This window comes from Cucumis sativus, unplaced genomic scaffold (assembly GCF_000004075.3).
Source record: "Cucumis sativus cultivar 9930 unplaced genomic scaffold, Cucumber_9930_V3 scaffold97, whole genome shotgun sequence".
In the NCBI taxonomy this organism is placed as follows: Eukaryota; Viridiplantae; Streptophyta; class Magnoliopsida; order Cucurbitales; family Cucurbitaceae; genus Cucumis; species Cucumis sativus.
Window position 1 is genome coordinate 55,168 of NW_022279585.1, and position 72,089 is coordinate 127,256.

General features: G+C 36.9%; 2 protein-coding genes and 2 long non-coding RNA genes across 6 annotated transcripts in view; all 4 read right to left on the bottom strand.

Moving 5' to 3' along the window:
* The window catches only part of LOC116406408, an 11,051-nt gene extending 10,736 nt beyond the window's left edge, over positions 1–315 (bottom strand). Inside the window, exon 1 of the long non-coding RNA XR_004219412.1 lies at positions 107–315. This is a non-coding gene — a long non-coding RNA (uncharacterized LOC116406408). The remainder of the gene's footprint in view (positions 1–106) is intronic.
* Positions 316–14,439: 14,124 nt separating this feature from the next.
* LOC116406410 (E3 ubiquitin-protein ligase UPL6-like) lies at positions 14,440–23,693 on the bottom strand. Its single transcript, XM_031890116.1, has 7 exons — positions 23,461–23,693; positions 23,287–23,373; positions 23,023–23,163; positions 22,710–22,835; positions 22,363–22,461; positions 21,954–22,021; positions 14,440–14,498 (listed from the first exon to the last, which is right to left on the bottom strand). Exons 1-7 carry the CDS (start codon positions 23,482–23,484, stop codon positions 14,489–14,491), a joined length of 555 nt encoding a protein of 184 aa, XP_031745976.1. The 5' UTR covers positions 23,485–23,693; the 3' UTR covers positions 14,440–14,488.
* Positions 23,694–24,216: 523 nt separating this feature from the next.
* On the bottom strand, positions 24,217–48,593 carry LOC116406411 (E3 ubiquitin-protein ligase UPL6-like). 3 transcript variants are annotated; one of them, XR_004219414.1, is made up of 9 exons: positions 48,479–48,591; positions 48,215–48,355; positions 47,902–48,027; positions 47,555–47,653; positions 43,544–43,611; positions 25,636–25,716; positions 24,937–25,010; positions 24,496–24,640; positions 24,217–24,272 (listed from the first exon to the last, which is right to left on the bottom strand). XR_004219414.1 is itself a non-coding variant. In XM_031890117.1 (8 exons), exons 2-7 carry the CDS (start codon positions 48,248–48,250, stop codon positions 24,938–24,940), a joined length of 483 nt encoding a protein of 160 aa, XP_031745977.1. In that variant the 5' UTR covers positions 48,251–48,355; positions 48,479–48,591; the 3' UTR covers positions 24,691–24,831; position 24,937. The 3 variants fall into 3 exon arrangements, 1 of the variants encoding a protein (XP_031745977.1); XM_031890117.1 differs by lacking the exons at positions 24,217–24,272; positions 24,496–24,640 and adding an exon at positions 24,691–24,831; XR_004219415.1 differs by lacking the exons at positions 24,217–24,272; positions 24,496–24,640; positions 24,937–25,010 and adding an exon at positions 26,583–26,672 and having other exon boundaries at positions 48,479–48,593.
* A 20,898-nt stretch (positions 48,594–69,491) lies between these two features.
* Positions 69,492–70,872, bottom strand: LOC116406407. Its single transcript, XR_004219411.1, has 3 exons — positions 70,803–70,872; positions 70,543–70,605; positions 69,492–70,114 (listed from the first exon to the last, which is right to left on the bottom strand). It is a non-coding gene; the product is annotated as an uncharacterized LOC116406407 (long non-coding RNA).
* Positions 70,873–72,089: the final 1,217 nt, after the last annotated feature.

Sequence of the window (72,089 nt, forward strand, 5' to 3'; positions counted from 1 at the left end):
AAACAGCCTCCATGCTTGCCAAATTCCTAAAGGCAGCGCAATTAAGCAGTAACCATCAATTCAAAACAACAGGAAAGACAGAAAGAGTTGCAATGCGTTAGTTTACTGTTTCAGATCGCTTTAGAAGGGGACCCTGCAACAAATTCCGACCAGACCCAGAGGCCAGCTGCCGCTTGATCTTCTCCAAACTGTCCCCGGCATCTTCCGCTCTCTCCACCAACAACAATCATAAATTAAAAACATGTTGAGCCAACAAAGATACACACCAGCAAACTTTTGAACATAGGACCCTCCTAAACTACTCACTTTTGAACATAGGACTTCCTCAACTATCTACTCACTTCTGAACATACAACCTTGATAGAACACTTATGTACTGTTTCTATTATATTGATATTTGAGACTTAAAGTTGCAATAGAAAGAAAATTACAGAGAAATTACAAACAACAAGCAAAGAAACCCTCCTAATCCAAAACAGAAATAAACACAATTCAAAATACTACAATTAAAACCAGAACAATTCTGGCAGGCCCTTCCTTTTACTAAAAACTGCCTGCCCTTTCCCATCTCCCTCTCATCCATTTAACTTCCTGTTTTAGATAACTGTCATCCTTTTGAATAAGTAACTGTGTTGATTACTAACGTGCCTTACTTTCCTTTCTTCTATTATAAGTAAAATAACAATGGTGGTCTAACAGACCTCCTAAACTATCCACTCTAGAGCATGTTAAATCACCAATTCATCCAAAAACTAATGACGTAAATGTAATATTATATCTTCAACGTAAATGTAAATGTAAACTAATGACACTACAAGTGATTTTGAAACTAAGACATTGAAGCAGTCTGTTAGGAAGGGTGATGGAACCAGCAAGAGTGTGGGGGAGTTCTTTAAAACAATCATAGAGAGCTCAAGAGAAAGAAGGGATCAGCTAAATCTATTTCTGGAAAAAACGTGAAAAGATTTGTCAGGTGATGATGATAAAAAGGAAACCACACCTGTGCTGAAACCAGCCTCCAAAAATTGGAAGTAAATCAAAGGATCAAGGCACTCTTGAAATTGGAAGTAAACTTGGTAGCACAGGTCCAAAAATCGCTGGCAAGTCGAAGAATGATGATGCCGAATCCAACAAGACTAGCAAATCTAAGGACGATGAGACATCCACACCTGCCGCTGTTGCAAAGTCCAACAAGCAAGATGTATCGAAGACGGGGAAGTCCAAACAAGAAACCCCAAAAACTCCTGTTTCAAAAGGCAAGTCTTACCAAAACAGGCGATAAGTCTAATAATACCAATCTCTCCACCAAGGTTAAGTTCACATCTTCAAAAGCAAAAGAAAAAGAAAGTGGAGATGTGAAGCATTCATCAACTTCTGGGAAAACAATGGAGAACTCAAAGGGAAAGTCACTAAATTCATCCAATGATCAGGGCAGTGAATCCAAGTCAGGAAAGAAAAGAAGAAGAGAGTCAAAAGGTTGATAACCACGTCTATTCCAAAAAGGTTGGAGTTGTCTATTCTTGGCTCAGTTTGCACCACATATTTGCAAATTCTACTATGAGTACTTCTTGGCAAACTTGATCTCTGGATCTGATGATGTCTCTCATTGGCACATTTTCGAGATTGTCGTATATTCTTAGTTAGGTAGGTTAGCAGCAATTATAGGAGTGTGGCAGTTCTCTTTGTAGTTTTTTTGGCGCTATTCATGTCATCTGTGGGAGGTAAATGACCAATAAAAAATAATACGCAATAAAAAAGAATCAGAAAGAAAACAATATGCATTTTTGTTTTCAAATTCTTGGTGAAATCACAATTCAGAAATGAAATTTGGTTCATTCTCCACGATAATATGGTGACCTAAATAAACATAAGTTTCAGAGTCATGGGAGATTAAAAGCCTTGCTAATTGCTCAAACTCTGAATGCAAAGGCTTTTCCCATGTGAAGGAACCTAGAGAACCAGCCAAAGCAGCATGCTTCTTCCCAATGCAAGAACATTCAGTGTATCTTCTGATTATGTACTGAATGCAGTAGGAAAAATGATATGAAGTTGTAATTCAAGCTAAGGTTTTGTTGCATAAACCAAAAACTTAAATGGATAAAACACAAAATGCATCCTATTCCCACCTTATGCCTACTACATCGCTAACAATACACTTACTGCAGCACCAAGATACAATTTGTAGCCAAATTTCAGAAGGAAAAAATATATTCAGATTTCTGCATATCGAGAATTCGGTGAAACGCACCTGAGTTTATTTACTCAACTAATCCACAACAATTTGTGATATGAACACTCTTGGCAGAGGTCCATTGACCCCATCACCATCGGCAGCAGCATTAGAAATGAGCTGTTTCCACCAACATATTACTACATTGAACCAAGCAAGGAAGGACCAAAAACAGTGTAAATGGGACGTATGGTTACTCCATTTTCCCTGTTGTTGGGTCCAAAACTACCCATCGCTCATTCCATTTCCTCAACTGCAAACATTGTAATAGAGAAAATCAGATTTGCTACAATGAAGGCTCATTGCCATAAAAAATGCTTGTCTAAAGAACAGAAACGCAGAAAATAGAAGGCTGATCAAATGTGACCACAATTCTGCATATGCGCACTACAAAACAGTCTGAGAATACTATCACATCGACGGCCATATTCATAAACACAAATATGCCGACAGTTAGATCACGAACATGGACATTTCTCACATTTCTAATCTCCTTGAAATCACAAATCCCGACGTCCTAATCTTAATAAGTACTTCTAGGTGATTTAATTAAGTCTTTAAATATCACTAAAAAAGTCAGAACGATTTAAATGGAAGACCTAAAGGCAGCGCAATTAAGCAGTAACCATCAATTCAAAACAAAAGGAAAGACAGAAAGAGTTTGCAATGCGTTAGTTTACTGTTTCAGATCGCTTTAGAAGGGGACCCTGCAACAATGGTGGCCTAACAGCCTCCTAAACTATCCACTCTAGAGCATGTTAAATCACCAATTCATCCAAAAACTAATGACGTAAATGTAATATTATATCTTCAACGTAAGTGTAAATGTAAACTAATGACACTACAAGTGATTTTGAGACTAAGACATTGAAGCAGTCTGTTAGGAAGGGTGATGGAACCAGCAAGAGTGGGGGGAGTTCTTTAAAACAATCAGAGGTCAAGAGAAAGAAGGGATCAGCTAAATCTATTTCTGGAAAAAACGTGAAAAGATTGTCAGGTGATGATGATAAAAAGGAAACCACACCTGTGCTGAAACCAGCCTCCAAAAATTGGAAGTAAATCAAAGGATCAAGGCACTCTTGAAATTGGAAGTAAACTTGGTAGCACAGGTCCAAAAATCGCTGGCAAGTCGAAGAATGATGATGCCGAATCCAACAAGACTAGCAAATCTAGCACATTTTCGAGATTGTCGTATATTCTTAGTTAGGTTAGGTTAGCAGCAATTATAGGAGTGTGGCAGTTCTCTTTGTAGTTGTTTGGCGCTATTCATGTCATCTGTGGGAGGTAAATGACCAATAAAAAATAATACGCAATAAAAAAGAATCAGAAAGCAAACAATATGCATTTTTGTTTTCAAATTCTTGGTGAAATCACAATTCAGAAATGAAATTTGGTTCATTCTCCACGATAATATGGTGACCTAAATAACATAGTTTTCAGAGTCATGGGAGATTAAAAGCCTTGCTAATTGCTCAAACTCTGAATGCAAAGGCTTTTCCCATGTGAAGGAACCCAGAGAACCAGCCAAAGCAGCATGCTTCTTCCCAATGCAAGAACATTCAGTGTATCTTCTGATTATGTACTGAATGCAGTAGGAAAAATGATATGAAGTTGTAATTCAAGCTAAGGTTTTGTTGCATAAACCAAAAACTTAAATGGATAAAACACAAAATGCATCCTATTACCCACCTTATGCCTACTACATCGCTAACAATACACTTACTGCAGCACCAAGATACAGCTTGTAGCCAAATTTCAGAAGGAAAAAATATATTCAGATTTCTGCATATCGAGAATTCGGTGAAACGCACCTGAGTTATTTACTCAACTAATCCACAACAATTTGTGATATGAACACTCTTGGCAGAGGTCCATTGACCCCATCACCATCGGCAAGCAACATTAGAAATGAGCTGTTTCCACCAACATATTACTACATTGAACCAAGCAAGGAAGAACCAAAAACAGTGTAAATGCGGACGTATGGTTACTCCATTTTCTCTGTTGTTGGGTCCAAAACTACCCATAGCTTCATTCCATTTCCTCAACTGCAAACATTGTAATAGAGAAAATCAGATTTGCTACAATGAAGGCTCATTGCCATAAAAAATGCTGTCTAATAACAGAAACGCAGAAAATAGAAAGCTGATCAAATGTGACCACAATTCTGCATATGCGCACTACAAAACAGTCTGAGAATACTATCACATCGACGGCCATATTCATAAACACCAAATATGCAGACAGTTAGATCACGAACATGGGCATTTCTCACATTTCTATTCTCCTTGAAATCACAAATCCCGACGTCCTAATCTTAATAAGTACTTCTAGGTGATTTAATTAAGTCTTCAAATATCACTAAAACATTCAGAACGATTTAAATGGAAGACCTAAAGGCAGCGCAATTAAGCAGTAACCATACAATTCAAAACAAAAGGAAAGACAGAAAGAGTTGCAATGCGTTAGTTTACTGTTTCAGATCGCTTTTAAAAGGGGATCCTGCAACAATGCGCAATTTAAATGGTTTTGCTGCAATTGAATGATCAATCCATAAAATAAAAATGAAGTTGGAAGTAGAAGAAATGGGAGGAAGAAAATACCCCAAAAGTTTCTAAAAGCGATATGATCTCAACAAATTGTATCATGATGAACAGATCGAACAAGCCCCAAAACAGATTTTTGCAGTGGGATTCCGACTCGGATAAACTGACTCCATGCTCACCAAAACATTCCTAATAAAGGATTCAGCTTGCTATCAACATGCATCACAACCCATAACGTTAAATTCTTCAAAACCAATGCAATTAAATCAAAGCAGAAAAAAACAGAACAAGAACTCAAACCAACGATAACAAAAGAATAAACCTTAACCCTTGATCCTTGCAGTCCATTGGGAGGTTCAGCACCGGGGACATGATCGACAACAATCGATTCCCAGCTGCAGGTTTCGGTATCGACAAAGAATTTCCAAGGAAATGAAAATTTTGGAAATGGGTGGTAGTCAAGAAAAATAAGGTTGAGAGGATTTTGTGTGGAGAGTGGGAAAAATTCCGACCGGGGGGGGAGAAAAGGGAAGACATGGGGTTCGGTTTACAGGGGTTTTTCTTAATGATTGTTGGAAGAACAAAGAGGTTGTAAGGAGATTTAAGGGCAACCAAAAGAATGGCAGGAATGGTTTTGATCTGGCTTTGCTTCTTTATGGAAATGTCGTAGAAACAGTAGAACGATGACATAGTTCCCTTTGTTTTTCTATTCACCCAAATAAACCAATGACTTAAAAGAAAGACATTGCACCACATATGAGCATTAGAAAACAATATACATAAGAAAGAATAAAAATATGCAGAAATTGAAAATGAAATTGGAAGTAGAAAAAAAACTGGAACGAAGAACAATACCCCAAAATTTCCAAATGCATTATGATCATAAAAAATTTTGTATCAAACATGAACTGATCGAATAAGCTCCAAAATGGATATTGCAGTGGGATTCCGACTCAGATAGGCAGTGTAAAGTCTTGCCAAAACGTTCCTAAGAAAGGATCATCAAAACCCATAACTTTAAATTCTTCAAAAATAATGGAATTAAGTCAAGGGCAGTACAATACAAAAAAAAAAACTCTAACCAACGATAAGAAAGAAATAAACCTTCACTCGTGATCCTTGCAGTCCATTCGGGGGTTCAGCACTGGACTTGATCGAGGAACAATCAGTTCCAAGATGCAGGTTTTTGGCATAGACGATGATTTTCCAAAAAGCGAAATGAATTTTTTGGAAATGGGTTGTAAAGAAAAATAAGGTTGGAAAGATTTTGTTTCGAGAGTGGGCAAAATTCTGGCCGGCGTGGAGAAAAGGAAAGACATGGGGCTCCGATTCTAGGGATCTTTCTCAATGATTGTTGGAAGAACAAAGAGTTTGTGAGGAGATTTAAGGGCAACGACAAGAATGGCACAATGTTAAATCCCAAAATGCTAAATGGCCAATTGAATGTTTAAGCAGATTGATATGCCTGTTAGGTGTTTTCTTGCTTCTTTACAGAAATGGGGTAAAAAGAGTAGAACGATAACATAGTTCACTTTGTTCTTCTACTTACAAAGTAGCCAACGACTTAAAAGAAAGACATTGCACAACAAGTGACCATTAAAAAATATATACATACGAAAGAATAAAAAATAAGCAGAAATTGGAAGTAGAAAAGAAATGAAAGAAAAATACCCAAAACTTCAAAATGCAATATGATCATAACAAATTTGTATCATCATGGATAGATCAAACAAACTCCAAAACAGATTTTGCAGTGGGCTTCCGACTCAAATAAACAGCCTCCATGCTCCCCAAAACGTTCCTAAGAAAGGATTCATCTCCCTACCAACCAACATGCATCACATCCCATAACTTTCATTTCTTCATAAACAATGTAACTAACTCAAGGTAAAAAAAAAAAAAAACAGAACAAGAACACTAACCAACTTCTAAGGAATCAGCTCCCTGCCAACATGCATGACATCCAATAACTTTAATTTCTTCAAATACAAAGGATTTTACTCAAAGTAAAAAAAAAAAAACAGAACACGAACTCTAACCAACAAAAATAGAAAAAACCAACCTTAACCCTTGATCCTTGCAGTCCATCGAGAGGTTCAGCACTGGACATGATCGAGAACATTCGGTTCCCAGCCACAGGTTTGGCCATCGACAAAGATTTTCAGAGGGAAATGAAATTTTTGGAAATGGGTAGTGAACAAAAGTAAGGCTGAAATGATTTTGTTTGGAGAGTGGGCAAAATTCTGGAGAGTGAGGAGAAAAGGGAATACGTGGGGTTCGGTTTACAGGGATTTTTCTTAAGGATTGTTGGAAGAACAAAGAGACTGTGAGGAGATTTAAGGGTAACGACACAAATGCAGAATGGTAAATCCAAAAAGGCGAAATGGCCAATTGAATATTTAAGGAAGTTTGATCTGCCTGCTAGCTGTTTTCTTGCTTCTTTATGGAAATGTTGCAGAAAGAGTAGAACGATGACATAGTGCATAATGTGTTTCTCTTTACAAAGTAACCAATGACTTACAAGAAAGACACCACACAACAAATGACCATTGGAAAACAATATACATATGAAAAACTAAAAAATTTGCAGAAATTGAAAATGAAATTGGAAGTAGAAAAAGAAATGGAAGAAAAATACCCTAAAAGTTGCAAGTGCCAATAGGATCATAACAGATTGGTATCATCACGAACAGCAATCGAACAAACTCCAAAACAGATTTTGCAGTGTGCGTCCAACTAAAATAAACAGCATCCATGCTCGCCAAAACGTTCCTAAGAAGTGACACCATTTCACAACAAAGTAGCCAATGACTTAAAAGAAAGATATTGCACAACAAGTGACCATTAGAAAATAATAAACAGAAGAAAGAATAAAAAGATAAGCGGAAATTGGAAGAAGGAAAGAAATGGAAGAAAAATACCCCAAAACTTCAAAATGCAGTATGATCATAACAAATTTGTATCGTCATGGACAAATCGAACAAACTCCAAAACAGATTTTGCAGCGGGCTTCCGACTCAGATAAACCGCCTCCATGCTCCCCAAAACGTTCCCAAGAAAGATTCAGCTCCCTACAAAAAACAATGTAACTAACTCAAGGTAAAAAAAAAAAAAAAACAGAACAAGAACACTAACCAACTTTTAAGGAATCAGCTCCCTGCCAACATGCATCACATCCCATAACTTTAATTTCTTCAAATACAAAGGATTTAACTCAAAGTAAAAAAAAAAAAAAACAGAACACGAATTCTAACCAACAAAAATAGAAAAACCAACCTTAACCCTTGATCCTTGCAGTCCATCGGGAGGTTCGACACTGGACATGATCGAGAACGTTCGGTTCCCAGCCACAGGTTTGGCCATCGACAAAGATTTTCAGAGGGAAATGAAATTTTTGGAAATGGGTAGTGAACAAAAGTAAGGCTGAAATGATTTTGTTTTGGAGAGTGGGGAAAATTCTGGCGAGTGAGGAGAAAAGGGAATACATGGGGTTCGGTTTACAGGAATTTTTCTTAACGATTGTTGGAAGAACAAAGAGATGTGAGGAGATTTAAGGGTAACGACACAAATGCAGAATGTTAAATCCAAAAAGGCGAAATGGCCAATTGAATATTTAAGGAAGTTTGATCTGCCTGCTAGCTGTTTTCTTGCTTCTTTATGGAAATGTTGCAGAAAGAGTAGAACGATGACATAGTGCATAATGTGTTTCTCTTTACAAAGTAACCAATGACTTACAAGAAAGACACCACACAACAAATGACCATTGGAAAACAATATACATATGAAAAACTAAAAAATTTGCAGAAATTGAAAATTGAAACCGGAAGTAGAAAAGAAATGGAAGAAAAATACTTCCGACTCAAATATGGACAGATCATAACAAATTTGTATCATCATGGACAGATCGAACAAACTCCAAAACAGATTTTGCAGCAGGCTTCCGACTCAAATAAACAGCCTCCATGCTCCCCAAAACGTTCCTAAGAAAGGATTCAGCTCCCTACCAACATGCATCACATCCTATAAATTTTAATTTCTTCAAAAACAATGTAACTAACTCAAGGTAAAAAAAAAAAAACAGAAAAAGAACAATAACCATCTTTTAGGTAATCAGCTCCCTGCCAACATGCATCACATCCCATAACTTTAATTTCTTCAAATACAAAGGATTTAACTCAAAGTAAAAAAAAAAATAGAACACGAACTCTAACCAACAAAAATAGAAAAACCAACCTTAACTCTTGATCCTTGCAGTCCATCGGGAGGTTCAGCACTAGACATGATCGAGAACATTCGGTTCCCAGCCACAGGTTTGGCCATCGACAAAGATTTTCAGAGGGAAATGAAATTTTTGGAAATGGGTAGTGAACAAAAATAAGGCTGAAATGATTTTGTTTGGAGAGTGGGCAAAATTCTGGCGAGTGAGGAGAAAAGGGAATACATGGGGTTCGGTTTACAGGGATTTTTCTTAATGGTTGTTGGAAGAACAAAGAGATGTGATGAGGTAAATGTAATATTATATCTTCTAACCATTGTAAACTTAAATATGCTTTTGACTATAACAAGTGGGTTTGCTGAAATTGAATGATCAATCCCACGAAAACTCTGAAACCGGGGGATCTCGGCGCGCATTTTACTTGACCTAAGCGGCTGGCTTGGCTCCTCTTTTTTTTCTCTCTCCCTCTCTACCGGCTGCCATGCTGGGTGAAGAACTCTAAGCACCTACTAGGCGGGATCGGGTTTTTGCTTAGGCAAGAAAAGCGGAGAGGATCCCCACGAAAACTCTGAAACCGGGGGATCTCGGCGCGCGTTTTACTTGACCTAAGCGGCTGGCTTGGCTCCCTTTTTTTTTTCTCGCTCCCTCTCACAGGCTGCCATGCTGGGTGAAGAACTCTAAGTACCTACTAGGCGGGGGTCGGGTTTTGCTTAGGCAAGAAAAGCGGAGAGGATCCCCACGAAAACTCTGAAACCGGGGGATCTCGGCGCGCATTTTACTTGATCTAAGCGGCTGGCTGGCTTGGCTCCCTCTTTTTTTTCTCTCTCCCTCTCTACCGGCTGCCATGCTTGGTGAAGAAATCTAAGGACCTACTAGGCGGGATCGGGTTTTGCTTAGGCAATAAAAGCGGAGAGGATCCCCACGAAAACTCTGAAACCGGGGGATCTCGGCACGCATTTTACTTGACCTAAGCGGCTGGCTTGGCTCCCTCTTTTTTTTCTCGCTCCCTCTCTACCGGCTGCCATGCTGGGGAACTCTAGTGACCCACTAGTCGGGGGTCGGGTTTTGCAACCCTTAGCAGCTTGGTCGTATTGTTTTGTTTCTATCGGCTGTTATGTTGGGTGAAGAACTCTAAGAACTTGCCGACTTTGCTTTCTACCTGACCTAACAATCATATTTTGCTTTCAAACAATCTTATACAAATGTGTATGGCCAAAAGAGGGATTTAAAATTAATATAAAAAAGGCATTAGAATATGGCAAAAAAGGGGATTAAAATTGAGATAAAAAAGAGAACCGCACATATTATTATGTACATAATTCACAATATTCAGAAAATGAACCAAGTGTTCTACTCATTTCTAAGCTATCAATATATGCATTTTCAACATATGTAACATATTCAAAGAACAAATACAATCACAAATCCGAGCTCCGTTCTCATGCGTTAGGCATACATGCTTTTTTATGCTAAAAAGCGAAGTAGACATGGTACTTATTCTAAGCATAGAGCATTGCAAAAGTTTCTAAATTTTGACATTTTTAGCAAAATTTGCAAAATGAAAATTTCCCAAAGGACATGGAATGTGCAAGGCTACAACCCCACCCCCCACTTAAAAATATGCATTGTCCTCAAAGCATTTTAAGCAAGATTCTACGGATGGAAAAAAAAAGAAAAAGGAGAACAGAAGACCTCCCCTTGTAACCTAGTTTCTTCATGGAAGCTTGCTTGCAAAGATCCCAAGTTTGGTTATATTTCATTTTCCTTTATTCCTACAAAAAGAAAACAAGAATTTCCATCGAATTTTATTAAAAAGGTTAAACTAAAAATTTTAGAAAAATGTGCAGAATTGTTTAAGCTCGGTTGCATTTTCTAAGCATCACTTGAATTATTAAAACGACCTAACAAATATTCAATACAAGTTCGTAATTCATAACCTACCAAAAAGTTCAAAAAGATTGTTGTAGGTGTTCCACCAAACCTTTTGTAAATTACATACATCAATAAGAAAGAAGCAAGATGCCCAGTTTTTTTGAACTGCTGTTTTTCTCTTCTTTTTTTTCTTTAACTTGCTGTAAATTGGAGATGTTTTCCATAACTACTTTGGCTTATGTAATTTACCTTCTCCCTAAATGCAACCATAAATCAAACAAAGTAGATGAATAAATTTACACCACAGAAATCCATCCTATGAAGACTAGAGCGGAGAAAGATGGGATAAGGATAAAGCATAGGAAGAGCAAATACCCGATGGGAAGTAAACTGATAAAAAATACTTTGTGTTGAGAGTAATATATCCGGAACCAATTTTCTGGCAGCCATTAAGATTTACCCACTGCAACTCTGCACACAAATATTTTCTTATAAACAATAATTAACACAATCTAATTGGTATCTTATGGATATAAAAGACAGCTTGGAAGGATTTCAAATTAGTCTACGAGATACAAACACATGGATATCAAATTTTACTGCAAAAACTGAGATAAAATTGTCAAGCAAAAAAAATATATTTTGTTTTTCAAATAATTATAATCCATAATTTTCAAGAAATGTGAAATTTCATTTAATAAGATAAAAAAAATTGTGAACATTAGTTTCCAACTTTGGCAATGGATGAAAGTATTAGAAATTGAAAATAATTGTTAGACATGCATGTTAGCCGTCACCACAAACCAATCCAATTTTTCATTCAAAAATGTTGAATTTATAATTAATGGTTCTCGAAACATTCATACAATTTTTTTTTTTAATTTAACTTACTTAATTTGAGTTTTCTTACGATGTTCATGTCGATATTATACGAAAAATTGTCTTAAATGATAAAATTGCTGAAGATATTCACAAATATAACAAAGTTTTACCGTCTGTTAGTTAGTGATAGAACATGTACTAGTGGTCTATCAATTATCCTCTATGGTTTTAGTTTAGTGGTTATTTATCAAGCTCTTAATAAATTAAATAGTGATTTAACAAATATAATGTAAAAGAATATTCCAAGAATAACCTTGGAGTATCACTTGAATTTTCAAAAACGACCTAACAATGCTAAACTATAAGCTCATAACTCATAACCTATCAAAAAAAGTACAGAAAAACAAAAAAACTATTTAAATCTTGAAAAATGAAATATGAGAAAAAAAATGAAAAGAGAAGAAATAAATTGAACTGGAATGTTGTTATAAGGGGTGACCCGAGTTTGACAAAGACTAGAGTGAGTCTGTAACACATGATGGAGACATGGACACCATCTGATTACGGTTTCTTGACAAAATGTCGAGCTATGGAGGGAGGAATGACATTTACCGAACTATATGGAATTGATGATGTTCCTACATTTCAAGAGTTACTACCAGCAGGCAATTTTGGCTATCCTAAAAATCCAGCAACAAAGAAGTGGGAAGTGCTTCTTAGTTGGAAAGGAATACCACCTCATGAGGCTACATGGGAGAATTGTGATGATTTTACACAAAAGCTTCCTCATTTCCCACCTTGAGAACAAGGTGTCTTTGGAGAGGGAGAGTAATGATAGACCACCAATTGCAATACAATATAGCAGAAGAAAGACAAGTGGAATTGCACGTGCACAGGTGATGGAATTGGAGGAAGTGGAAACCACCTTAGTGGGGACAACAGTTAGTTACAGGGGGGAGGTTAAAAGGGAGAGATGGAAGGAAAGATGGGGGTTGGTTAATCAGTTTCTGGAAGTGGAGGGGCTGTATTTTCTGGAGAGCAGAATTACAGAAGTTGTTCAGTTACTTTAATCTTAGAAAGTGTTTTCCATTATCGTAAACTACTTTTGATGTTTGAATGTTTTATTTTGTACTTGGTTATTGTCTGTAATAGTACTTATTTGTTCTGTGTTTTCAAGACTGGTTTGAGTATTGTATTCTGTAATAGTTTGGTTGCTTAATGAAACAAATAAGAACCATTACTTGGTGTTCTATCAGCTTCTCAATCAAGCATTCACATCTCAATAAGGTATCATACATGCAATCAAACAATCACAACATACATACCATTTACTCAAAACGACCTAAAACATGCTCAAAACGTGTCTAAGTTTCACTTGAACTTTCAAAACGACCTAAAACAGCTTACGTGTAGGTTCGTAACTCATAACCTACGAAAAAAGTTCAAACATTGTGAAAAAAGCACTACAAGACCCAAAATGGCAACCAAGTGTGTAAGTGCAACAAACTTAATTCAAACCAACCTAAAACGTGCTCAAAACGTGTCTAGGTATTACTTGAGTTTTCAAAAACGACCTAGCAAATCCTAAGTGTAAGTTCGTAACTCATAATCTACCAAAAAGGTTGAAAAAAGCATTTCAAGACCAAAAATGACAACCAAGTGCAACAAACTCAATCTAACCTAAAATGTATTCAAAACGTGTGTAAGTATCACTTGAATTTTCAAAACGACCAAGCAATGCTTAAGTGTAAGTTTGTAACTCACAACCTACCAAAATTTCAAAAAGTATGAAAAAAGTACTTCAAGACCCAACATGTCAATCAAATGTGTGTAAAAACTTAGTTTCAAACCAACCTTAAAACGAGTTCAAAACGTGTCTAAGTTTTCACTTGAACTTTCAAAACGACCTAACAAATATTCAATACAAGTTCATAAGTCATAACCTAGCAAAAAGTTCAAAATTTTTGAAAAAGACACTCCAAAACCCAAAATGTCAAGTGTGTAAGTGCAACGAACTTAGTTCTATACAAACCTAACAAGTTATTGAAAACACGTATAAGTTTTCAAACACCCTAACAACGCTTAAGTGTAAGTTTATAACTCATAACTTACCAAAAATTTCAAAAAGTGTGAAAAAAAATCTTTCAAGACTCAAAATGGCAACCATGGCTGTATGTAAAACTAACTTAGTTTGTAACAACCTAAAAGGTGTTCAAAAAATGTTTAAGTATCACTCGAACTTTAAAAACGACACCTAATAATGCTTTAGTGTTACTTCATAACTCATAACCTACCAAAAAGTTCAAAAAATGTAGAAAAAGCACTCCAAAATCCAAAATGGCAACCAAGTGTGTAAGTGCAACAAACTTAGTCTCAACTTTAAAATTAGTGCGAGTTGGGAAATGTATTAACTCAAGCATGATGTAAAAACTTGAAACGACTTAAATATTTATTTCACCATCACATAAAAACAGTAATTAAATATAGATAACATGTGTAAATAAAGGGAGAATCACCTTTCTAGCAGTAGCTTTAGAGTAAGACCAAACACCATCCTCCTACTTGTAAATCTGCTCGATTGTCTACTTTGTTCTACACTCGTCATTTCACCGTCTCAGGCCATCCATTGAATTGGCCACCCAGCCTTGGCATACAAGAGTATGTCTCAGCCTGTTAACAAATACCACTAAAACTAAGCAAGACGAAGAAAAAAGTTTTCAAAAAATTACCTAACTTTTAGGTCTTCATGTGACCTTTAAGTACTTCTGTTTTCTCCTTCAACTCTTTGACAGATTGCTGAAATTATGTGTTTCTGCAATGTTTACCAGAACATGAAAGATTCATTACGAAAATAAATACCATGAATACAAACCATGAAGAAATAGTTAAAACAGTCAATACAAGAAGAAAAAAGTTCACTTGAAAACGACCTAAAACAGTATCACTTGAACAAAATGTGTCTAAGTATCACTTGAACTTTCAAAATGACCTAAAATAGCTTACGTGTAGGTTCGTAACTCATAACCTACGAAAAAAGTTCCAATAGTGTGAAAAAAGCACTACAAGACCCAAAATGGCTACCAAGTGTGTAAGTGTAACAAACTTAGTTCAAACCAACCTAAAACGTGCTCAAAACGTGTCTAGGTATTACTTGAGTTTTCAAAACGACCTAGCAAATCCTAAATGTAGGTTCGTAACTCATAATCTCTACCAAAAAGGTTGAAAAAAGCATTTCAAGACCAAAAATTGACAACCAAGTGCAACAAACTCAATCTAACCTAAAAATGTATTCAAAACATGTTGAACCAACAAAGATACACACCAGCAAACTTTTGAACATAGGACCTCCTAAACTACTCACTTTTGAACATAGGACTTCCTCAACTATCTACTCACTTCTGAACATATTATAAGAAACGTTCCACGTGAACTAACCAACTTTTACTCGCATAGAACTCTTATCGTGAACTTAAACTCCAAGGCTTCCTCGTAGACTGCTTCTCCACGAAACACTTGGTTCTTCTCACGAAGACCACCCAAAAACTCCTAGTCTAACACTCAAAACTTTCATTTCTTAACTTACGCAAAGACTTTTTCGCTTCTTATCGCACAACTTCTTTCGCGAACTACCAACTTATCGCAAAAAAGTATACTTAACCGTAAAAGATCATATCACTTAATCTTTCCATGGATTTATTCGAACACCAACTTCTTAATTCTTAGCCGAATTTTACTTCCTTACTCGAATTAGAAATGAGTCGCACAACTTCTTCGCGAACTACCCACTGAATCGCAATAACGTATACTTAACCATAAAATTTTTTATCACTTAATCCTTTTCATGGATTTATTCAAATGCCAAATTCTTAATACCTAGCCAAATTTTACTTCATCACTCCAATTAGAAATGAGTCTCACATTTAGAGCCTATCGCTTCTTTAAGATACATGATCTTATCGATTCAGAGAAATTAACCACAAGCGTTATTAGTTTTGATGATCTGGCATTGGATTGGTACCAAGCACAAGAAGAGTTGGAAGTTTTTAAGAATTGGGCTGCCCTGAAAGAACGAATGCTTGTACAGTTTCGATCAATTCGAGAAGGAACTTTGGTTGGAAGATTTTTCTCAATCAAACAGAAAACGAATGTAGAAGAATACCGTAACCGATTTGATCACTATTTAGCTCTGGTAGAATTTCTTCAAACGGTATAGTGATACCTGGAATTCATGCTCATTGAACATGTTGATCCATTCTTTCTGTATAAGCTGCTGAATCCCTCTCAAAAAATGAGAACTTTGCTGTCGTATCTGAGGAGGACATGTTTTCAATCAACATTGGAGTAGGGAGACACATTGGATAAACAAGGGACAAACTATGCTGAAAGTTCAAACGATGATTGGCAACAAGATGAATGAATGTGATGACATTTTCACAGGTGACACGACGGTTTTTTCCTCCAGGAAGTAGCTCTTCTTCAATTTGCTTTCCATATTCATTGTTTATAATAACAAAATATAGCTCTAGTTCAGGAATGTCACCTTCATAATTTAAGATAAGAAGTGAGAAAAAGATTCTACCAAGATACTAGATTGATCTAGATCATTGATCAACAGGCTAAGTGTGGTATCAGCTAAAAGTGATACCAGGGAATACACACCTTTAAGAAAATAAGGTGGCGATACAATTCAGGATCCAAGGATGGCAAGTCATTTAGATAGTTATACATGTTGTGATGATAAACATTGGAAATATTCAATGTTGGGTTAAATATTATTCCATCTTTATACCATGCAACCATGCAATATTAAACTCTCATAAATTATATAGAAAGCTGATAGACCTCCCATAGTAAAGGTGTATTCCCGTAGGGACAAGAATAGGAAGAAGAAAGAATGATTGAGAGTTAGTTGGTATTTTTCCATTTGTGTGGGCCCTTAGGAATGTGTTTGTTAGAGTGGGGCCAAGTATTTTATTATTTCTCTGAGCAATTACTTAAGTGTCTTGCGTGGGAGGGTATGGGTATCTTTTTGGACATATGATTTTGGTATAGACTCTCATTAGAGTGTGGAGAAACTGGGGAGCTCTCAAATCCTTCCCCACAGTTGATAAATAAAATTGTGGCTAAAGCCTTAACAATTTTGGTATCAGAGCCATCTTTCCTGGTATGGTTGGTAAGATGGAAGCTAGGATAGTTGAACTGGAAGAAGGTTTAGAGGGAGTAACCACAGGGACGACTGAAATGGAAAGTAGAGTAGAAGCAAAATTTTACAAGTAGAAGAACGACAATTAGCATTTGAAAGGAAGATGAAGAAACAATTTGCGGAAGCAGAAGTTCGAAGTACAATGGCTGAACAAAAGATTGAGGATAATCGGTAAAAATTGAGTGAGGATATGAAATTGTTAATACACAGGATGGGAGTGATGGGAAGTGCTTCAAAAGGATCCACATCTAGTGAAAGAATCATTACGGACAAGGGAAAGGGAATAATGAATGAGGAACAAGTTCAAGAAGAAAAAAGTGAACAAAAAAACTAACCCGGTGGTGGATGAGGGAGTTGGAGTACCATGTGCACCAAATATCCGTGAGATACCCCTTTTTGACATGAGGCTACGAAAACTGGAGGTGTCGATATTTAAAGGGGAGGAAGAAAGAGAATGTGGATGGATAGCTACAACGTGTGGAGCGCTATTTTGTGGTGAATATCTGACGGAGAGAGATAAGTTGGATGCGGCGGTCCTGTGCTTGGAGGGGGAAGCTTTGGACTGGTATCAATGGAAGGAGGATAGAAAGAAAATCGGCAGCTGGACAGAATTCCGATAGCTTCTGTGGGCCAGATTCAAAGCGTCCGACCAAGGAGATAAACACGCAAGGTTGATGAAATTACAGCAGGAGACCACCGTGAGGGATTACCGGCGGCGATTTGAACAATTTTCGGTCGGCCTTAAAGATATGAGTGATGCAGCCCTAGAAAGTAAGTTTGTGTGTGGGCTGAAGGAAGAGATCCAAAGTGAGATCTGAAAATTGAATCCAGTGGGCCTAGAGGCTAAAATGTTAATGGCCCAAATAATTGAGAAGATGATCGAGTGGTTCAATTGAAGAGAATTCATGGGGCAAGTGGAAACCCTAATTTATCAATTAAAATGTCAAATAGTGGGCCAAGCAGGTCGAGAAGTCAAACTAGGTCAAAGGCCTCAGATCGGGTCGCTACATCACGAACGATTACGATTAACCCTAGCCGAAATTCGTCGTACTCGTCCACGACGATTACTTCATCGAAGGAATCGGGCGCGAAGAGTACGTTGTCTCAACCATACCGCCGAATGACTGACAACGAAGTGCAGATTAAGAAGGAAAAAGGTTTGTGTTTTAGATGTGACGAGAAGTTTAGTCTAGGGCACCGCTACAAAAGACGTGAATTGAACATCATTGCTGTACAAGAAGGGGAAGACTTAAGTGACAAAACCGATCAAGTGGGGGAAGTTAATACAGAAAATAGTGAATCTGTAAATAAATTCATTGGTAGGTTTCAATTCGCCGAAAACCATAAAAATTAAAGGAGAAATAAGGGGACGTGAGGTTGTGGTGCTGATCGATGGGGGAGCCACACAATTTTATTGCAGAAGAGGTAGTCAAAGAGCTAAAAATTTCAGTAGAAACCATGGATGCATATGGGGTTGTTATGGGAACCGGAGGCGTAGTCCAAGCAACCAGTGTGTGTAAGGATGTAAACCTGACAATTGCCAATTTATCAATCACTCACGATTTTCTCCCTCTACCACTCGGAGTGCCGACGTTATATTAGGAGTTACTTGGTTGGAAATGTTAGGGAAAGTAGTTTTTTATTACAAGTTGTCGGAGATGGAATTCTCACTGGGTGAATGGGTGGTAATTCTTCAAGGGGATAGAAGTTTAGTAAGATCCCAAGTGTCACTGAAATCGATAATGAAAACCTTTGAGAAGGAAGATCAAGGCGTGTCAATCGAATTAAGTGCAGTTGTACAGTGGGGAGTGGGCGAAGCAAGGGAACACATAGTAGACTACTTGAGTAAACTACAACCAGAAATTCAAAAAGTTCTTCAGTCCTTTAGCGTTGTGTTTGAACCAAGCAATCAATTACCCCCACCAGGGGCTCGTGCAGTGAACGTGCGCCCGTATCGTTATCCCCAATTTTAGAAAGATGAGATAGAGAAACTAGTTAAGGAAATGCTGCTAGCCGGAATAATTCAGCCAAGCAAAAGTGCCTTTTCAGTGCTCCTTGTTAAGAAAAAGGATGGTAGCTGGCGATTTTGCGTTGATTACTGAGCACTGAATCTTGCCACTATACCAGATAAGTATCTGATTCCTGTTGTTGATGAACTGTTAGACAAATTATTTGGGCAACCATATTCTCCAAAATTGATTTAAAGTTAGGTTATCAGCAAATTCGGGTGCGGGCAGCCGATGTTCACAAAACAGCGTTTCGAACCCACGAGGGGCCCTATGAATTCCTTGTGATGCTGTTTGGGTTGAAACGCTCCGGCAACATTCCAATCAATCATGAGTAATGTTCTTCGCCCATATTTACGCAAGTTTGTTTTGGTTTTCTTTGATGACATCTTAATTTACAGCAAGTCCTTGGACGACCATTTGCACCAATTGGCAATGGTTTTGGAAACTCTAGTAGCTCATCAACTGGTAGCCAACTTTAAAAAATGCCAATTTGCGGTTGACAAAATTGAATACTTGGGCCATGTTATTTCTTCAGAGGGGGTGGCAGCGGATCCAACAAAAATAGAAGCGATGGTTAAATGGCCAGCACCCAAGAACGTGAAGGAGCTAGGTGGGTTTTTTGGGGCTAACGGGGTATTATCGGAAATTTGTTGCAAACTACGGTTCTATTGTGCTGCCCCCCTTGACACAACTGTTAAAAAAAGGTAACTTTAAGTGGAATGAGACGACCGAGAACGCATTTCAGCAGTTAAAAGTCAGCAATGATGTCTGCCCCGATGCTAGGTATTCCTGATTTTTCACAAAGTTTTGTGCTGGAAACTGATGCTTCGGGTGTGGGTATTGGGGATGTCCTAATGCAAAATCAACGACCAGTGGCCTTTTTCAGTCAAGCTTTACCTATTACCCATAGGTTTAAGGCTGTTTATGAACGGGAGCTTATGGCAATAGTGCTGGCTGTTCAAAAATATCTATTGGGTAAGCCTTTTGTGGTGCGTACAGATCAGAAAAGTTTGAAGTTTCTTCTTGAACAACGGGCTATCGGGGGAGAATATCAGAGATGGATCGCTAAACTATTGGGGTATGATTTTGTGATTGAGTACAAGAAAGGATTGGAAAACAAAGCGTGTGGGAAGATATTAGTACGGATTTTATTGAGGGCCTCCCCAAATCCGAGGGTTATGATGTTATATTGGTAGTTGCGGATCTTCTTTCCAAGTATGCACATTTCATCCCCTTGAAACATCCATTTGGTGCAAAAGTGGTTGCTGCTGTTTTTATGCGAGAGATTATTCGTTTGCATGGATGCCCCCGAAGTATAGTGTAGGATCGTGATCGTATTTTCACAAGTCTATTCTGGGAAGAGTTGTGGAGGTTGTTGGAAACTCAGTTGAGACGAAGCACCACTTACCACCCCCAAACGGATGGTCAAACAGAAGTTGTCAATCGAGGGGTGGAGACGTATCTAGGGTGTTTTTCTATGAACACACCTAAACAATGGGTTAAATGGCTAGCTTGGGCTGAATTAAGCTATAATACAACAGTCCGTACAGCCACATTGATGACCCCCTTCGAGGCCCTCTATGGGCGACCACCCCCCTCTATATTACCATATGTGAAGGGCTCGAGCCGGGTGAATGATGAAGTAGACCATTTGATGAAAGAAAGAGATGAAATTTTGGGCGTTTTGAAGGCCAATTTACTGAAAGCACAGCAGCGAATGGTCAAATATGCTAATGCTAAAAGACGGGAGGTGCAGTTTGAGGTTCATGATTGGGTTTATGTGAAGTTACGCCCTTACCGACAGTCCTCTCTCAGCCGTTTTAAGCACTCCAAATTGGCCCCAAGATTCATTGGTTCATTTATGATCGTGGCACGAATTCGTTTCGTTGCATACCGTTTGGCCCTTCCCAAGGAATCGCTTATACACCCGGTCTTTCATGTTTCTGTTCTTCGCAAGGTCGTGGGTTCAAACAGGCCATTATTCCCAATTTCAAAAGATTTGGCTGCTGATTTGTCTATGCAAGTGTCTCCGGTAGAAGTATTGGGAGTTCGCAAAACAATAGAAAAGGAGGACAACTTAGAAGTTTTGATCCGTTGGAGTGAGGGGACACTTGAAAGTGCAACGTGGGAACAAGCTGCTCTTATTCAAGAATCAGTTTCCTGAATTCCACCTTGAGGACAAGGTGGCTATTTGGGGGCGGGTAATGATAGACCTCCCATAGTAAAGGTGTATTCCCGTAGAGACAAGAATAGGAAGAAGAAAGAATGATTGAGAGTTAGTTGATATTTTTCTATTTGTGTGGGCCCTTAGGAATGTGTTTGTTAGAGTGGGGCCAAGTATTTTGTTATTTCTCTAAGCAATTACTTAAGTTTCTTGAGTGGAAGGGTATGGGTATCTTGATTTTGGTATAGACTCTCATTAGAGAAGTGTGTAGAGATTGGGGAGCTCTCAAATCCTCCCCCACAGTTGATAAATAAAATTTTGGCTAAAGCCTTGACAAAAGCTAATGTAGAACATCCCCCTTCTTTATGTTTCTTGAGTTTTATCCTAGAGGAGGTGTTTGAATTACCATTTTTATAGTTTAGGATTAGTTATTTGAATTAACAATTTTGTATCTTGAGTTAGTTATAAGTAAACTAACTCAACCCCAAGTTAGTTTAACAACTCTTGTAATCTCCAGCCTATAAAAAGGCTTCTCATTTTCATTAATAAATGATAAAAAAAAAGGCATTATACATAAAGATTTCCTAGCTTTGCAATTACAGCATCAAAAGCAATGTACAGTTCAGATGAGACTTTATTCCAGTATAGAGTAGCTCTGTAATTGCAGATCAAGAAAGTGAATGTAGCATGGAAATCCCAAATTCAACATTTGGAAGTTAGCAATTGACAATCTCATTAGTAGGCAGTGCACCCATAATAAAATGTAAGATTTTTAGAACCCTAAAAATTCAAGTAACTTGCAACTAGTCATTGTCATGACCATCAATACTACGATTAGTGGATCAGCACAAAATACAAAACAGTAAGACAGTAAATCTTTAAAAACCTTACTTCTGTTTTAACTTGCTCAAGAAGAATGTTGCAAAAAGTATATCAACAAGAATTCCTTCAAACATGACCTACAGGAAGAAGGGTAAAACAACAACATCCTGTCAAAAATCATTTAATGTGATTGAGATCTTTTAGCATGACTGCTTGAGAACTTTTAGCACAACCGGGCAGCAACTTCAATAACAGAAAAACATGCATAATGTAGGAAGACAGCAGATTTCAAATTATGACATTGTATTTATGAATGTCAGGCGATACATTAATGTTCCAAAATTCAACCAAAGTATGGGGTGAAAGATATATAAGAATCTTCCACGATAAGGCCAAGACCAGGATATCCTTATCCAAAAAAAGAAAAAACTAATCAACCAAAGTAAATTCCATGTATGATTGGGAATTATGGCCATACCTTTGCCAAAAGAACTTCGAGGAAATGGAAAAACTGGAGATGTTGCTCATGTATCATTCCCGAACCAGGATTGGGGTAGAGCAAATGGTCAGCAATTTGCTGGATTACCAAGCAGAAAATAACTTATATTAGAAAAAATGAACAATACATACCCACATATTACTGAAATTTTATGAAACAGATTTCAAGCAACCAATTTTTATATTGAAATGTGATCTCACAACTATTTTTATTTTGAAAAGCGATTTCAAACAACTATGGCTGTCTCATCACGCTTCATGTTATCCAATAATACTACAGGATTAACAAAGCCATGCCATGCTAATAATAAGGAATGTCGTGATAACCTTAAATAAACCATACTGCACGTCAAAGGCTGCCCGTGTAATGTTCTCCATGACATCTTTAAAAATACCACCACCATCAATTCCTGCCTCCTCAACTCCAAATTCATTAACAAAAGACACACGTATCTGCATGCAGAAAAGTGAAGCAATTGACCCAACACAAACAAGAAAAAACTAATAAACAATTACAAGTAACTCTGCAACTATAGGATGCAGAAGAGGGAAGGGGTCGTTTTCACGAGGGCAAAGAAAAAGATAGAAAAAAGTAAGATAACAATTTCATTTTTCATAAATCATGGAAGTCTGAAATTACCGATCCTTGAAGATCAACTTCAGACAATGCACTCATCTGACTGAAAGCATCTTCCAATATATGATTTCGTCGAATTCTAAACCGGTTTCTGGCAAAAACAGCAAGAGATCCATTCCTTTGCCTAGCTGCTGCTAGTTGTGTCTGTGAAATGAGTTATAGAGAAAGTAACCATAAATAAAAAATATCTTACATATTTCTATAACTAACAGTCGTCCAAGAAATTCAATATTGTGGATAAGGAAACCAAAAAAATAACTTGCTTACAGTGAAAATCTTAACCCTGCTAGTAAACGGTACTAAAAAGGGAACTCGCTTGTGTATATCATTTGCTCTGGTATTTTCTATCACTGCCTACAAAGAAACAAGGCCAAGTAAATAATTAGAATTACGATCAGATAGCAGGTCGTTAGAACCAAAACATTCATTGAGAACAATTACCTGTGAAATGAAATAATCATTCATCGCGTCAGCATGGAAGTCACTGGGTGGTGTAAACTGCCGTCTATTGTTCCAGTCTTGCAACTACAACGAGACAATTTAATCTTAGTAGATCGACAAAATGATGCATGGATAAACAATCTTGGAACTTTGGACTCCCCTGGAAGGATCGATATCCTTGACTTTGGTTTGAAGCTTGCATGGATAAACCTTTTCATTCATTTTTCATTGATTATTCATCATTGTTCCTGAAAATCAAAGGAAATTCTCTCAATTTTATATATTACTAAAATTAGGATACATATAAGTCTTAACTAGTCTCATAGCACCCTCCATTCATCTTCCCCTACACTGGCTATGGTATCAAAATGCTCAATTAAGTAATACGTCTACTAACGAACTTGAAAACAAAACACATCACACTAAAAAACACAAACATCCCTTTAACCCAACAGAAGCAGCTCTTTTTACCCTTGCACTCACTATCACATTACTATCATGTTTGTCAACTGTCAAACTAACTCTTTTAAGTTATTTAGTGTGACACTACAAAGTTATGAACACCATAATCTTAATTAAAACCTTTTAATAAACAAATGCCAAGTTACTACTCAACAATGGCAAGGAATTCAAAAAACATGACAGCTATCCTAATTGGTTGAAAATGAGAAAAAGAAAGTTAGCCAGACAACCTGTTTGGACTACAAAGCCAGCAGATACGATTCCTCAAATTTGACCATTCACTCTCCATACTCCACAAGTCTTCAAGCACATGATGCTGCCTTCTTTCAGATGAGCAACATCATTCCGATCTTAACAGTCAGAAGAGCAAATCAAATCAATCCTAGCATATTCACAAATCACAACTAAAAAGTACAAACATTACAAAATAAAACATGCAGCGATATCAACAAGCATTCTGATAAATAATTAGCCAATTAATTGACATTACAAAATAAATAAAGAAAAAAATCATTGGAAAGATCACTGCTTAAATGAAATTTGAAATATCTCCCAATAGTTTTGATCGGTTACCCGAGTTGTGAGAGTGATCGGTTGATATTGCGTGCTTCCTTCAAGCGCTCCCCAGCTGCACCTGTTAGCTTCTGCCTCCGGAACCAGGTAAATCAATAAGATTTATTCTACTTGTTTTAAAGCTACTTAAACCATCTGCCAGTCTCTGCACAATAAAGTACTAGTCAGAAATGTACCTTGTCTCATACTGAGTTACTTTTTCACATGATTTTTGCTAGCAGGATAAATTAGTTTAAGCTCTAGAAGGAACCAACTTATCCCCTTAAGGGAAACCAAAACAAATAATTAAGAATAATGAGGATACGAAGTGGTCCTCGAGAGTAACCAGTTACAAACCTAATGAAAAAGCAAGATACAATTGTTATATTTTTGAAGTTCAGTTTTTCTTTAAGCCAACTTGAGACAAGAAGTAACCAACTGATGTGTAATGAAAATACTCACTTCAGAAATTTCTTTTGGTTTTCCACTGAGAAACTTTTGATAACTTCCCAAAACATCTCAATGACATAATGCTCCTGAAAGCATGAAATAAAAATTCAAATTCCGAAGTTCCCACATTTGGTTTTTCAATCCAGCAGAAGCATTAAAAAAGTGAAGATATTTCTCCGTTTCCTATCACAAATTTCTTGATCATGGTTGTGCCTGACCAAACAGAGCATTACAAACAATACAAGTCCAAAGTTTGTTTTCATAGTCATAGAAACATAAGAGAGGACTAGAAGTCTGAATAATGGTAATCAATTTATCACCCAGTTTCAAACACTAATACAGGCATATACATTGTATGAATTCGAAATTAATTGAAAAATATTAAAAAGAATCTAAACGATGACCAACTCCCTAAACTCCAAAGACTTCAAAACCATCTCCCAATTACCCGGGTGAGATCTTCCAACATCATCTACAATTTTGAAGTTTAATTGACTTGACATCACAATTCCGATTGCACTACAATAAATCTAGTATTCGATATCCTAAACCAAGAATTGTTCAACCTCCAAAGGAAGATTAATTGTAACTAATCTTCTTGCAAGATTTCAAATTTTCAAAATTTTATCGAACACAATATGCAAAACAATTACGCAGAAAAGAAAAGAAACAAAAATACATATATAGAAAAAAGGGTTTAATAGAACTTACCCTATGATAACCACTTGAATAAGTAGTATGTGTCCGTAGGTCATCAACATCCAAGCTGTCCAGTGAACCTGATATTGAAAGCTGAAATGAAATAGACCAGTCAAAGACAGCAACTCGATTTATCCTGGAACCACAAAAGACCAGCAACAAAACTTCATAGTATTTAGCCATTGGTCCATGATTTGACCTAAATTAGGGTTCTCTTTATGTTTTTCTTATCATTTCCCATCGCAAGGGAATTTTTTTTCCCACATCTTTTCCCCTTACAAGGACTTCAGTTGTCACCACTTAGAGTCCATGTAGGCTAAAAATAATCTAGTTCACTTTGTTTATTTCTCAGATTTTAATGATTAGTAAAATTCTGCCTCTACACTTTTACGAGCATTGTGCCTCTTCGAAAATGAACAACTTGAATCTTAAGGAAGACTAGTTTCCTTATCCAGAACCTGAATCTTCACTTCATCAAGGAAACCCACATCTATTCCTTCAGGTGAACTCAATAAGGAAGACCCTGATGCCTCTAGGGTTTAGGCTTTGGTTGGTTGCTGCCCAGATCACAAGATCAAGTGTACTCCTAATCATTCTAGGTTCTTGCTTTAATTAGTTTAGTGTTTCACGTCACATGAAAATTAAAGGTCGACAATGGCACATTATCAAAACTACTAACCCCCTCCCCCCTCCCCCCACCCACACACCCACACAATAAGAAGAATAAAAATGCAAATCTAAGTGCTTAACCCTACTGACTTTGTATGGTCTAGGAGAAAAAATGTTCCTCCTTTAACATACTTCTTTCCCAAATAGTATAATTAATACTAGCATGAAACAGGATTCAAGGCACATGAGGCAGTTGATGTGCAATGATAAACGAGTCATCAAGAGATTATATAACAGCAAAACAGCCTTTTCATGCAAACCACGTTACTATCTCAGTGAGTTAGTGATACCTGGAATTCATGCTCATTGAACATGTTGATCCATTCTTTCTGTATAAGCTGCTGAATCCCTCTCAAAAAATGAGAACTTTGCTGTCGTATCTGAGGAGGACATGTTTTCAATCAACATTGGAGTAGGGAGACACATTGGATAAACAAGGGACAAACTATGCTGAAAGTTCAAACGATGATTGGCAACAAGATGAATGAATGTGATGACATTTTCACAGGTGACACGACGGTTTTTTCCTCCAGGAAGTAGCTCTTCTTCAATTTGCTTTCCATATTCATTGTTTATAATAACAAAATATAGCTCTAGTTCAGGAATGTCACCTTCATAATTTAAGATAAGAAGTGAGAAAAAGATTCTACCAGGATACTAGATTGATCTAGATCATTGATCAACAGGCTAAGTGTGGTATCAGCTAAAAGTGATACCAGGATACTAGATTGATCTAGACCATTTTTCCATCGCATTAATCTATTTGTTTCATTTTTACACCTAAATGTTTAAAAGAATTTCAACAATTTTTGTAAATGCTTTTTTTTTTTAATTTAATTTATCAATGCCTTTTACAATATGTCAAAAAGGTTATGATCAGAATACATCCAACTTTTAGAAACATAAAATAAAATCTGAAAAACATATAATTTTATTTATTATTTTTGTTTTCTTTGGTAGAAACAACTTTAATTAATTTATTCCACACAATCTGTAAAAATTGAGTGAGGATATGAAATTGTTAATACACAGGATGGGAGTGATGGGAAGTGCTTCAAAAGGATCCACGTCTAGTGAAAGAATGATTACGGACAAGGGAAAGGGAATAATGAATGAGGAACAAGTTCAAGAAGAAAAAAGTGAACAAAAAACTAACCCGGTGGTGGATGAGGGAGTTGGAGTACCATGTGCACCAAATATCCGTGAGATACCCCTTTTTGACATGAGGCTACGAAAACTGGAGGTGTCGATATTTAAAGGAGAGGAAGAAGAGAATGTGGATGGATAGCTACAACGTGTGGAGCGCTATTTTGTGGTGAATATCTGACGGAGAGAGATAAGTTGGATGCGGCGGTCCTGTGCTTGGAGGGGGAAGCTTTGGACTGGTATCAATGGAAGGAGGATAGAAAGAAAATCGGCAGCTGGACAGAATTCCGATAGCTTCTGTGGGCCAGATTCAAAGCGTCCGACCAAGGTCGTGGGTTCAAACAGGCCATTATTCCCAATTCCAAAAGATTTGGCTGCTGATTTGTCTATGCAAGTGTCTCCAGTAGAAGTATTGGGAGTTCGCAAAACAATAGAAAAGGAGGACAACTTAGAAGTTTTGATCCGTTGGAGTGAGGGGACACTTGAAAGTGCAACATGGGAACAAGCTGCTCTTATTCAAGAACAGTTTCCTGAATTCCACCTTGAGGACAAGGTGGCTCTTTGGGGGGCGGATAATGATAGACCTCCCATAGTAAACGTGTATTCCCGTAGAGACAAGAATAGGAAGAAGAAAGAATGATTGAGAGTTAGTTGGTATTTTTCTATTTGTGTGGGCCCTTAGGAATGTGTTTGTTAGAGTGGGGCCAAGTATTTTGTTATTTCTCTGAGCAATTACTTAAGTGTCTTGAGTGGGAGGGTATGGGTATCTTTTTGGACATATGATGGAATTAAAGAGCTCACCTGTCTTAAAATAACGATCAGGCATCTGATGTCCTTTAACGATAGTGGCTTCTCCTGCTCATAAAACTCCTCATTGTCAATTATTATGAGCATGTGCCTGATTGATAAGGAAAGAAGTGATCAGGACATGCCGAATCTTATAACATACCATATAATTATATAACATCAGATGAGGAATTAAAGCGAAATTCAAAAGTAGAGGAACAGGAATAAAGAAGATAATCTTACTTGTACACAGGACAAAAAACAGCCAAAGGTAATAGCCAACCAGGTGCATCTCCTGATAAATATGCCAATTTCTCTGAAAAGGATGACCATTTTTTATTCTCGTGGCAGTTTTTAATAAAACTCCAGAGTACTGGAACTAACTCCATTCTGTATGCTAGAATAGTCATAATTTTTTATGTCCCACACCAAGTTGTACTTAAAAAGATCTTTTCAAAAAAAATCTATAGAGTTTTTTTTTCTTTTTTAAATGAAGTACATGCATGTTATGTTTCTCGTTATTGAGAAAACATGACCTTTAAACCATTACTAACGCCATTATATCCAAACAGCAAGGTACACAAACCTAGTAGAGGATGACACATGCAACTTTGTCCATTGGGTAGAGAGAGGTGTGAAATGTGAATGTCCGCCACAGTAAAGGAAGAGTAAGAATTTGAGAGGAGAAACTCCAATTGGGATCAACACGTGGGCAACAACATGGCTTCTTACCAACATGAGAACTCAAAAGAGACAGCAGATGTTCTAGAGAAGCCAATGAACTCTTGGAATGTGAATCTGCACTTTCCTGCAATAGTTTGAGTGTGAATTAGTTCTCTGAAAACACCTGCAGAGGATAATCCACGGCAAAACAGAATGTCTATAAAAAAAACCACTTGCAAGTAGAAAAAAAAGGAAGTACATTTATACCTTCCCTGTCAAAGTGATATCCCTAATCAACGCATATGCATTTCTTTCCAGGAAGTAACCAACAATTTTACAAACCCATGGGAGTTCAGGTTGTAATAAGAAAATAATTGTGTCTAACAATAGAGTTGCAGGTGTGTTAGAGTTCACAGGTGCAGCCAAAAGTTGATTCCTCAATTGGTTTCTATCAAGAACAACATCAAGTAAGAATAATTCAGAGGAAAAATAAAGACAACTTATCATATATATAAATAAGATTAGTCTGAATTCGTTAGCTGAAGGTAAAAAAACCTTTATGTCAATTATATATATCTAAACAAAATCTAAGAAATATATCACTTTTCAACAAAAGATAATATATCATATACAATTAAAGGATCATAGCATAGAAAGCCAACAAAATCAACAATGATAGATCAAACATTCTGTTTTTCCATTCAAAACGTGTTAAAAAGGATAAGTTTTTAATAAGGAATGTTGAAATGGAAAAAACTAATTACCTATTATGGTGTACAGTCTGGATGCAAGCATATGCAAATTTTCTTAACTCTCTAATCCACTAAGGCCTTGTTAAGTACATAATCCTTGCTAGCGAAAATGCTCAACATATCCCCTATATATGTAAGAGAGAGAAAGGTAAGAAAGTACTAACACTAAGAGATATGTGCTATCAATTAGAACACTTTAAGATGATATTATCAATTAGAAAACCAAGCATAAAGCAACATAAGGGAAAATAACAAAACAAGGGCACCACAGTGGTTCAGAAACCAATCAATATTTTCATTTGTCACTTTTATAATAATTTCCCAAGGGAAAATCCTCATAACAAGCCTCGTTTTCCCCCTACTATGGAACGAGGAGGATTCCTCCTCATTTCAAAGCCCTCGTCAAACTCAATGCTAAGTTTGACTGCTCCCTTCGGAGTGACAACAAGCCTTGTTTTCCCCCTAATGTGGATCGGGGAGGATTCCTCCTCTTTTCAAAGCCCTCATCAAACTCGATGCTAAGTTTAGAACGCTAAGAGTAGGTGGTTTGGTTTTGGTTAGGCCAAAAGTAAAGTTTTCTGCTAAAAGCTCTGATAGTTAGGGAACTCAACACATTCTACTTGACCGAACCAAGTTGGATCTTTGTTTTTTTATGGGATTTTTCTAATGTATATTGCATGTGTTGTTTGTTTTTTTATAGCTCTTGATTGTCTAACCTTTTTACGTTTTGCATTTGCATGTCTCTCTTTTGTTTCTTTGGTATGCAATGTGGTAACAAGGTCTTGCTAGAACCGGTGGGCTAACCTTTCTATGGTTCTAAACTTAGTTTCTAAGTTTGACTGCTCCCTTCGGAGTGACAACAAGCCTCGTTTTCCCCCTACTATGGAACGGGGAGGATTCCTCCTCTTTTCAAAGCCCTCGTCAAACTCAATGCTAAGTTTTGACTGCTCCCTTCGGAGTGACAACAAGCCTTGTTTTCCCCCTAATGTGGATCGGGGAGGATTCCTCCTCTTTTCAAAGCCCTCATCAAACTCGATGCTAAGTTTAGAACGCTAAGAGTAGGTGGTTTGGTTTTGGTTAGGCCAAAAGTAAAGTTTTCTGCTAAAAGCTCTGATAGTTAGGGAACTCAACACATTCTACTTGACCGAACCAAGTTGGATCTTTGTTTTTTTATGGGATTTTTCTAATGTATATTGCATGTGTTGTTTTGTTTTTTTATAGCTCTTGATTGTCTAACCTTTTTACGTTTTGCATTTGCAAGTCTCTCTTTTGTTTCTTTGGTATGCAATGTGGTAACAAGGTCTTGCTAGAACCGGTGGGCTAACCTTTCTATGGTTCTAAACTTAGTTTCTAAGTTTGACTGCTCCCTTCGGAGTGACAACAAGCCTCGTTTTCCCCCTACTATGGAACGGGGAGGATTCCTCCTCTTTTCAAAGCCCTCGTCAAACTCAATGCTAAGTTTGACTGCTCCCTTCGGAGTGACAACAAGCCTTGTTTTCCCCCTAATGTGGATCGGGGAGGATTCCTCCTCTTTTCAAAGCCCTCATCAAACTCGATGCTAAGTTTAGAACGCTAAGAGTAGGTGGTTTGGTTTTGGTTAGGCCAAAAGTAAAGTTTTCTGCTAAAAGCTCTGATAGTTAGGGAACTCAACACATTCTACTTGACCGAACCAAGTTGGATCTTTGTTTTTTTATGGGATTTTTCTAATGTATATTGCATGTGTTGTTTGTTTTTTTATAGCTCTTGATTGTCTAACCTTTTTACGTTTTGCATTTGCATGTCTCTTTTTGTTTCTTTGGTATGCAATGTGGTAACAAGGTCTTGCTAGAACCGGTGGGCTAACCTTTCTATGGTTCTAAACTTAGTTTCTAAGTTTGACTGCTCCCTTCGGAGTGACAACAAGCCTCGTTTTCCCCCTACTATGGAACGGGGAGGATTCCTCCTCTTTTCAAAGCCCTCGTCAAACTCAATGCTAAGTTTGACTGCTCCCTTCGGAGTGACAACAAGCCTTGTTTTCCCCCTAATGTGGATCGGGGAGGATTCCTCCTCTTTTCAAAGCCCTCATCAAACTCGATGCTAAGTTTAGAACGCTAAGAGTAGGTGGTTTGGTTTTGGTTAGGCCAAAAGTAAAGTTTTCTGCTAAAAGCTCTGATAGTTAGGGAACTCAACACATTCTACTTGACCGAACCAAGTTGGATCTTTGTTTTTTTATGGGATTTTTCTAATGTATATTGCATGTGTTGTTTGTTTTTTTATAGCTCTTGATTGTCTAACCTTTTTACGTTTTGCATTTGCATGTCTCTCTTTTGTTTCTTTGGTATGCAATGTGGTAACAAGGTCTTGCTAGAACCGGTGGGCTAACCTTTCTATGGTTCTAAACTTAGTTTCTAAGTTTGACTGCTCCCTTCGGAGTGACAACAAGCCTCGTTTTCCCCCTACTATGGAACGGGGAGGATTCCTCCTCTTTTCAAAGCCCTCGTCAAACTCAATGCTAAGTTTGACTGCTCCCTTCGGAGTGACAACAAGCCTTGTTTTCCCCCTAATGTGGATCGGGGAGGATTCCTCCTCTTTTCAAAGCCCTCATCAAACTCGATGCTAAGTTTAGAACGCTAAGAGTAGGTGGTTTGGTTTTGGTTAGGCCAAAAGTAAAGTTTTCTGCTAAAAGCTCTGATAGTTAGGGAACTCAACACATTCTACTTGACCGAACCAAGTTGGCTCTTTGTTTTTTTATGGGATTTTTCTAATGTATATTGCATGTGTTGTTTGTTTTTTTATAGCTCTTGATTGTCTAACCTTTTTACGTTTTGCATTTGCAAGTCTCTCTTTTGTTTCTTTGGTATGCAATGTGGTAACAAGGTCTTGCTAGAACCGGTGGGCTAACCTTTCTATGGTTCTAAACTTAGTTTCTAAGTTTGACTGCTCCCTTCGGAGTGACAACAAGCCTCGTTTTCCCCCTACTATGGAACGGGGAGGATTCCTCCTCTTTTCAAAGCCCTCGTCAAACTCAATGCTAAGTTTGACTGCTCCCTTCGGAGTGACAACAAGCCTTGTTTTCCCCCTAATGTGGATCGGGGAGGATTCCTCCTCTTTTCAAAGCCCTCATCAAACTCGATGCTAAGTTTAGAACGCTAAGAGTAGGTGGTTTGGTTTTGGTTAGGCCAAAAGTAAAGTTTTCTGCTAAAAGCTCTGATAGTTAGGGAACTCAACACATTCTACTTGACCGAACCAAGTTGGCTCTTTGTTTTTTTATGGGATTTTTCTAATGTATATTGCATGTGTTGTTTGTTTTTTTATAGCTCTTGATTGTCTAACCTTTTTACGTTTTGCATTTGCAAGTCTCTCTTTTTGTTTCTTTGGTATGCAATGTGGTAACAAGGTCTTGCTAGAACCGGTGGGCTAACCTTTCTATGGTTCTAAACTTAGTTTCTAAGTTTGACTGCTCCCTTCGGAGTGACAACAAGCCTCGTTTTCCCCCTACTATGGAACGGGGAGGATTCCTCCTCTTTTCAAAGCCCTCGTCAAACTCAATGCTAAGTTTGACTGCTCCCTTCGGAGTGACAACAAGCCTTGTTTTCCCCCTAATGTGGATCGGGGAGGATTCCTCCTCTTTTCAAAGCCCTCATCAAACTCGATGCTAAGTTTAGAACGCTAAGAGTAGGTGGTTTGGTTTTGGTTAGGCCAAAAGTAAAGTTTTCTGCTAAAAGCTCTGATAGTTAGGGAACTCAACACATTCTACTTGACCGAACCAAGTTGGATCTTTGCTTTTTTATGGGATTTTTCTAATGTATATTGCATGTGTTGTTTGTTTTTTTATAGCTCTTGATTGTCTAACCTTTTTACGTTTTGCATTTGCATGTCTCTCTTTTTGTTTCTTTGGTATGCAATGTGGTAACAAGGTCTTGCTAGAACCGGTGGGCTAACCTTTCTATGGTTCTAAACTTAGTTTCTAAGTTTGACTGCTCCCTTCGGAGTGACAACAAGCCTCGTTTTCCCCCTACTATGGAACGGGGAGGATTCCTCCTCTTTTCAAAGCCCTCGTCAAACTCAATGCTAAGTTTGACTGCTCCCTTCGGAGTGACAACAAGCCTTGTTTTCCCCCTAATGTGGATCGGGGAGGATTCCTCCTCTTTTCAAAGCCCTCATCAAACTCGATGCTAAGTTTAGAACGCTAAGAGTAGGTGGTTTGGTTTTGGTTAGGCCAAAAGTAAAGTTTTCTGCTAAAAGCTCTGATAGTTAGGGAACTCAACACATTCTACTTGACCGAACCAAGTTGGATCTTTGCTTTTTTATGGGATTTTTCTAATGTATATTGCATGTGTTGTTTGTTTTTTTATAGCTCTTGATTGTCTAACCTTTTTACGTTTTGCATTTGCATGTCTCTCTTTTGTTTCTTTGGTATGCAATGTGGTAACAAGGTCTTGCTAGAACCGGTGGGCTAACCTTTCTATGGTTCTAAACTTAGTTTCTAAGTTTGACTGCTCCCTTCGGAGTGACAACAAGCCTCGTTTTCCCCCTACTATGGAACGGGGAGGATTCCTCCTCTTTTCAAAGCCCTCGTCAAACTCAATGCTAAGTTTGACTGCTCCCTTCGGAGTGACAACAAGCCTTGTTTTCCCCCTAATGTGGATCGGGGAGGATTCCTCCTCTTTTCAAAGCCCTCATCAAACTCGATGCTAAGTTTAGAACGCTAAGAGTAGGTGGTTTGGTTTTGGTTAGGCCAAAAGTAAAGTTTTCTGCTAAAAGCTCTGATAGTTAGGGAACTCAACACATTCTACTTGACCGAACCAAGTTGGCTCTTTGCTTTTTTTATGGGATTTTTCTAATGTATATTGCATGTGTTGTTTGTTTTTTTATAGCTCTTGATTGTCTAACCTTTTTACGTTTTGCATTTGCAAGTCTCTCTTTTTGTTTCTTTGGTATGCAATGTGGTAACAAGGTCTTGCTAGAACCGGTGGGCTAACCTTTCTATGGTTCTAAACTTAGTTTCTAAGTTTGACTGCTCCCTTCGGAGTGACAACAAGCCTCGTTTTCCCCCTACTATGGAACGGGGAGGATTCCTCCTCTTTTCAAAGCCCTCGTCAAACTCAATGCTAAGTTTGACTGCTCCCTTCGGAGTGACAACAAGCCTTGTTTTCCCCCTAATGTGGATCGGGGAGGATTCCTCCTCTTTTCAAAGCCCTCATCAAACTCGATGCTAAGTTTAGAACGCTAAGAGTAGGTGGTTTGGTTTTGGTTAGGCCAAAAGTAAAGTTTTCTGCTAAAAGCTCTGATAGTTAGGGAACTCAACACATTCTACTTGACCGAACCAAGTTGGCTCTTTGTTTTTTTATGGGATTTTTCTAATGTATATTGCATGTGTTGTTTGTTTTTTTATAGCTCTTGATTGTCTAACCTTTTTACGTTTTGCATTTGCAAGTCTCTCTTTTGTTTCTTTGGTATGCAATGTGGTAACAAGGTCTTGCTAGAACCGGTGGGCTAACCTTTCTATGGTTCTAAACTTAGTTTCTAAGTTTGACTGCTCCCTTCGGAGTGACAACAAGCCTCGTTTTCCCCCTACTATGGAACGGGGAGGATTCCTCCTCTTTTCAAAGCCCTCGTCAAACTCAATGCTAAGTTTGACTGCTCCCTTCGGAGTGACAACAAGCCTTGTTTTCCCCCTAATGTGGATCGGGGAGGATTCCTCCTCTTTTCAAAGCCCTCATCAAACTCGATGCTAAGTTTAGAACGCTAAGAGTAGGTGGTTTGGTTTTGGTTAGGCCAAAAGTAAAGTTTTCTGCTAAAAGCTCTGATAGTTAGGGAACTCAACACATTCTACTTGACCGAAACCAAGTTGGCTCTTTGTTTTTTTATGGGATTTTTCTAATGTATATTGCATGTGTTGTTTGTTTTTTTATAGCTCTTGATTGTCTAACCTTTTTACGTTTTGCATTTGCAAGTCTCTCTTTTTGTTTCTTTGGTATGCAATGTGGTAACAAGGTCTTGCTAGAACCGGTGGGCTAACCTTTCTATGGTTCTAAACTTAGTTTCTAAGTTTGACTGCTCCCTTCGGAGTGACAACAAGCCTCGTTTTCCCCCTACTATGGAACGGGGAGGATTCCTCCTCTTTTCAAAGCCCTCGTCAAACTCAATGCTAAGTTTGACTGCTCCCTTCGGAGTGACAACAAGCCTTGTTTTCCCCCTAATGTGGATCGGGGAGGATTCCTCCTCTTTTCAAAGCCCTCATCAAACTCGATGCTAAGTTTAGAACGCTAAGAGTAGGTGGTTTGGTTTTGGTTAGGCCAAAAGTAAAGTTTTCTGCTAAAAGCTCTGATAGTTAGGGAACTCAACACATTCTACTTGACCGAACCAAGTTGGCTCTTTGTTTTTTTATGGGATTTTTCTAATGTATATTGCATGTGTTGTTTGTTTTTTTATAGCTCTTGATTGTCTAACCTTTTTACGTTTTGCATTTGCAAGTCTCTCTTTTGTTTCTTTGGTATGCAATGTGGTAACAAGGTCTTGCTAGAACCGGTGGGCTAACCTTTCTATGGTTCTAAACTTAGTTTCTAAGTTTGACTGCTCCCTTCGGAGTGACAACAAGCCTCGTTTTCCCCCTACTATGGAACGGGGAGGATTCCTCCTCTTTTCAAAGCCCTCGTCAAACTCAATGCTAAGTTTGACTGCTCCCTTCGGAGTGACAACAAGCCTTGTTTTCCCCCTAATGTGGATCGGGGAGGATTCCTCCTCTTTTCAAAGCCCTCATCAAACTCGATGCTAAGTTTAGAACGCTAAGAGTAGGTGGTTTGGTTTTGGTTAGGCCAAAAGTAAAGTTTTCTGCTAAAAGCTCTGATAGTTAGGGAACTCAACACATTCTACTTGACCGAACCAAGTTGGCTCTTTGTTTTTTTATGGGATTTTTCTAATGTATATTGCATGTGTTGTTTGTTTTTTTATAGCTCTTGATTGTCTAACCTTTTTACGTTTTGCATTTGCAAGTCTCTCTTTTGTTTCTTTGGTATGCAATGTGGTAACAAGGTCTTGCTAGAACCGGTGGGCTAACCTTTCTATGGTTCTAAACTTAGTTTCTAAGTTTGACTGCTCCCTTCGGAGTGACAACAAGCCTCGTTTTCCCCCTACTATGGAACGGGGAGGATTCCTCCTCTTTTCAAAGCCCTCGTCAAACTCAATGCTAAGTTTGACTGCTCCCTTCGGAGTGACAACAAGCCTTGTTTTCCCCCTAATGTGGATCGGGGAGGATTCCTCCTCTTTTCAAAGCCCTCATCAAACTCGATGCTAAGTTTAGAACGCTAAGAGTAGGTGGTTTGGTTTTGGTTAGGCCAAAAGTAAAGTTTTCTGCTAAAAGCTCTGATAGTTAGGGAACTCAACACATTCTACTTGACCGAACCAAGTTGGATCTTTGCTTTTTTTATGGGATTTTTCTAATGTATATTGCATGTGTTGTTTGTTTTTTTTATAGCTCTTGATTGTCTAACCTTTTTACGTTTTGCATTTGCAATGTCTCTCTTTTGTTTTCTTTGGTGATGCAATGCAATGTGGTAACAAGGTCTTGCTAGAACCGGTGGGCTAACCTTTCTATGGTTCTAAACTTAGTTTCTAAGTTTGACTGCTCCCCTTCGGAGTGACAACAAGCCTCGTTTTCCCCCTACTATGGAACGGGGAGGATTCCTCCTCTTTTCAAAGCCCTCGTCAAACTCAATGCTAAGTTTGACTGCTCCCTTCGGAGTGACAACAAGCCTTGTTTTCCCCCTAATGTGGATCGGGAGGAGGATTCCTCCTCTTTTCAAAGCCCACTCATCAAACTCGATGCTAAGTAGTTAGAACGCTAAGAGTAGGTGGTTTGGTTTTGGTTAGGCACAAAAGTAAAGTTTTCTGCTAAAAGCTCTGATAGTTAGGGAACTCTCAACACATTCTACTTGACCGAACCAAGTTGGATCTTTGCTTTTTTATGGGATTTTTCTGTAATATGTATATTGCATGTTGTTGTTTGTTTTTTTATAGCTCTTGATTGTCTAACCTTTTTTACGTTTTGCATATTGCATGCTCTCTCTTTTGTTTCTTTGGGTATGCAATGATGGGTAACAAGGTCTTGCTAGAACCGGTGGGCTAACCTTTCTATGGTTCTAAACTTAGTTTCTAAGTTTGACTGCTCCCTTTCGGAGTGACAACAAGCCTCGTTTTTTCCCCCTACTATGGAACGGGGAGGATTCCTCCTCTTTTCAAAGCCCTCGTCAAACTCAATGCTAAGTTTGACTGCTCCCTTCGGAGTGACAACAAGCCTTGTTTTCCCCCTAATGTGGATCGGGGAGGATTCCTCCTCTTTTCAAAGCCCTCATCAAACTCGATGCTAAGTTTAGAACGCTAAGAGTAGGTGGTTTGGTTTTGGTTAGGCCAAAAGTAAAGTTTTCTGCTAAAAGCTCTGATAGTTAGGGAACTCAACACATTCTACTTGACCGAACCAAGTTGGCTCTTTGTTTTTTTATGGGATTTTTCTAATGTATATTGCATGTGTTGTTTGTTTTTTTATAGCTCTTGATTGTCTAACCTTTTTACGTTTTGCATTTGCAAGTCTCTCTTTTGTTTCTTTGGTATGCAATGTGGTAACAAGGTCTTGCTAGAACCGGTGGGCTAACCTTTCTATGGTTCTAAACTTAGTTTCTAAGTTTGACTGCTCCCTTCGGAGTGACAACAAGCCTCGTTTTCCCCCTACTATGGAACGGGGAGGATTCCTCCTCTTTTCAAAGCCCTCGTCAAACTCAATGCTAAGTTTGACTGCTCCCTTCGGAGTGACAACAAGCCTTGTTTTCCCCCTAATGTGGATCGGGGAGGATTCCTCCTCTTTTCAAAGCCCTCATCAAACTCGATGCTATGTTTAGAACGCTAAGAGTAGGTAGTCTGGTTTTGGTTAGGCCAAAAGTGAAGTTTTCCCCCATTTTTTATGGGCTTTTTCTAATGTATATTGGATATGTTGTTTGATTTTTTTTATAGCTCTTGATTGTCTTACTGTTTTATGTTTTGCATTGTCAAGTCTCTCTTTTCTTTCTTTGGTATGCAATGTGGTAACTAGGCCTTGCTAGAACCGGTGGGCTAACCTTTCTATGGTTCTACATTTAGTTACTAATTAAGTTTGATTGCTCCCTTTGAAGTGACAATAAGTTTTGTTAATGTCGACCCTTTTCTAAAGGGATTTAGTTCATTGTGGCTAGACAAGAGGCTTCTAACTCATGTTTGACAAGACAAATTTGTTAAAACCATCCCAGTTTCTAAAGAGTGCCTCCTATCCTTTTTTACTCTATCTAGGCTAGGTTTGGACTAAGTGCATCATAGGTAAGTCACGACAAAGCAACAAAGGAAGACAAAGCTAGAAAAGTATCCATGCACTTATTTATTATACATGCAATCAAGCATTCACAACACACATACCATTTTCTCAATCATGCATTCACATCTCAATAAGAAATAGCTAAAAGGAGCTTAAAACAAAAAAGACAGCAGCTTATGCTCAAATTTCAGCACATATACTCATCAAAATTCAGAATTTCACATCATAAACCCGAGCTCAGTGCTCAAGGGTTGCCAATCATGCTTTTTATGCAAGATCTAATTAAGCTAAGAAGGTATAATGCTCATTATTGTATGGAAAGAATTCTGAAAAATTTTGAAATTTGGGCAAAATTTGAACCCCCAAGTTTACACTAAACATGCAAGCTAAGCAAGCTATTACCCACACCCACTCAAAAAATTGCTTTTTCTGTCCTAAAAGCTTTTGAAAATCAAAGTAAATGGAGAAAAATAAGGGGGGAACTTTGGACTCCCCTGGAAGGATCGACATCCATGACTTTGGTTTGAAGCTTGCATGGATAAACCTTTTCATTCCTTTTTCATTGATTATTCATCCTTGTTCCTGAAAATCAAAGGAAATTCTCTCAATTTTATATATTACTAAAATTAGGATACATATAAGTCTTAACTAGTCTAATAGCACCCTCCATTCATCTTCCCCTACACTGGCTATGGTATCAAAATTTTCAATTAAGTAATACGTCTACTAACGAACTTGAAAACAAAACACATCACACTAAAAAACACAAACATCACTTTAACCCAACAGAAGCAACTCTTTTTACCCTTGCACTCACTATCACATTACTATCATGTTTGTCAACTGTCAAACTAACTCTTTTAAGTTATTTAGTGTGACTACAAAGTTATGAACACCATAATCTTAATTAAAACCTTTTAATAAATAAATGCGAAGTTACTACTCAAGAATGGCAAGGAATTCAAAAAACATGACAGCTATCCTAATTGGTTGAAAATGAGAAAAAGAAAGTTAGCCAGACAACCTGTTTGGACTACAAAGCCAGCAGATATGATTCCTCAAATTTGACCATTCACTCTCCATACTCTACAAGTCTTCAAGCACATGATGCTGCCTACTTTCAGATGAGCAACATCATTCCGATCTTAACAGTCAGAAGAGCAAATCAAATCAATCCTAGCATATTCACAAATCACAACTAAAAAGTACAAACATTACAAAATAAAACATGCAGCGATATCAACAAGCATTCTGATAAATAATTAGCCAATTAATTGACATTACAAAATAAATAAAGAAAAACAAGCATTCTGATATTTTTCTATTTGTGCGGGCAGCCGATGTTCACAAAACAGCGTTTCGAACCCACGAGGGGCCCTATGAATTCCTTGTGATGCTGTTTGGGTTGAAACGCTCCGGCAACATTCCAATCAATCATGAGTGATGTTCTTCGCCCATATTTACGCAAGTTTGTTTTGGTTTTCTTTGATGACATCTTAATTTACAGCAAGTCCTTGGACGAGCATTTGCACCAATTGGCAATGGTTTTGGAAACTCTAGTAGCTCATCAACTGGTAGCCAACTTTAAAAAATGCCAATTTGCGGTTGACAAAATTGAATACTTGGGCCATGTTATTTCTTCAGAGGGGGTGGCAGCGGATCCAACAAAAATAGAAGCGATGGTTAAATGGCCAGCACCCAAGAACGTGAAGGAGCTAGGTGGGTTTTTTGGGGCTAACGGGGTATTATCGGAAATTCGTTGCAAACTACGGTTCTATTGTGCTGCCCCCTTGACACAACTGTTAAAAAAAGGTAACTTTAAGTGGAATGAGACGACCGAGAACGCATTTCAGCAGTTAAAAGTCAGCAATGATGTCTGTCCCGATGCTAGGTATTCCTGATTTTTCACAAAGTTTTGTGCTGGAAACTGATGCTTCGGGTGTGGGTATTGGGGCTGTCCTAATGCAAAATCAACGACCAGTGGCCTTTTTCAGTCAAGCTTTACCTATTACCCATAGGTTTAAGGCTGTTTATGAACGGGAGCTTATGGCAATAGTGCTGGCTGTTCAAAAATGGCGACCATATCTATTGGGTAAGCCTTTTGTGGTGCGTACAGATCAGAAAAGTTTGAAGTTTCTTCTTGAACAACGGGCTATCGGGGGAGAATATCAGAGATGGATCGCTAAACTATTGGGGTATGATTTTGTGATTGAGTACAAGAAAGGATTGGAAAACAAAGCGGCCGATGCCTTATAGAGATTACCACCGGTATTTGAATTGGGCCTCGTAAGTATTGTGGGCGGGCTAAACCCTTCGGTTTTCATCGATCAAGTGGCTGGAAATGAATCTCTTAACAATATTCGATTATCCTTGATAAATGGACAGCCAGCTCCAGATGGATATTTGCTACAAGGAGGAGGATTCACCTAATATTACTTTATTATTAGCTGAGTTCCATAACAGCCCGATAGGGGGACATCATGGTGCATTGAAAACATATCAAAGGCTAGCAAGGGAGGTATATTGGCGAGGTATGAAAGCCCATATCCGCACCTATGTTGCTGAATGTTCCGTGTGTCAGCAAGCCAAATACTTGTCTTTAACTCCGGCTGGTTTCCTTCAAGCATTACCCATTCCGGACCGTGTGTGGGAAGATATTAGTATGGATTTTATTGAGGGCCTCCCCAAATCCGAGGGTTATGATGTTATATTGGTAGTTGCGGATCTTCTTTCCAAGTATGCACATTTCATCCCCTTGAAACATCCATTTGGTGCAAAAGTGGTTGCTGCTGTTTTTATGCGAGAGATTATTCGTTTGCATGGATGCCCCTGAAGTATAGTGTCGGATCGTGATCGTATTTTCACAAGTCTATTATGGGAAGAGTTGTGGAGGTTGTTGGAAACTCAGTTGAGATGAAGCACCACTTACCACCCCCAAACAGATGGTCAAACGGAAGTTGTCAATCGAGGGGTGGAGACGTATCTAGGGTGTTTTTCTATGAACACACCTAAACAATGGGTTAAATGGCTAGCTTGGGCTGAATTAAGCTATAATACAACAGTCCGTACAGCCACATTGATGACCCCCTTCGAGGCCCTCTATGGGCAACCACCCCCTCTATATTACCATATGTGAAGGGCTCGAGCCGGCTGAGTGAGTGAATGATGAAGTAGACCATTTGATGAAAGAAAGAGATGAAATTTTGGGCGTTTTGAAGGCCAATTTACTGAAAGCACAGCAGCGAATGGTCAAATATGCTAATGCTAAAAGACGGGAGGTGCAGTTTGAGGTTCATGATTGGGTTTATGTGAAGTTACGCCCTTACCGACAGTCCTCTCTCAGCCGTTTTAAGCACACCAAATTGGCCCCAAGATTCATTGGTTCATTTATGATTGTGGCACGAATTCGTTTCGTTGCATACCGTTTGGCCCTTCCCAAGGAATCGCTTATACACCCGGTGTTTCATGTTTCTGTTCTTCGCAAGGTCATGGGTTCAAACAGGCCATTATTCTCAATTTCAAAAGATTTGGCTGCTGATTTGTCTATGCAAGTGTCTCCGGTAGAAGTATTGGGAGTTCGCAAAACAATAGAAAAGGAGGACAACTTAGAAGTTTTGATCCATTGGAGTGAGGGGACACTTGAAAGTGCAACGTGGGAACAAGCTGCTCTTATTCAAGAAACAGTTTCCTGAATTCCACCTTGAGGACAAGGTGGCTATTTGGGGGCGGGTAATGATAGACCTCCCATAGTAAAGGTGTATTCCCGTAGAGACAAGAATAGGAAGAAGAAAGAATGATTGAGAGTTAGTTGGTATTTTTCTATTTGTGTGGGCCCTTAGGAATGTGTTTGTTAGAGTGGGGCCAAGTATTTTGTTATTTCTCTAAGCAATTACTTAAGTTTCTTGAGTGGAAGGGTATGGGTATCTTGATTTTGGTATAGACTCTCATTAGAGAAGTGTGTAGAGATTGGGGAGCTCTCAAATCCTCCCCCACAGTTGATAAATAAAATTTTGGCTAAAGCCTTGACAAAAGCTAATGTAGAACATCCCCCTTCTTTATGTTTCTTGAGTTTTATTCTAGAGGAGGTGTTTGAATTACCATTTTTATAGTTTAGGATTAGTTATTTGAATTAACAATTTTGTATCTTGAGTTAGTTATAAGTAAACTAACTCAACCCCAAGTTAGTTTAACAACTCTTGTAATCTCCAGCCTATAAAAAGGCTTCTCATTTTCATTAATAAATGATAAAAAAAAAAAGGCATTATACATAAAGATTTCCTAGCTTTGCAATTACAGCATCAAAAGCAATGTACAGTTCAGATGAGACTTTATTCCAGTATAGAGTAGCTCTGTAATTGCAGATCAAGAAAGTGAATGTAGCATGGAAATCCCAAATTCAACATTTGGAAGTTAGCAATTGACAATCTCATTAGTAGGCAGTGCACCCATAATAAAATGTAAGATTTTTAGAACCCTAAAAATTCAAGTAACTTGCAACTAGTCATTGTCATGACCATCAATACTACGATTAGTGGATCAGCACAAAATACAAAACAGTAAGACAGTAAATCTTTAAAAACCTTACTTCTGTTTTAACTTGCTCAAGAAGAATGTTGCAAAAAGTATATCAACAAGAATTCCTTCAAACATGACCTACAGGAAGAAGGGTAACTAACTAAATAAAACAACCTTGTAACTAACTTGTAACTAACCTTGAGATATCAATATATAACAGTCTCCTAGCCCGAAATATGGCAGAGAATTCTTTTGAAAAATCAATCCAACTTGAATTACATCAAATTGGTATCAGAGCAGCCCCGATTCTTGGACGGAATGGCTGGCCGAAGAGTTAACAACCCTGCCACGGGGGAAAACCCGTGTGCAAGAAGCGGTGGAGGAAATCACCGTCCTCTCTCCAAAGACATCAAACAGTTCGCTTGCTGGCTGTTGAAGAATCTTTGGGAGATCTCCACAACAAATTTGATAAGTTGATGGAAAGTGTCGAACTGTTAAACCGAAGAGGAGAATTCCCACAGCCACCACCACGGAATGAAATTAACTTCCAAAACGACCAACGTTTTGGTGAAGCAAGAGGCCGGCGAGCAAGGGGATACGTTAGAAACATGAACAATCCACGAGGACTTCAAAGAAGGAGACCCGGTTACGCTATACAGCAACAGCTTGACGAAGACCTTCAAGAAGATCAAGAAGATTGGCAAGAAACCCAAGAAGATGATTCTTCAAGCGGGGATGAACAAGGAAACATGTGGAACTTCAATGATGAAGCACGAGCAGGAAGAAATAACCGAAGAATTGAGGCCAGAAGAGGAGAATACCACGATTATAAGATGAAGATCGACCTTCCCATGTATTATGGCAAACGAAACATAGAAGCATTCTTGGACTGGATAAAGAGTACTGAAAACTTCTTCACTTACATGGATACGCCTGAACGCAAGAAAGTCCACCTAGTAGCCTTAAAATTAAGGGCTGGTGCATCAGCTTGGTGGGATCAGTTAGAAATCAATAGACAAAGATGCGGGAAACAACCGGTTCGCTCATGGGAAAAGATGAAAAAATTGCTGAAGGCAAGATTCTTACCACCAAACTACGAACAAACTTTATACAATCAGTACCAAAACTGCCGCCAAGGTGTCCGGACAGTAGCTGAGTACATTGAAGAATTCCACCGCCTGAGTGCAAGAACAAACCTAAGCGAAAATGAACAGCACCAGGTTGCAAGATTTGTGGGAGGCCTTCGATTCGACATCAAGGAAAAGGTCAGACTACAACCATTCCGTTTCCTGTCTGAAGCAATATCATTTGCAGAAACGGTAGAGGAGATGATTGCAATTCGATCCAAGAATCTAAATAGAAGATCAGCATGGGAAACAAATTCGACAAAAAGCAAAACAAACGACCAACCTTCAACCTCAACAAAAGCAAAAGGGAAAGAGATTGATAATCAAGAAGTAGCCGTTGAAAGAAAGAAAGAACAGACGTTCAAGCCTAGTGGTCAGAACAACTACTCCCGCCCGTCATTAGGAAAATGCTTCCGATGTGGCCAAACTGGCCACCTGTCCAACAACTGTCCGCAAAGAAAAACCATTGCAATAGCCGAAGAAGGAGGACAGACAAGTGAAGACAGTATAGAAGCAGAGGAAGAAACTGAACTGATTGAAGCAGATGATGGGGAAAGGGTCTCTTGTGTTATCCAACGGTTACTAATTACGCCCAAGGAAGAAAAGAACCTGCAACGCCACTGTCTTTTCAAGACAAGATGCACCATAAACGGAAGAGTATGTGATGTAATCATAGACGCAGCGGCAGCAGTGAAAACTTCGTAGCAAAGAAATTAGTAACAGTCTTGAATCTAAAGGCTGAAGCACATCCAAACCCTTACAAGATAGGTTGGGTGAGAAAAGGAGGAGAAGCCACGGTCAGCGAAATCTGTACAGTCCCTCTCTCCATTGGAAACGCCTACAAAGACCAAATTGTTTGTGATGTCATTGAGATGGATGTATGCCATCTCCTACTAGGAAGACCTTGGCAGTATGATACTCAATCATTACACAAAGGGAGAGAAAATACATATGAGTTTCAATGGATGGGAAGAAAGGTAGTCTTACTCCCTATAACGAAAAAGATTAACGAAGGGTTAAGAGGTGAGAAACAGTTATTCATCACTGTTAGTGGGAAAAACATGCTTAAAAAAAGGGAACAAGACATCCTAGGACTGGTTGTTATTGAAAAAACCAAAGAAAAACAGGTTGAAGACATAGAACCCAAATTACAGCAGCTCCTTCATGAGTTCCCTCATATAAAGGATATCTGGTACAAATGCTCCAACTTCTTAGACGCTGATGACTACCACATTGTTGAAGGATATCTATTTAAAGGAGAACAATTATGCATCCCGCACACCTCACTACGTGAAGCCTTAATAAAGGAAGCACATTCTGGAGGGCTAGCTGGACATTTCGGACAGAATAAGACATTGGAGATCACTTCCAAACGATACTACTGGCCGCAAATAAGAAAAGACTCCAATAATTTCGTAAAAAGATGCCCCATCTGTCAAAGAACCAAAGGCTCCAGCACGAATGCAGGATTATACTCGCCACTACCCATCCCGACCTCAATATGGGAAGATTTATCAATTGACTTCGTGATTGGATTACCAAAAACACAAAGACAATTTGACTCAATAATGGTCATGGTGGACAGATTCAGCAAAATGACACATTTCGTAGCATGCAAAAAGACAAATGATGCAATCTACATAGCCAACCTCTTCTTTAAAGAAGTAGTACGACTACATGGAGTACCTAAAAGCATAGTATCAGACAGAGATGTCAAGTTCCTGAGTCACTTTTGGCGAACACTGTGGAAGAAGTTTGACACAACACTGAAATTCAGCACCACAGCCCACCCACAGACAGATGGACAAACTTAAGTAACAAACAGGACCCTCGGTAATCTGCTACGCTGCCTTAGCGGGTCAAAACCAAAACAATGGGATCTAGCATTAGCTCAAGCTGAATTCGCCTTCAATAATATGAAGAACAGATCAACAGGAAAGTCCCCCTTCGAAGTAGTTTATACCAAACTACCACGATTAACCTTTGATCTCACTACACTCCCCACAACCGTGGATCTCAACAACGAAGCAGAATGCATGGCAGAAAATATCAAAAAAACTACACAAGGAAGTCCATGATCATCTTATACAGACAACAGACTCCTACAAAAAGGCAGCAGATAAAAAAAGAAAGACAAGCCCACTTCAATAAAGGAGACCTAGTAATGGTACACCTGAAAAAGAGCAGATTTCCTACTGGCACCTACAACAAGCTGAAAGACAGACAAATTGGGCCATTCCCTATATTAGAGAAATACGGAGATAATGCCTTCAATATCGATCTACCACAAGACATACACATACACCCAGTCTTCAATGTTGCTGACCTAAAGCCATACCATGCACCAGATCGTTTCAGGCTTGCTGACTGATGGACTCTGGGACGAGTCCATCCTTATGGGGGTGGAAAGATGTAAACTATAGCTAGTTAGTTAGTAAAAATCCCTAACTAATTAGAAATACAGCTGTAACTAACTTCCTAAAACAGTCTTGTAACTAACTAAATAAAACAACCTTGTAACTAACTCGTAACTAACCTTGAGATATCAATATATAACAGTCTCCTAGCCCGAAATATGGCAGAGAATTCTTTTGAAAAATCAAACATGACCTACAGGAAGAAGGGTAAAACAACAACAACATCCTGTCAAAAATCATTTAATGTGATTGAGATCTTTTAGCATGACTGCTTGAGAACTTTTAGCACAACCAGGCAGCAACTTCAATAACAGAAAAACATGCATAATGTAGGAAGACAGCAGATTTCAAATTATGACATTGTATTTATGAATGTCAGGCGATTCATTGATGTTCCAAAATTCAACCAAAGTATGGGGTGAAAGATATATAAGAATCTTCCATGATAAGGCCAAGACCAGGATATCCTTATCCAAAAAAAGAAAAAACTAATCAACCAAAGTAATTTCCATGTATGATTGGGAATTATGGCCATACCTTTGCCAAAAGAACTTCGAGGAAATGGAAAAACTGGAGATGTTGCTCATGTATCATTCCCGAACCAGGATTGGGGTAGAGCAAATGGTCAGCAATTTGCTGGATTACCAAGCAGAAAATAACTTATATTAGAAAAAATGAACAATACATACCCACATATTACTGAAATTTTATGAAATAGATTTCAAGCAACCAATTTTTATATTGAAATGTGATCTCACAACTATTTTTATTTTGAAAAGCGATTTCAAACAACTATGGCTATCTCATCACGCTTCATGTTATCCAATAATACTACAGGATTAACAAAGCCATGCCATGCTAATAATAAGGAATGTCGTGATAACCTTAAATAAACCATACTGCACGTCAAAGGCTGCCCGTGTAATGTTCTCCATGACATCTTTAAAAATACCACCACCATCAATTCCTGCCTCCTCAACTCCAAATTCATTAACAAAAGACACACGTATCTGCATGCAGAAAAGTGAAGCAATTGACCCAACACAAACAAGAAAAAACTAATAAACAATTACAAGTAACTCTGCAACTATAGGATGCAGAAGAGGGAAGGGGTCGTTTTCACGAGGGCAAAGAAAAAGATAGAAAAAAGTAAGATAACAATTTCATTTTTCATAAATCATGGAAGTCTGAAATTACCGATCCTCGAAGATCAACTTCAGACAATGCACTCATCTGACTGAAAGCATCTTCCAATATATGATTTCGTCGAATTCTAAACCAGTTTCTGGCAAAAACAGCAAGAGATCCATTCCTTTGCCTAGCTGCTGCTAGTTGTGTCTGTGAAATGAGTTATAGAGAAAGTAACCATAAAAAAAAAATATCTTACATATTTCTATAACTAACAGTCATCCAAGAAATTCAATATTGTGGATAAGGAAACCAAAAAAATAACTTGCTTACAGTGAAAATCTTAACCCTGCTAGTAAACGGTACTAAAAAGGGAACTCGCTTGTGTATATCATTTGCTCTGGTATTTTCTATCACTGCCTACAAAGAAACAAGGCCAAGTAAATAATTAGAATTACGATCAGATAGTGGTTTCTCTCATGGAAATTCCATTGCAAAATGGAAGGTTCACTTGGTCTAGAGACGGTAATTCTCCTTGAAGATCATTATTAGACTGATTCTTCATAAATCAGATGTGGGATATTTGTTTTGAAAATTCTCGGGTTTCTCGAAAAGCACGCATCTTCTCGGATCACTTTCCTTTATTCTTGGAGGCTGGTTCTTTTCTTTGGGGTCCCTCTCCTTTTCGGTTTTGTAACAGCTGGTTGGTGTCCAGTGATTCTAATCAGATTATTGTTGAAACAGTGAGCAAACTCTAACTTCCAGGGATGGGCTGGTTTCATTCTTCATGAAGCAGTTGAGATCAGTTAAATTGGCAGTAAAAAGCTTGGAATATTGCTGCGCAAGCTAAGGTAAAAAAAAAACAGAGAAATCCTTGATGTCAAAATTAGAAAAATATGATTCTGTGGCTGAGTTGATTGGATTAAATCAAGAAGAGTTGAATTCTAGAGCTGCTTTGCAAGCGGAATTACTTAGTATTTATCAAAACGAAGAGCGTAATTTTATTCAGAAGAGTAAACTCAATTGGCTTTCTTCGGGTGATGAGAATACGGGCTTCTTCCACCGGTTTCTAAATGCGAAAAAAAGAAGGAACCTCATAACGAAACGACCTAAAAAATGCTCAAAACGTGTCTAAGTTTCACTTGAACTTTCAAAATGACCTAAAACAGCTTACGTGTAGGTTCGTAACTCATAACCTACGAAAAAAGTTCAAAACATTGTGAAAAAAGCACTACAAGACCCAAAATGGCAACCAAGTGTGTAAGTGCCAACAAACTTAATTCAAACCAACCTAAAACGTGCTCAAAACGTGTCTAGGTATTACTTGAGTTTTCAAAACGACCTTAGCAAATCCTAAGTGTAAGTTCGTAACTCATAATCTACCAAAAATGTTGAAAAAAGCATTCCAAGACCAAAAATGACAACCATGTGTGTAAGTGCAACAAACTCAATCTAACCTAAAATGAATTCAAAACGTGTGTAAGTATCACTTGAATTTTCAAAACGACCAAGCAATGCTTAAGTGTAAGTTTGTAACTCACAACCTACCAAAATTTCAAAATGTGTGAAAAAAGTACTTCAAGACCCAACATCTCAATCAAATGTGTTTTAAACTTAGTTTCAAACCAACCTAAAACGAGTTCAAAATGTGTCTAAGTTTCACTTGAACTTTCAAAACGACCTAAAACAGCTTACTTGTAGATTCATAACTCATAACTTACGAAAAAAGTTCAAATAGTGTGAAAAAAGCACTACAAGACCCTAAATGGCAACCAAGTGTGTAAGTGCAACAAACTTAGTTTCAAACCAACCTAAAACATGCTCAAAACGTGTCTAGGTATTACTTGAGTTTTCAAAACGACCTAGCAAATCCTAAGTGTAAGTTCGTAACTCATAATCTACCAAAAAGGTTGAAAAAAGCATTTCAAGACCAAAAATGACAACCAAGTGCAACAAACTCAATCTAACCTAAAATGTATTCAAAACGTGTGTAAGTATCACTTGAATTTTCAAAACGACCAAGCAATGCTTAAGTGTAAGTTTGTAACTCACAACCTACCAAAATTTCAAAAAAGTATGAAAAAAGTACTTCAAGACCCAACATGTCAACCAAATGTGTGTAAAACTTAGTTTCAAACCAACCTAAAACGAGTTCAAAACGTGTCTAAGTTTCACTTGAACTTTCAAAACGACCTAACAAATATTCAATACAAGTTCATAAGTCATAACCTAGCAAAAAGTTCAAAATTTTTTTAAAAAGACACTCCAAAACCCAAAATGTCAAGTGTGTAAGTGCAACGAACTTAGTTCTATACAAACCTAACAAGTATTGGAAACACGTATAAGTTTTCAAACACCCTAACAACGCTTAAGTGTAAGTTTATAACTCATAACTTACCAAAAATTTCAAAAAGTGTGAAAAAAAATCTTTCAAACTCAAAATGGCAACCATGGCTGTATGTAAAACTAACTTAGTTTGTAACAACCTAAAAGGTGTTCAAAAAATGTTTAAGTATCACTCGAACCTTAAAAACAACCTAATAATGCTTTAGTGTTACTTCATAACTCATAACGTACCAAAAAGTTCAAAAAATGTAGAAAAAGCACTCCAAAATCCAAAATGGCAACCAAGTGTGTAAGTGCAACAAACTTAGTCTCAACTTTAAAATTAGTGCGAGTTGGGAAATGTATTAACTCAAGCATGATGTAAAAACTTGAAACGACTTAAATATTTATTCACCATCACATAAAAACAGTAATTAAATATAGATAACATGTGTAAATAAAAGGAGAATCACCTTTCTAGCAGTAGCTTTAGAGTAAGACCAAACACCATCCTCCTACTTGTAAATCTGCTCGATTGTCTACTTTGTTCTACACTCGTCATTTCACCGTCTCAGGCCATCCATTGAATTGGCCACCCAGCCTTGGCATACAAGAGTATGTCTCAGCCTGTTAACAAATACCACTAAAACTAAGCAAGACGAAGAAAAAAGTTTTCAAAAAATTACCTAACTTTTAGGTCTTCATGTGACCTTTAAGTACTTCTGTTTTCTCCTTCAACTCTTTGACAGATTGCTGAAATTATGTGTTTCTGCAATGTTTACCAGAACATGAAAGATTCATTACGAAAATAAACACCATGAATACAAACCATGAAGAAATAGTAAAACAGTCAATACAAGAAGAAAAAAGTTCACTTGAAACGACCTAAAACAGTATCACTTGAACAAAATGTGTCTAAGTATCACTTGAACTTTCAAAACGACCTAAAACAGCTTACGTGTAGGTTCGTAACTCATAACCTACGAAAAAAGTTCCAATAGTGTGAAAAAAGCACTACAAGACCCAGAATGGCTACCAAGTGTGTAAGTGTAACAAACTTAGTTCAAACCAACCTAAAACGTGCTCAAAACGTGTCTAGGTATTACTTGAGTTTTCAAAACGACCTAGCAAATCCTAAATGTAGGTTCGTAACTCATAATCTACCAAAAAGGTTGAAAAAAGCATTTCAAGACCAAAAATGACAACCAAGTGCAACAAACTCAATCTAACCTAAAATGTATTAAAAACATGTTGAGCCAACAAAGATACACACCAGCAAACTTTTGAACATAGGACCCTCCTAAACTACTCACTTTTGAACATAGGACTTCCTCAACTATCTACTCACTTCTGAACATACAACCTTGATAGAACACTTATGTACTGTTTCTATTATATTGATATTTGAGACTTAAAGTTGCAATAGAAAGAAAATTACAGAGAAATTACAAACACAACAAGCAAAGAAACCCTCCTAATCCAAAACAGAAATAAACACAATTCAAAATACTACAATTAAAACCAGAACAATTCTGGCAGGCCCTTCCTTTTACTAAAAACTGCCTGCCCTTTCCCATCTCCCTCTCATCCATTTAACTTCCTGTTTTAGATAACTGTCATCCTTTTGAATAAGTAACTGTGTTGATTACTAACGTGCCTTACTTTCCTTTCTTCTATTATAAGTAAAATAACAATGGTGGTCTAACAGACCTCCTAAACTATCCACTCTAGAGCATGTTAAATCACCAATTCATCCAAAAACTAATGACGTAAATGTAATATTATATCTTCAACGTAAATGTAAATGTAAACTAATGACACTACAAGTGATTTTGAAACTAAGACATTGAAGCAGTCTGTTAGGAAGGTGATGGAACCAGCAAGAGTGGGGGAGTTCTTTAAAACAATCAGAGGTCAAGAGAAAGAAGGGATCAGCTAAATCTATTTCTGGAAAAAACGTGAAAAGATTGTCAGGTGATGATGATAAAAAGGAAACCACACCTGTGCTGAAACCAGCCTCCAAAAATTGGAAGTAAATCAAAGGATCAAGGCACTCTTGAAATTGGAAGTAAACTTGGTAGCACAGGTCCAAAAATCGCTGGCAAGTCGAAGAATGATGATGCCGAATCCAACAAGACTAGCAAATCTAAGGACGATGAGACATCCACGCCTGCCGCTGTTGCAAAGTCCAACAAGCAAGATGTATCGAAGACGGGGAAGTCCAAACAAGAAACCCCAAAAACTCCTGTTTCAAAAGGCAAGTCTACCAAAACAGGCGATACGTCTAATAATACCAATCTCTCCACCAAGGTTAAGTTCACATCTTCAAAAGCAAAAGAAAAAGAAAGTGGAGATGTGAAGCATTCATCAACTTCTGGGAAAACAATGGATAACCCAAAGGGAAAGTCACTAAATTCATCCAATGATCAGGGCAGTGAATCCAAGTCAGGAAAGAAAAGAAGAAGAGAGTCAAAAGGTTGATAACCACGTCTATTCCAAAAAGGTTGGAGTTGTCTATTCTTGGCTCAGTTTGCACCACATATTTGCAAATTCTACTATGAGTAGTTCTTGGCAAACTTGATCTCTGGATCTGATGATGTCTCTCATTGGCACATTTTCGAGATTGTCGTATATTCTTAGTTAGGTAGGTTAGCAGCAATTATAGGAGTGTGGCAGTTCTCTTTGTAGTTGTTTGGCGCTATTCATGTCATCTGTGGGAGGTAAATGACCAATAAAAAATAATACGCAATAAAAAAGAATCAGAAAGAAAACAATATGCATTTTTGTTTTCAAATTCTTGGTGAAATCACAATTCAGAAATGAAATTTGGTTCATTCTCCACGATAATATGGTGACCTAAATAACATAAGTTTCAGAGTCATGGGAGATTAAAAGCCTTGCTAATTGCTCAAACTCTGAATGCAAAGGCTTTTCCCATGTGAAGGAACCCAGAGAACCAGCCAAAGCAGCATGCTTCTTCCCAATGCAAGAACATTCAGTGTATCTTCTGATTATGTACTGAATGCAGTAGGAAAAATGATATGAAGTTGTAATTCAAGCTAAGGTTTTGTTGCATAAACCAAAAACTTAAATGGATAAAACACAAAATGCATCCTATTCCCACCTTATGCCTACTACATCGCTAACAATACACTTACTGCAGCACCAAGATACAGCTTGTAGCCAAATTTCAGAAGGAAAAAATATATTCAGATTTCTGCATATCGAGAATTCGGTGAAACGCACCTGAGTTTATTTACTCAACTAATCCACAACAATTTGTGATATGAACACTCTTGGCAGAGGTCCATTGACCCCATCACCATCGGCAGCAGCATTAGAAATGAGCTGTTTCCACCAACATATTACTACATTGAACCAAGCAAGGAAGGACCAAAAACAGTGTAAATGGGACGTATGGTTACTCCATTTTCCCTGTTGTTGGGTCCAAAACTACCCATAGCTCATTCCATTTCCTCAACTGCAAACATTGTAATAGAGAAAATCAGATTTGCTACAATGAAGGCTCATTGCCATAAAAAAATGCTGTCTAAGAACAGAAACGCAGAAAATAGAAGGCTGATCAAATGTGACCACAATTCTGCATATGCGCACTACAAAACAGTCTGAGAATACTATCACATCGACGGCCATATTCATAAACACAAATATGCCGACAGTTAGATCACGAACATGGGCATTTCTCACATTTCTAATCTCCTTGAAATCACAAATCCGACGTCCTAATCTTAATAAGTACTTCTAGGTGATTTAATTAAGTCTTCAAATATCACTAAAACAGTCAGAACGATTTAAATGGAAGACCTAAAGGCAGCGCAATTAAGCAGTAACCATCAATTCAAAACAAAAGGAAAGACAGAAAGAGTTGCAATGCGTTAGTTTACTGTTTCAGATCGCTTTAGAAGGGGACCCTGCAACAATGGTGGCCTAACAGCCTCCTAAACTATCCACTCTAGACCATGTTAAATCACCAATTCATCCAAAAACTTACGAGGTAAATGTAATATTATATCTTCAACTTAAATATGCTTTTGACCATAACCAGTGGGTTTGCTGAAATTGAATGATCAATCCATAAAATAAAAATGAAGTTGGAAGTAGAAGAAATGGGAGGAAGAAAAATACCCCAAAAGTTCTAAAAGCGATATGATCTCAACAAATTGTATCATGATGAACAGATCGAACAAGCCCCAAAACAGATTTTGCAGTGGGATTCCGACTCGGATAAACTGACTCCATGCTCACCAAAACATTCCTAATAAAGGATTCAGCTTGCTATCAACATGCATCACAACCCATAACGTTAAATTCTTCAAAACCAATGCAATTAAATCAAAGCAGAAAAAAGCAGAACAAGAAGTCAAACCAACGATAACAAAAGAATAAACCTTAACCGTTGATCCTTGCAGTCCATTGGGAGGTTCAGCACCGGGGACATGATCGACAACAATCGATTCCCAGCTGCAGGTTTCGGTATCGACAAAGAATTTCCAAGGAAATGAAAATTTTGGAAATGGGTAGTCAAGAAAAATAAGGTTGAGAGGATTTTGTGTGGAGAGTGGGAAAAATTCCGGCCGGTGGGAGAAAAGGGAAGACATGGGGTTCGGTTTACAGGGATTTTTCTTAATGATTGTTGGAAGAACAAAGAGGTTGTGAGGAGATTTAAGGGCAACCAAAAGAATGGCAGAATGTTTGATCTGGCTTGCTTCTTTATGGAAATGTCGTAGAAACAGTAGAACGATGACATAGTTCCCTTTGTTTTTCTATTCACCAAATAACCAATGACTTAAAAGAAAGACATTGCACCACATATGAGCATTAGAAAACAATATACATAAGAAAGAATAAAAAATATGCAGAAATTAAAAATGAAATTGGAAGTAGAAAAAAAATGGAACGAAGAACAATACCCCAAAATTTCCAAATGCATTATGATCATAAAAAATTTGTATCAACATGAACTGATCGAATAAGCTCCAAAATGGATATTGCAGTGGGATTCCGACTCAGATAGGCAGTGTACAGTCTTGCCAAAACGTTCCTAAGAAAGGATCATCAAAACCCATAACTTTAAATTCTTCAAAAATAATGGAATTAAGTCAAGGCAGTACAATACAAAACAAAAACTCTAACCAACGATAAGAAAGAAATAAACCTTCACCCGTGATCCTTGCAGTCCATTCGGGGTTCAGCACTGGACTTGATCGAGAACAATCAGTTCCAAGATGCAGGTTTCGGCATAGACGATGATTTTCCAAAAAGCGAAATGAATTTTTTGGAAATGGGTTGTAAAGAAAAATAAGGTTGGAAAGATTTTGTTTCGAGAGTGGGCAAAATTCTGGCCGGCGTGGAGAAAAGGAAAGACATGGGGCTCCGATTCTAGGGATCTTTCTCAATGATTGTTGGAAGAACAAAGAGTTTGTGAGGAGATTTAAGGGCAACGACAAGAATGGCACAATGTTAAATCCCAAAAGACTAAATGGCCAATTGAATGTTTAAGCAAATTGATATGCCTGTTAGGTGTTTTCTTGCTTCTTTACAGAAATGGGGTAGAAAGAGTAGAACGATAACATAGTTCACTTTGTTCTTCTCTGTACAAAGTAGCCAATGACTTAAAAGAAAGGCACTGCACAACAAGTGACCATTAAAAAATAATATACATACGAAAGAATAAAAAATAAGCAGAAATTGGAAGTAGAAAAGAAATGGAAGAAAAATACCCAAAACTTCAAAATGCAATATGATCATAACAAATTTGTATCATCATGGACAGATCGAACAAACTCCAAAACAGATTTTGCAGTGGGCTTCCGACTCAAATAAACAGCCTCCATGCTCCCCAAAACGTTCCTAAGAAGTGACACCATTTCACAACAAGTAGCCAATGACTTAAAAGAAAGATATTGCACAACAAGTGACCATTAGAAAATAATAAACAGAAGAAAGAATAAAAAGATAAGCGGAAATTGGAAGAAGAAAAGAAATGGAAGAAAAATACCCCAAAACTTCAAAATGCAGTATGATCATAACAAATTTGTATCATCATGGACAAATCGAACAAACTCCAAAACAGATTTTGCAGCGGGCTTCCGACTCAAATAAACAGCCTCCATGCTCCCCAAAACGTTCCTAAGAAAGGATTCAGCTCCCTACCAACCAACATGCATCACATCCCATAACTTTCATTTCTTCATAAACAATGTAACTAACTCAAGGTAAAAAAAAAAAAACAGAACAAGAACACTAACCAACTTCTAAGGAATCAGCTCCCTGCCAACATGCATCACATCCCATAACTTTAATTTCTTCAAATACAAAGGATTTAACTCAAAGTAAAAAAAAAAACAGAACACGAACTCTAACCAACAAAAATAGAAAAACCAACCTTAACCCTTGATCCTTGCAGTCCATCGAGAGGTTCAGCACTGGACATGATCGAGAACATTCGGTTCCCAGCCACAGGTTTGGCCATCGACAAAGATTTTCAGAGGGAAATGAAATTTTTGGAAATGGGTAGTGAACAAAAATAAGGCTGAAATGATTTTGTTTGGAGAGTGGGGAAAATTCTGGCGAGTGAGGAGAAAAGGGAATACATGGGGTTCGGTTTACAGGAATTTTTCTTAACGATTGTTGGAAGAACAAAGAGATGTGAGGAGATTTAAGGGTAACGACACAAATGCAGAATGTTAAATCCAAAATGGCGAAATGGCCAATTGAATGTTTAAGGAAGTTTGATCTGCCTGCTAGCTGTTTTCTTGCTTCTTTATGGAAATGTTGCAGAAAGAGTAGAACGATGACATAGTGCATAATGTGTTTCTCTTTACAAAGTAACCAATGACTTACAAGAAAGACACCACACAACAAATGACCATTGGAAAACAATATACATATGAAAAACTAAAAAATTTGCAGAAATTGAAATTGAAATTGGAAGTAGAAAAGAAATGGAAGAAAAATACCCTAAAAGTTGCAAGTGCAATAGGATCATAACCAATTAGTATCACCATCAATAGATCGAACAAGCTCCAAAATGGATTTTACAGTGTGATTCTGACTCACATAAGCAGCCTCCAGGACTGGGAAATCGTTTCTAAGAAAGGATCATCACAACCCATAACTTTAAATTATTCAAAAACAATGCAATGAAATCAAAACAGAAAAAAACAGAACAATAACTAAAAAATAAACCTTAACCCTTGATCCTTGATCCTTGCAGTGGATTGGAAGGTTCGGCACTCGACACGAACAAGATCGAGAACAATGGATTCCTATCAGCAGGTTTCGGCATCGACAAAGGATTTCGGAGGGAAATGATAATTTTGGAAATGGGTGGTGAAGAAAAATAAGGTTGAAACGATTTTGTTTGGGGAGTGGGAAAAATTATGGCCGATGGGGAGAAAAGGGAAGACATGGGGTTCGGTTTACAGGGATTTAACAAAGAGATTGTGAGGAGATTTAAGAGCAACGACAAGAATGGCAGAATGTTAAAACCCAAAAGACTAAATGGCCAATTGAATGTTTAAGCAGATTGATCTGCCTGTTAGTTGTTTTCTTGCTTCTTTACGGAAATGGGGTAGAAAGAGTAGAAAGATAACATAGTTCACTTTGTTCTTCTCTTTATAAAGTAGCCAATGACTTAAAAGAAAGACATTGCACAACAAGTGACCATTAGAAAATAATATACAGAAGAAAGAATAAAAAGATAAGCAGAAATTGGAAGAAGAAAAGAAATGGAAGAAAAATACCCCAAAACTTCAAAATGCAGTATGATCATAACAAATTTGTATCATCATGGACAGATCGAACAAACTCCAAAACAGATTTTGCAGCAGGCTTCCAACTCAAATAAACAGCCTCCATGCTCCCCAAAACGTTCCTAAGAAAGGATTCAGCTCCCTACCAACCAACATGCATCACATCCCATAACTTTCATTTCTTCAAAAACAATGTAACTAGCTCAAGGTAAAAAAAAAAAAAAACAGAAAAAGAACACTAACCAACTTTTAAGGAATCAGCTCCCTGCCAACATGCATCACATCCCATAACTTTAATTTCTTCAAATACAAAGGATTTAACTCAAAGTAAAAAAAAAACAGAACACGAACTCTAACCAACAAAAATAGAAAAACCAACCTTAACCCTTGATCCTTGCAGTCCATCGGGAGGTTCAGCACTGGACATGATCGAGAACATTCGGTTCCCAGCCACAAGTTTGGCCATCGACAAAGATTTTCAGAGGGAAATGAAATTTTTGGAAATGGGCAGTGAACAAAAATAAGGCTGAAATGATTTTGTTTGGAGAGTGGGCAAAATTCTGGCGAGTGAGGAGAAAAGGGAATACATGGGGTTCGGTTTACAGGGATTTTTCTTAATGGTTGTTGGAAGAACAAAGAGATGTGATGAGGTAAATGTAATATTATATCTTCTAACCATTGTCAACTTAAATATGCTTTTGACTATAACAAGTGGGTTTGCTGAAATTGAATGATCAATCCCACGAAAACTCTGAAACCGGGGGATCTCGGCGCGCATTTTACTTGACCTAAGCGGCTGGCTTGGCTCCCTCTTTTTTTTCTCTCTCCCTCTCTACCGGCTGCCATGCTGGGTGAAGAACTCTAAGCACCTACTAGGCGGGATCGGGTTTTGCTTAGGCAAGAAAAGCGGAGAGGATCCCCACGAAAACTCTGAAACCGGGGGATCTCGCGGCGCGTTTTACTTGACCTAAGCGGCTGGCTTGGCTCCCTTTTTTTTTTCTCGCTCCCTCTCACAGGCTGCCATGCTGGGTGAAGAACTCTAAGTACCTACTAGGCGGGGGTCGGGTTTTGCTTAGGCAAGAAAAGCGGAGAGGATCCCACGAAAACTCTGAAACCGGGGGATCTCGGCGCGCATTTTACTTGATCTAAGCGGCTGGCTGGCTTGGCTCCCTCTTTTTTTCTCTCTCCCTCTCTACCGGCTGCCATGCTTGGTGAAGAAATCTAAGGACCTACTAGGCGGGATCGGGTTTTGCTTAGGCAATAAAAGCGGAGAGGATCCCCACGAAAACTCTGAAACCGGGGGATCTCGGCACGCATTTTACTTGACCTAAGCGGCTGGCTTGGCTCCCTCTTTTTTTTCTCGCTCCCTCTCTACCGGCTGCCATGCTGGGGAACTCTAGTGACCCACTAGGCGGGGGTCGGGTTTTGCAACCCTTAGCAGCTTGGTCGTATTGTTTTGTTTCTATCGGCTGTTATGTTGGGTGAAGAACTCTAAGAACTTGCCGACTTTGCTTTCTACCTGACCTAACAATCATATTTTGCTTTCAAACAATCTTATACAAATGTGTATGGCCAAAAGAGGGATTTAAAATTAATATAAAAAAGGCATTAGAATATGGCAAAAAAGGGGATTAAAATTGAGATAAAAAAGAGAACCGCACATATTATTATGTACATAATTCACAATATTCAGAAAATGAACCAAGTGTTCTACTCATTTCTAAGCTATCAATATATGCATTTTCAACATATGTAACATATTCAAAGAACAAATACAATCACAAATCCGAGCTCCGTTCTCATGCGTTAGGCATACATGCTTTTTTATGCTAAAAAGCGAAGTAGACATGGTACTTATTCTAAGCATAGAGCATTGCAAAAGTTTCTAAATTTTGACATTTTTAGCAAAATTTGCAAAATGAAAATTTCCCAAAGGACATGGAATGTGCAAGGCTACAACCCCACCCCCCACTTAAAAATATGCATTGTCCTCAAAGCATTTTAAGCAAGATTCTACGGATGGAAAAAAAAAGAAAAAAGGAGAACAGAAGACCTCCCCTTGGTAACCTAGTTTCTTCATGGAAGCTTGCTTGCAAAGATCCCAAGTTTGGTTATATTTCATTTTCCTTTATTCCTACAAAAAGAAAACAAGAATTTCCATCGAATTTTATTAAAAAGGTTAAACTAAAAATTTTAGAAAAATGTGCAGAATTGTTTAAGCTCGGTTGCATTTTCTAAGCATCACTTGAATTATTAAAACGACCTAACAAATATTCAATACAAGTTCGTAATTCATAACCTACCAAAAAGTTCAAAAAGATTGTTGTAGGTGTTCCACCAAACCTTTTGTAAATTACATACATCAATAAGAAAGAAGCAAGATGCCCAGTTTTTTTGAACTGCTGTTTTTCTCTTCTTTTTTTTTCTTTAACTTGCTGTAAATTGGAGATGTTTTCCATAACTACTTTGGCTTATGTAATTTACCTTCTCCCTAAATGCAACCATAAATCAAACAAAGTAGATGAATAAATTTACACCACAGAAATCCATCCTATGAAGACTAGAGCGGAGAAAGATGGGATAAGGATAAAGCATAGGAAGAGCAAATACCCGATGGGAAGTAAACTGATAAAAAATACTTTGTGTTGAGAGTAATATATCCGAACCAATTTTCTGGCAGCCATTAAGATTTACCCACTGCAACTCTGCACACAAATATTTTCTTATAAACAATAATTAACACAATCTAATTGGTATCTTATGGATATAAAAGACAGCATGGATCCATATTGGAAGGATTTCAAATTAGTCTACGAACAAAGAATTTGGAAGGATTTCAAATTAGTCTACGAACAAAGAATTTGGAAGGATTTGTGATCAACTAAGGAGCTCTCGACTTTCTTCGCTGGAATTTACCTTCCTTGGGTACTTATCAACCAGAGACTGGAAGTAGTTGTGCTCTTCGTCCACAGTAGTCATCCAAAGAGCAAGGGAAAGACCACGACGCGCAGTGGAATAGGAAAAAGAGCGTCGAGCACAGCTTTCATGTCACCAGCAATCGCTTTTCCTTTATTGGTAGACCGAAAAGGCTTTGTCAAGCAGGCAGGCATGATTGTCACTCGATCGACAGTTGAGAAATCCAGCGCTGTTAGGGCTAGGAGAAGAAGATGGCCGTGAATCGCGATTTTGAGGAAGACGAAGAAGATAAGAGAAGGGGAGAGGACGAGAAAGTAGAGAGAAAGAGCCGTTAGAGAAGAAGTAGGGGAAGAAATTCTTTTATTTAAAATTCAATTGCATTATTTATTTAATTTCTTTTTTTATTTATTTAATTTAAATAATATACATAAATTTGCAAATTGGAATATATAGTTATATTACTTATTATAGAATATCAAATGAAAATAGTGATTAGAAATGTCTAAAATAAACAAAAATAATAAATATTCAAAAAAAAAATCTTTAAAATCTAGGGATAGGGATCAACAAGTTATTGAAAATTTTTTCCTCGCCAAGTAGAATTGCTTTATCGACGATTCGATGAATGTATCTATGTTCAATTCGTGTGTGTACATGTATGAATCAAGTTCATTTCGTTAGGATGAGGCTCGTCAATTTAGTTAGGGATCGGTCTTATGATGAAACAATTCATGCATTGATAAATCCAATATAAAAAACCATTTTACCTATACTCATTAGATAAATCCAGTTCCTCAATGAGCGACTATGTGGATAAGATATATTTATGTACATATCTTATTATTTATAATTTATAAGAATTATATACACTAGACTCATCGTGGCTAGTGGCTTACTCAGAAATTGAATCAAATAGGCTTTTTTAACTCAGTGGTAGAGTAACGTCATGGTAAGGCGTAAGTCATCGGTTCAAATCCAATAAGGGGCTTTGGCTTTTTTCATAAAACTCCAGCCGTAGTATTCATATTTGATTGAGGGAAACGTGAGTGAGAGAGAAGGGGAGATGAGGGAAAAACTATAAAGGATTTAGTGAAGAAAAACCCATTTAAAATATATTTGAATTATTTGTGATAAAGCTCATTTAAAACCCAAAACAATTTCTTTATAACTAAAACAAATATTTTGTTTTTAAAATTTAGACTAAAAAAATCAAATTTTACTGCAAAAACTGAGATAAAATTGTCAGTAATGATAAAGCAAAAAAAATATATTTTGTTTTTCAAATAATTATAATCCATAATTTTCAAGAAAACTGAAATTTCATTTAATAAGATAAAAAAAATTGTGAACATTAGTTTCCAACTTTGGCAATGGATGAAAGTATTAGAAATTGAAAATAACTGTTAGACATGCATGTTAGCCGTCACCACAAACCAATCCAATTTTTCATTCAAAAATGTTGAATTTATAATTAATGGTTCTCGAAACATTCATACAATTTTTTTTTTTAATTTAACTTACTTAATTTGAGTTTTCTTACGATGTTCATGTCGATATTATACGAAAAATTGTCTTAAATGATAAAATTGCTGAAGATATTCACAAATATAACAAAGTTTTACCGTCTGTTAGTTAGTGATAGAACATGTACTAGTGGTCTATCAATGGTTTTAGTTTAGTGGTTATTTATCAAGCTCTTAATAAATTAAATAGTGATTTAACAAATATAATATAAAAGAATATTCCAAGAATAACCTTGGAGTATCACTTGAATTTTCAAACGACCTAACAATGCTAAACTATAAGCTGAGAAAAAAAATGAAAAGAGAAGAAATAAATTTTAAAGTATATGTAAATTTTAGATATTAAGTAAAAAAGAGAATATGTAAGTTGAATTTTAATCGGTAAGAATATGGATGTCTAGAAACAAATTTTTAATTTTTTAAAAGTTGATTTATAATCATTTGATTTCTTTAAATTCAACAACATAAACATAAAATTATTTGATTTTGAATTTATCACACCTTACAAATATTTTTCAAATTTCAAATCAAGAGATACTAAGTTTGTTGACCTTACCCACTTGATTGCCATTTTGAGACTTGTTTAAGACTAAGTTTGTTTCACTTGCATACTTGGTTGTCATTTTAGGTCTCAAAGTGCATTTTTCACGCATTTTGAACTTTTTTTTTTTAATGGGCTTTATCAAAAATAATTCAAATGGAATTGGCAGATGGTTGAGGGCCTTCGTGAAACGTGGGAGAGAAGCGATAAGAATATGAATGTCTTAATGGTCATAGAAATTTATTATGCTTGGTTTTTGCTTGAAATTTTTTCTATTATTTACTTTATTGAACACACACGAGCACCCGTACATCTGGATTTGTAAGAATATGTATCATTATAAGGTTTCCATCCATCTTTCTTATGCCATCGATGAAGTTTTCGCTTAGATCTTTATCTTAGTTCGGCCTCTTTAAAATGTTACTCCATACAAGGAAGATCGAAAGTTGTGATTACCAAGTGTAAATTTGTATTGTATAGTTGCCTTAGTTATTTTTTTAATTATTCTTTTTAGACGTTATTTTCTTTTATAATTAGTTCTCTTTAGTTAGAATTTCTATTAAATTATACTTACCTATTATCAAATCCTTTTTCCGTAATAAGAGAAAATGGAGTTTTTCTCAAATAACAAAAAGTGATTATTTAAGATAGTATGCTAAAGGGAACACATCCAACTACCATGTTCAGAATATTACCTTTGCCGATTGAAAGTCTTGGATTCTTGGTCAACTTTGAACGCAAATTTTTCTTAGTTGATTAATAAATATCAGGGTAAAAAGATCTTATATTGTAATATTGTTTTGCTTCACCTGCATCATACACTAAAACACAAGATTAAAAAAAATATATTATATTTAGACTTTTGTATGGTAGATTAGGTGTTCTCTTTGAATTGGTGGTTGGTATTGGCTTTCTAATTATGATATGATTTTGGGAACCTTTGAATTATGTTCTTCAAACCTTCTCTCTTCGATTGAAGCTTATTATATTTTATCGTTGTTAGTATGTTTTTTTTCTCTCCATTTTTTCCCTTCTAATATTTTTATTTGATATATAATGTGCATAAAAGAGAAAGTAGTTAATGTGTTTTACATTGTTGTGTTGTGCAAAGTTGGTGCACTTGGTTCAAATATTTAAGATTTGGTGAAGCACTTGGAATAGTCTAAGTTCAAACTTTTAATCTGTAGGATAATTTACTTTATAAGAATCACACATTTACCTTTTTTTTTTTTTTTTTGAAATAGGAAAGGAGCCTCTTCATTAAGCTGAAAATGAGTAGACAAGACAAAAGATAATACAAAGAAGCCCTAGGATCAGCTAGTGCACTCGGACATCATCTAGGTTGACACCCACTTAGCGTTCTCACCATATCGAGACTTAAACCAAAAGACTAAACCAACGACAAGGTTTAGAATAGATCATACAAACTACCCAATAACTATACAACATAGATTTAAGACCACTAGAAATCCAAAAGAAATAAAATAAGAGTACAGTAGTGGACTAAGAATTAAAAATGAAAGTCGGCCAGTTATGACTTATATCTTGTATGGAGAAATCTTTGATGTCTTTGAAAGAGAGCATCAAGTAGAAGCATTGATTCTAGCCATTTCGACTCGAGTTGTCCAAGAGAAAGCTTTATTTTGAAATGTTAGTTCATTATGTTCAAACCAAATTTCTGGTAAAATGGCCTTTACTGCATTTAACCAAATCAATCTTGGTTTCTTCTTGAGAATGGACATGAAATAAGCTGGACCGCGTTCTCCTAAATCTATAGTCGAAAATCCAATTCAAATGAAGATAGCCAAGTAAGCCAAAACCAACACTTCTTTGCATGTAGGCAGGAGAAGAAAATATGATGTAAATCTTCTAAAGCATGCAAACACAAGGGACAAACATGAGGAGATAAACTGAGAAAGGGAGGTTTCATTTGCAAAACTTCTGCACAGTTCATAGTCCATTTCGCATTCTCCAAAGCGTGATATTCACTCTTCTAGGGCTTTCTGTCTTCCAAATTGTCGAGTACTTTGTTTTCAAGACTGTGTTAGAACATGTTTGGCTTATTAATAAATTAGTAGAACACACTATTTGGTGTTCTATCATTTTGGTATCGGAGAAATCGAATCTGTGAAGTTCTATATCATGACTCAAAAAGCGAATTGAGGAAAAGTTGGAAATGGTAGATCAAGAAATATCCGGCATTCGAGCAGAATTACATGATCTGCCAACAATCAAGGAAAACATGTCATCTTTGGCGAAGAGTATTGAGAGGTTAGGAGTACAGGCTGAGAAGCAACAACAGCAACCAGAAACACTGTTGAAATATATTGAAGGAATGATCAAAGGGAAGACAAAGATGGTAGAAGTACTAGAAGGATCATCAAGTGAGTTGACAGCATGGTTGATGTCAGTGATTGGACGATGATGGGAGGAAAATATGAGGAAAACATACCAAGTTGGAGGGTGAAGATTCTGCGGCGACGAAGCAAATTTAAAAAAATTGAAATGCCAGTTTTTGTGGGAAATGATCCTGATTCTTGGTTGTTTAGGGCTGAGAGATACTTTCAGATACACAAACTAAGTGAGTCAGAGAAATGACTGTGTCCATTATTAGTTTTGATGGAGCAGCTTTGAATTGGTATAGATCTCATTATTAGTTTTGATGGAGCGAGATATATCCTATTAAAGTTGTCGTGTTACTTAATCGCATTATAACGCAAAGACATTCCTTTGCTCTTTCTTGCATACAAGTTAGTTCCCATTTCTATTTTGTCATCCATATTCCCTCTTATAGAATCTCTAAGCGTAGATATCTAGTGGTAGTTTGTTCTTGTATTTCTTTTATACCATTCGTTATTCTTTAATTCTTTTATACTGCCTAGATAATAAGTAATACCTAAAATTAATATCTTGAATCAATTCCTTATGTTCGACCCGGGATCACCCAAGTAACCTACCATTTCACTTGCACTTGGACAAGTAGTAAGAAAACTTGTACTCAAGAGGACTTAGTTGCCACACGATATGAAGGTCTAGTGAGCAATTCACATGCAGTTAACATGCTTAGTGATATATCGCCTAGATTGAGTATAATTTTCATTCACCATTTACTAACACTAAGTCCTGATTGTTGAAGAGAAACAACACCTCAATAACCGGAGCGATCGACTTCTATCTTTAGTTATTCGATCTTGAACCTTAATTGCACCGAGAGATGGCCTGGGATGAACAAATTTACTTTATTTTTTATTCAGTCTCGAGCATACATTGTCCTAAGATGCTACATTATGAAAGACTTCTGCCTTTAGTTATTCGATCTCAGGCCTTAATTGCACTGAAATGGCTCGGGATGAAAGAATTCTGTCTTTATTCTATTTAATCTTGGGCATACATTACATTGAGATGCTCCGAAATGAAATTTTTTTGCCTTTAGTTATTGATCTCGACCTTAATTGCATCGAGATGACCCGTTATTAATAAATCACAAAGAAGATATAAATCGCAAGGACGTCTATGGAATTTGTGAAAAAATAATCTCGCATCATGGACTTTTCTTATTTTGTTATACGAACCATAAATATTTTGGATTTTTCTACATTTATGTAAATTACTCTTAAATTAATCTAATTAATATTTAATTGGAAATCACCGCCACTTGGGTATAGGAATACGGGAGCATCCCACATTCTCTAAATAACACCCACATATGGAAGTTATTATCTTAATTTAAAAATGATCACAAATAGCAAAAAAGTTAAAACTATTTACAAAATATAGCAAAAAATTGAAACTATTTACAAAAAGACTCAAATGTGCTATAGAGAATTTAATTATTATGCTAATTAGTTTCAATTTAATTAGTATATTTGAAAATTCCACTTAAATTTGATTAACACTAAAATAATTAGTTAATATATAATAATTATTTAAATCACATTTAATTAATATTTCATTAAATCACATTTAAATGAATATCTCTCACATAACCAATAGTTTGAATTTAATTAAATAGAATTAAACTAAATTATTAATTAATTCTTCAATTATTTAATTTCTAAATTAAATATTTTATATTTGATTTAATATAGATTTGAATCATACTCATATATGAATTTCTCTCATAACCTATTGTTTGAATTTGTATCATATACGTATTAAATTTTAATCTATAGTTTTATTACAAATTTAATTCATATTAAATTAATATTTGAACTCATTCAAATATTTATTATTTCATAAATTAATTTTAAATCATATACAAAATTAAATTTATATAATAAAGTTCAATTAAAAGATAAATTTATATTATAATATATCACCATACATTATACTAATTTTCAAAGTAAATATGAACATTTCAAATTACAGTCAATATGTAATAACCTTAATACCCTTTACATACTAGGAAGGGACCTAATAAATTTACATTTCAAAGTGTTGGGAGCTAGCTACCATAGTTGAAATCAATTTATTTACTTTAGTTGTCGTATTATCCTTAAGAGCACCTCATGCCTCCACATCAATAATCATTTTATCTCATTGCAACAATCACCCATATAAATATTGAATCAACATATGGTTCTGTACCTAATGATGAAAAACTTGGCACTGAGCCAAGTATCTCCCCCAATAATCGTAAAGTGATTCATCCTTTCCTTGTGTGATGCCATAGATTTTCTTCCTCACACTAGTAGCATAAAAGGTTGAAAAGAACTTTTCCAAATATTGTCTCTACATCTACTCCCATGAAATAATGCTCCCTGGTGACAAGTAATAGAGCTAATCTTTCACTTCTTCGTGTTACGAGAAGGGAAAAGCTCTCATGTTCGTCTCCTCAAGGGTTATAATGTGAGGACTCATTCCATTGCAAACAATATGGGGCTCGGCTATCGAGAATAATATGGGGCTCGACTATCGAGAATATAACGACTGAACCCTAAGTGGAAGTCCATAAGTTCACTTTAGTAGTTAGCTAAATGAAAATCTACTTATAATATGGAGCAAGCACTAGAAGAAATTTGCTCTTTATTGTCAGTTTAGAACCGACATTAATGGCCTTTGGTGTCAGTTCGGAATTGACATCTATGCTAGCGTTATTAAAGGCCTTTAATGTCATTTTTGCTTTGATGTCAGTTTAAAAATGACATCAAATGCATCATTGATGGCCACTGATGTCGGTTTTAAATCAACATTTTTTATGGCGTAATTGTTGACCTTTACTGTTGGTTTTCCTTTAATGTCGTTTTTAAACCGACATCAAAGCCTTGTTTGTTTTTTTAATTTATTTATTTTAATTATTTTTCATGGTGTCGAAATCGACATTATTTGTTACGAATTACGACATGAAATGTTCGTCATCGAATATTAAAAAATATAAAAAATAATTGTTGCATGATTGCTAGCTGTCTACCACTCCATGGCAAACCTTATATATTACTTCCATATTTCACCTGCAAGGCAGAAGATCAACACCTACAAAACAAGCATACACTTCCACACATCCAATGGCAAACTAATACTATTTCTAGCTATAGAATTCAACATGTAAGAAACCTACAAAACCAACACATACATTTCCACACTTCCATGGCAAACCAATATTTCCATTTCACCTACAAGGAAGATCAACCCCTACAAAACCAGCATACACTTCCACACATCCAATGGCAAACTAATACTATTTCTAGCTATAGAATTCAACATGGTAAGAGGCCACAAAACCAGCACATACACTTCCACACTTCCATGGAAAACTACAAAAATACACTTTTCCACACTTTCATAATACTACAAAAATACACATATCAATCAAGTAAATAATATGTAAAGTATTAAAGTATGTGTACAACAAATTCCTCCACTAATACACACTTTCCACATAGTACTACAACAAATACACTCTAAAGTCAACACCTAAAACACTACAATACAACACTTATTCATAAACTACTACAAGCAGAAAACCTCAAAATTAAAGTATGTACAACAAGTAGTACTAGAATCTCGTAGCTTATATATTAAAACAATTAGTATTAGTACTAGTAACTTATATACTACAAAAAAAGTGTAAAAGCTTACACAAATCGGCTAACAAAGCTTGCATATTTTGTTCGAATCTCGTCAATCTCCTCTTGCGTATATGCACTTTTTTGTATTAAACTACGTAAAAAGAAAGGTATGAAAAGAATAAGTTTAGATAATTTATGTAATTTGTAACATATAAAAAGTGAAAGTAGAAACTTACAAGGCTAGTGATGGGAGTACTAGAAATATGCACGATTTCATGTATATACTTTTGGACATAATACCCACACCCAACCGAATCCAATTGACGAGGACACTGCATGTATATAAATTACATACAAATTATTCTTATGTTTCATTGAAAATAATTATGTGTCAATGCAAATTACCTTTATAGGTTTCCATTTCGGATTTGACCGATAATGTTGTAAATCATGCTTAGCTTGCCATGTTTTTAATCCTCTATACATTTGGAAACATTAGAATTAGAAGACAATGAAGTCAAATAAGAAGTAAATCATAAGTCACATTTATGACTCCATGGATGTCTTCGTTAACTTTACTTCAAAGAGAGTCCAAAACATAAACTGTTCGAAGATCGATGACATGCAACATCCAATGAAAACTACAATAAACATCTTCAATGTGAGTATACATTTAACCTCAATGAAAAACATAATAATGTGTTAATCTTATTTATTTACCCAGTATTATACGGAATTAGAACTATTTGTTCCAAGGTAGCCGCTTCTAACTGGTTGGCAAAATTTCTGGATCGGAGATCACGATCCTTGATATGTGATGTTATTTTTGCTTGGTCATAACAAAAAACTTGCTTCCACAATCACATTCATCCCAAAGATATCTAAGTAAAAGCAACCTTAGTTAAAAAGGAACAAAATAACTATAGCTATAGTATTGGACATAAAGATGAGTAAAAGATGTTTACTTACGTAATGTATGCTAGGATGCACATATAGCCTATTTCTACCATGCCGCAATAATGGAGCAAGTCCTAACGAGCTAAATAAATGAATTTGTTTTTACCGAATATTAGCTCGTTCATTAGGATGCGAACCATATCTACATCCTTCATATTGTTCACGACATGTCCATATAAGAGCTTAATGGTTCCATTAACATTTATGTAATTTGAAGAATACAGAACATCCTTTGGGGTTGAATGCTCCAAGCACAAACAAAATAATATCAAAACCTAAAATACAATCACAAATAAATATCAAAGCTTCAATAGCACATAAACAAGTCAACGAGGTCATTCAACAATATTACCTAATGCTTGATTTAAAGTCTCTATCTTGCCCTTCACTGGAATAGGTAAACTACAATCTCCTCCTGTGAGCAAGTCCACCAAGATTTTAACATTGGGACCACCATTGCTATCATCAAGTACGGTTGCTATTGCAACAATATTATTAATTGTTCCTATAGCCAATTTGCACGGTGTTTACTTTACAAGTATTAAAAGCATCATTAAGAACAATTTATCCTATAAACATTAAAATTTTAAAAGAGACAACAAAGTTAATTACCTTCACTTCTTCGTTCATAGGTGTGTTGCCCAAATCCTCATCGGCATAGAGATCTATGTTAACACTGATGGACGATCTCAAGTGATTATGACCCTTTTTGTAACTTTTGCTTTTTGAGTCATCTTCTACAACTTGAGAACTTGCAATTTTCTCTTTCCCTTTCACTGTCTTGAAATATAGTGATTGAGAGACAAAACCACCCATGCCACGTACACGTCCACCATGCTCCTTAGAGCCCAATGACTCAGTCAATATGTCCTCATCTCTATGTGTTTCAGCTAATGCATCCTATAGAACAATACAAGTATTCATCATTAACTAAGTTAACAAAATTAAATATTGTATATAAGTAAATCGCAAGCAAACTTACGATTCGAGAGACACAATCTCGAGTAGCATCATCAAAATAATCATTGTTTTTTCCTTTTCTTGCTTCTTTCCAAAGAGTTGAACGATAGGAAAGATCACACGTTATATTATGCAACCAAAGATATATATTTAATTAGCATAAACATATTAAGATAAATTATTTCATTCAATTAGAAATACTTACTAATTCTTCGGCAGGATTTTCATATCCCTTACTAGCAATGTGATGATTGTATATGCATTTTGATCTTCTTTCCCTTTGAATACGACTATAATCCTATACAAAAAATTAGTTTGTAGTTACATACCAAACCAACATTAAAGTTAACATGTAATTAAATTTATTTACCTCACATTCTTCAGTCAGTCTAGCGTCCACAAAGGATTTCCAATCTTCTTGATTAATATGAGAATAGATCTTAGGAGGAAACTACAAACATGATGGTTGATCCTTAAACGGAAGTATATACAGAAGAGTTAACGTAGTTTTGAAAGTTCGATACTTTCTTGATGCAGACATTAGGATAGAATGTCTAACATTGGGATGTAACTCAAACGACATCTACACAAGAAAAGAAAAAAATATTTAGACTTAGGGAAATCAAACTACATTGTAAGAAAAATGTAATTATAGAATTCATACCGATATACAATCGTAGATTTTATCTTTCAACTCATTCGAAACTTGTTTCCAAGATTTGTATGTGATAGGAATCTGCTGTCGAACACACACACCAATGTAACTTTGAATTTTCTTAGATATAGCTCTTACAAGTTGCCCATGTTCATTAAATTGAACGGGCAACCGTTGCCCAGAATTTCTTACATGCTAACTCTGGCATAGTCGTTGGGCCACATGGCGCGAATGATTTGTTTCTTGCTTTGGGAATCATTTTTCTTTCATCCTCACTTAAGTAT

What these genes read in the sequence shown, in the direction of transcription:
- LOC116406410 (XM_031890116.1), bottom strand. Translation starts at nt 23,484, where the DNA reads ATGAATGATTATTTCATTTCACAG. An exon ending in GCAGGGTTAAGATTTTCACT is followed by an intron (nt 23,164 to 23,286) that starts GTAAGCAAGTTA and finishes CTCATTTCACAG; the next exon opens with ACACAACTAGCAGCAGCTAG. An exon ending in TCGAAGTTCTTTTGGCAAAG is followed by an intron (nt 22,022 to 22,362) that starts GTATGGCCATAA and finishes TTCTTCCTGTAG; the next exon opens with GTCATGTTTGAAGGAATTCT.
- LOC116406411 (XM_031890117.1), bottom strand. Translation starts at nt 48,250, where the DNA reads ATGAGTGCATTGTCTGAAGTTGATCTTCGAGGATCG. An exon ending in AAGTTGATCTTCGAGGATCG is followed by an intron (nt 48,028 to 48,214) that starts GTAATTTCAGAC and finishes TTCTGCATGCAG; the next exon opens with ATACGTGTGTCTTTTGTTAA. An exon ending in ATTCAAGTGGTTATCATAGG is followed by an intron (nt 25,011 to 25,635) that starts GTAAGTTCTATT and finishes TCATGCTTTCAG; the next exon opens with GAGCATTATGTCATTGAGAT.